The 72089-nt window shown below is 34.7% G+C and overlaps 5 protein-coding genes across 9 annotated transcripts; 4 read left to right on the forward strand and 1 right to left on the reverse strand.

Annotated features, from left to right (window-relative positions):
• The first annotated feature begins 2652 nt into the window (after positions 1-2652).
• LOC112282960 (uncharacterized) lies at positions 2653-6206 on the forward strand. The gene is made up of 3 exons (XM_024521206.3): positions 2653-3128; positions 4600-4703; positions 5650-6206. The coding sequence occupies exons 1-3, from the start codon at positions 3074-3076 to the stop codon at positions 5938-5940; spliced, it is 450 nt and encodes a 149-aa protein (XP_024376974.1). The 5' UTR covers positions 2653-3073; the 3' UTR covers positions 5941-6206.
• Positions 6207-17294: 11088 nt separating this feature from the next.
• On the forward strand, positions 17295-21701 carry LOC112282126 (cationic amino acid transporter 6, chloroplastic). The gene is made up of 5 exons (XM_024519373.3): positions 17295-18184; positions 18679-18934; positions 19207-19781; positions 20328-20559; positions 20683-21701. Exons 1-5 carry the CDS (start codon positions 18041-18043, stop codon positions 21258-21260), a joined length of 1785 nt encoding a protein of 594 aa, XP_024375141.1. The 5' UTR covers positions 17295-18040; the 3' UTR covers positions 21261-21701.
• Positions 21702-27020: 5319 nt separating this feature from the next.
• On the forward strand, positions 27021-29392 carry LOC112282924 (uncharacterized). Of its 3 annotated transcripts, none has more exons than XM_090250738.1 (5): positions 27021-27324; positions 27637-27811; positions 28090-28179; positions 28404-28476; positions 28717-29392. In XM_090250738.1, the coding sequence occupies exons 2-5, from the start codon at positions 27791-27793 to the stop codon at positions 29019-29021; spliced, it is 489 nt and encodes a 162-aa protein (XP_090106864.1). In that variant the 5' UTR covers positions 27021-27324; positions 27637-27790; the 3' UTR covers positions 29022-29392. The 3 variants fall into 3 exon arrangements, with proteins under 3 accessions (XP_090106864.1, XP_024376885.1, XP_024376884.1); XM_024521117.3 differs by having other exon boundaries at positions 27021-27181; positions 27369-27811; XM_024521116.3 differs by having other exon boundaries at positions 27021-27181.
• Positions 29393-54195: 24803 nt separating this feature from the next.
• Positions 54196-55984, forward strand: LOC112282119 (uncharacterized). The gene is made up of 4 exons (XM_024519356.3): positions 54196-54446; positions 54761-54907; positions 55161-55233; positions 55350-55984. Exons 1-4 carry the CDS (start codon positions 54426-54428, stop codon positions 55664-55666), a joined length of 558 nt encoding a protein of 185 aa, XP_024375124.1. The 5' UTR covers positions 54196-54425; the 3' UTR covers positions 55667-55984.
• A 3452-nt stretch (positions 55985-59436) lies between these two features.
• Positions 59437-62620, reverse strand: LOC112282711 (11-beta-hydroxysteroid dehydrogenase A). Of its 3 annotated transcripts, none has more exons than XM_073534431.2 (6): positions 62490-62620; positions 61192-61438; positions 60932-61017; positions 60655-60786; positions 60389-60514; positions 59437-60225 (listed from the first exon to the last, which is right to left on the reverse strand). In XM_073534431.2, exons 2-6 carry the CDS (start codon positions 61373-61375, stop codon positions 59947-59949), a joined length of 807 nt encoding a protein of 268 aa, XP_073390532.1. In that variant the 5' UTR covers positions 61376-61438; positions 62490-62620; the 3' UTR covers positions 59437-59946. The 3 variants fall into 3 exon arrangements, with proteins under 3 accessions (XP_073390532.1, XP_024376469.1, XP_024376467.1); XM_024520701.3 differs by lacking the exon at positions 62490-62620 and adding an exon at positions 61543-62455; XM_024520699.3 differs by lacking the exon at positions 62490-62620 and adding an exon at positions 61543-61743 and having other exon boundaries at positions 61192-61384.
• Between the last annotated feature and the right edge of the window lie 9469 nt (positions 62621-72089).

Here is a 72089-nt window from a genome sequence, read left to right on the forward strand (position 1 = left end):
TTAGTCCACAATTATTTTATTATTTTGTTATTTATTTTTTTTGGAGAGGTTTTCTAAATTATATTTTATATGTTTATTCTATTGTGTTGATTGCAAGAATGATGACGAAAATGATATAATGAGTCCTATATGCTATATGCAAGATAAATCATCTCCTCAATACTTTTAAATTAATTAATCCTAATGCTAATAAATTTTGCATTTAAAAATATAATTTAATTAATATATGATTATGTTTGTCAAATCATATGTTTTGATAGTGGTCTACCATATCACACACACACACACACACATATATATATGTATATATATATATATATATATATGTTAGTGACCAAACATATCTCAAAATAAAGGCGTTTATGTTTTTTATTTTATTCTCAGTATAGGAACCAACCATCTAAGAAAGTCAAATAAAGAACCTAATTTTCTTATTCTTCTTCTTCATGTTATTATTAATAATGTGATGAGTGAAACAGCTCCCTCATCATCATGGAGTTCATTTACTCCCCATTATTCTGCACAGAATGTGCGACTGAGGCTTTTAGCATTTATACATGGAAAGCAGTCTTATCAACAATCAATATCAATCCATCAAACATACAGAAAACCTGACAAATTGTTACAACATTTTTGAACTCTCGTTTATTTATAGAAAGTCAATCAAGTTATTTTATTGAAAAAAAAACTCTTCTGTAATTCATGGATTGAACTTCCTGAATTATCAAAAAGATATGAGACTTAATCACTATATATATATATATATATATATATATATAATGTTAGTTCTACAAAGATCTGTGTGCTTGCTACAAACTTAAAGTAACAACTTGGAGATTGGGAGAGGCTATTGGCTCAAATACTATGAAACATCTTGTCTTCATGATCTTCTTCTTCTTCCATCCAGTGTAGAAGCTCCTAGAAGCACCCACATGATAAGACGGTAAAGATAGAGCATCTTATATATATATATATATATATATATATATTATTCAGATTCCAGAACATACTTTTTTCTGTTTTTTTTTTGAAAGAGTTTAATTTAATTTAATTTTTAAAAAATGGGGGGAGGGGGCAGAATGGAGGGATAAAACCTTTATTAAAAGACAAAAACAAAAACAAAAAATCCTCATCTTTTTGGTTTTTTCTTTGTTTTGTATCACTTGTCTTTCTGACAATTCTCAGGAATCAAATGTTCAGGACTGGAAAAGGGTTCGCAGACTGAGGATTGTTGATCACTTAAAAAAAACATCCATGCACAATCTAACAAAATAAAGTAAGAAAAAGCACAAGAAAAAGAACAAAATTGTTCATGCCCTAACAGCAAACATAGGCAATATGGTGCTTGTTTACAAAGTAATGTTTATCCTCATTCTAACCAACACTCCTCCAATTCTATGCAACTTTTTATTGCCATTTTATTGTCCTCCATCCAACTCCCACTCTCAATGCACACTTTTTAAAGCTTTTTGTTTATCACACTATTATTCCTAATCATAAAATATTGTTTGTGTTTGAAAATGAAATGAATTTCCTTACGCCAATATTTCCCAAAATGATTTCACATTGGATACATATTTTTATTTATTTATTTACTTATTTATTGAAAAAGTATACCAATATATTTGAAGGGGAACTCCCTAGTGCAACATCCATCCACCCACCCACCCATCCATCCACTCATCCACTCATCCACTCATCCACCCAACAATCCATCCATTCATCCGTCCAAAACACAACCCTCCCTGCCTGTTTGATCCATTCCGTTCTAATGTTTTTTCATCCAAAGGGACATCTGCGTGGATGACAACGCAAGGATCCCCACCCGCACCCTGTACAGGCCCCTGTATGAGCCCCGGCACCAAGCCAAGAATCATGAAACAAAACACACACTCAGCTAAGAAGCATCAACACCGAAACGGGCGATTCTACAGCAGAGCTATGCCGCAATGGATCCACCTCGCGGGATTCAAAGCATGCTGACCAATGGAATTTGAGGCGGAAGTCTGGTTCTGAAGCGTTCCTTGCAACGAATTTTTCTGTTGATCTCTGGGAGAGATAAAGGGCAATTTGATTGTGGGGAGAGTCAAACGGGGATTTGACAGAGAGCTTGACTGTCAGCGCCAGGGGTGATAAGAAGTCCTGCAATCTACAATCGGGAGGAGGAGGCATTGTGGACGCGATTGCAGGACAAAGCTCTGGCTAAGCTGCAGCCCAGAAACTGAGATACAGTGACAAGCTCGACGGAGTGAAGGGAAACGAGGGACCTAAAAATAAATAAATAAAAACACTCGAAAAACGCCTAAAAAAATAACAGGGGAGGCAAACGAGAACTGACTTTTTCGCGGTGAAGAGCGTGAAGAGCGTTGCTAAAATTACTCGCGAGGATGGAAGGAAATTTCTGGTGGAGGTAGGGCTATTGCTAGCTCATGAGACAGAACAGAGGGAGAGAGAGAAGAGCGAGAGATCGAGAGAGGAAGTGAGGTCGTGGTGGTGTTTTGCCGGGCGCCGTTTCCCGGTCTGATGGTATGCCTGCTGCAGCACGCAGAGCAATTTTTCAAACGTCCCTTCCATCCTTGGGCCACCATGGATGCCATCGCCCGCTCTAGATAAGAAGCCCCAACCATCATTCTCCACCCAGCAGATTGGATCCTACCCGCCCTCGGCGGACCCTACTCTCTCTCTCCTCTCTCATTCCCTGTCGCTCTCGTTGGCCTTCATCTTAAACTCTGTGTATTTTATTTCAGAAGGGCAGTTTGAGGGGGGGACGTTGGGAGAATTTGTGGCGGGGGCGGGAGGATTGGGTGCCTCCGAGGAATAGAAGAGGAGTGTGGGAATTTGGAGTGTGAAGATGGGTGTGAGAGTTTGTGAAGGGTGGTTGTTGGCGATGATGGTATGATTGTAGATGGTAGTGGAGATTGGTTTTGGCGTCTGCGGTGGCAGCGGGATTGTGGGTTGGTGTTGGAGAGGGCGTGGTGGTTAGTAGAAGAGAGCCAGGAGCTCGCATTGCAATCAGTACAATATCTGGTTCCATCCATGAGTTGCTGCTCCTTTGACGATTTGTTGGGGAGCCATGGATCCCGTCCTCAATGGCGCTGCTTCGTCTCCCTCTGAAGACGACGAATGGGGTAAGGCTTTCATTTAACTGCTATGACTGTTATTGTGAATCTTCTCCTGCGTTGTTTCTTCACCCTTGAAGAATTGCTCATTTATCTTGCAAGTTTTCGTTTTGTTACTTATCTACATTGGGATATCGCTTCCTCTTGTGGCTGTGGTGAAGTTTTATTCATGATCAATATGTGTTTGTAGATGTCATGCACCGCAGTGTGGATAGAATCAATACTTTGCAAGGGAGGCTTGTTTTTAAATTTATATGCGTTGATGTCCTGGGTGTCTGATTGTGGCTTTACCTGCCGATCAAGAAACAATATCTTACTCTGCCGGGGATCAACCAAACTTTCTTTTGACGCATGTCGTAAATATTTGATGATCAGAATTTTCTCTTTACTGCATGGCTTTGCATAGTTGAGTATTGTTACTCCCGTATTGACCACCTTCTGCCCTAAGAATGTGATCTGTACCAAGTTACCGTTTGAGGCATTGTTTCAGTTAGTCGCATTGTACCACTATATCTCTATTGCTGCTTAGCAAGCACTCATGTGAAAATCAGCATCCAAACAAAGGTTGAGTATGTAGACAGGGTTTGTACACGAAATATTTCCCAGAAAAACTTTCAATTACAGATAGCCCGTTGATGTTGCCTTCTGATTGATAGGGCATGCAAGAGTTTTGTCCGTCCTTTCTTGAGATGAATTTTGGAGGCTGTTATAGTCCATTGCAAAGCCAGGTCCTTTGGTTTACGTGTGGTTATGCTTCAGAGTCTTTGCCACTATCGTGGATATTTTTCACGTCCATCGACTTCTCTAAAGTTATCCTGGTCTAGATATCTCACATTATTGACGTGTCTTCTATCTTCCGATGTTGTCTGAAGACAGAATTTGACATAAAGAGTGAATAAAAAGGTCGACTAAATTTTCACCCATTCCTTAACCCTCATTATGTGCTTATGGTGTTGCCTTGGCAGTTTTCATTGTTATTCTGAACATCCTAGATGTAGTGGACATGAAAATTGATGTTAGCACTTGGAGTCGTGTGTGTCGGTTACACTCCACCTGCATGGTGAGGACTTCTGGATGATATTAGTGCTCATGTCTTTATGACTAGTTTACTGCACGTGCGTTATTGACTCGCAGGCGTTGTACAATCGATTGGGTTTAAGAGTGAGAATGTTCGGACCACCTGAATGGACTGAGTCAGATATGTGGGTTAAACCCTTCGCAGTTGTTCCTTGAATACTTTACACTACATTGAATAATGAAAAACAGTGACCCGGCTGCGGAAAACCTGCTTATTGGTCGATTCCTCAGAGGCCATCGCTCGCTGGAGTTTCATTACCATAGAAAAAACAACGAATTTTATTATATCCTCCCGGTTTTTGCAAAGCAGTGAGCAGGCAATGGTAGTTGGATTGCATGTGAGATGATCACAAAACGTGCCTGTTTTGACGATAATGTGTGGATACTGCCTCGGTGCGTGCAGATGCTGACGGATTTGAGATACCAAGCTTAGATGCAGGGCGGCCAGTAGCGGCCAGTCGAAAAGAACGCACACAATCTGATGAAACTTACAGACCTTATCAGAGAGTAAGAACCTGGCATTTCTGCCGAGAACATACGACCTTTCAATGTGGTCTGTTAGAGTGCGTGAAGTATCCAAACCCTTGCTTTCTTGAACTTAACCAGTTTGAGGAGACGAGTTTCGAGCATATAAACTGTTTAAGAAACAGATTACATCAAGTTTGACGAGGTTGTTGATACCGAGTTTGACTCGTTATGACTTTAAACTAAATGTTTTCGCTCTGAATTCACACATCTTACGTTATAAGTCCAGTTTTAGCTTGAGCCCGGCCAATGTGAGACTGTTTTGATGGTTGTAAAGCTGAATTGATCCAGTGGACATTCTAGCCTGGACGTTCAATCCCGAGGCATACGGGTTATGACCCTTGTGTCGGATCCCACAGGTTAAGCACGAGCCAGTAATGGGCTGTCAGAAGCCTTTTGTTTCATGAAAGTATCGAACAGTATGCCTCTGTGATCCAGAACCCAGAATCCAGAATTCGTCCATGCTTCTAGAAAAACGGTGTGCCTGTGTTGTGTTTGTTCTCGATTGTTCAGGTGTAACACGAATCTGTATGACCATACTGATTGCTAAAACTAAGTTTGAAAGGTATCTGATATGAAGATTTGGGTGTGGTGGGACTTGGTCTCAGATTGGAGATGTAGTGCGTCATGTTAATCAGTCAAACTTGCACATTTCTTTTTTTTTTCATAGTTTAAGAGCATTGTCGCTGCTATTCCCTACTAACAAAATATATATCGAGGTTTGGTTTTGGAGGTTCTTGTTTTTTGGAGAGGTTTCTTTGACAACACATGTTTTCACACTACGAGCCAATTATAACAAATCAATTGGTTTGTAGTGTCTTCATTCTTCGTCTTTGGCATTAAAGAGTGTCGCTGAAGTAAAGCTGTTGCTTCAGTGAATCACTTTTGATGTATTTCCAAAATTACTCATATGCTGTTTCTGTGGCAGTCTGCGGCAGGCACTGAACACATCTACTTGGGACCCCACGGTGCCCCTCCACAGTATGGTCGTGGTGGTCAGGACAGTTCAGGACCGAATCGAAAGCAACGCTTGAAACAGAAACTCAAGGATGCCGAAAGAAAATCGTCAACTCCTTCGCGTGAGAACAAAGTGGAAGTTCTTCAAGACTTGATGGGCAGTAAGCCGGGGGCTGGATCCAATGCCCGGGGTACAGAGTCCGAGTGGCTTGACCCTTACTGCCACGAATCTCAATTTGAACGCCTAGTAAATCGCGCGTAATCCTGTTTCAAATCGGAATATTGCCATACAACTATTTAGCTAGGTTGAACGTGTAGTACCATGCGAGGAGTAAACAGTGTGGAGTGTATCTAGTAGGAACATCCAGGGAGGGGAACAGCAAGCACCCACGAAATGTGGTGTGATTTGGAGAGACAATTTTGTTTGGGCCGCAGTTCATACACATCACTTAACCTGCTGCTCGATGTGTTTGGAGTCTCACAGTTTTGGCTGTAATAGCAATGAGCAGAAACTTTTTTTTCCCCCTTTATGTTGAAAATCCTAGAAAGAGTAACTCCATGGTTCCATGATTTCGGTTGAATATCGTGTAGCCCATTTCCCATTACATCAGTTCTGTTGCCACGAACCCCTGCAAACGGATACTACTGCTTACTTACCCTCAGAACTCTGTGCAAACTGCCAGTGCCAATACCTCACCAGTATTCTATGCATTTAATACACTTGTTCAGATTAAACTTTTCACTTCTGTCACCTCCTTACTAGAAAAGAGAGCTAGATCTGACACCTACAAACTTGTGGGAACCGCAGTTGATACCAGCCGAGATGATGCGAGATCTGATTGACAGATAAATTGTATAAGCAATTGGGTTATCTGCATTAACTGCCAAAAACTGTTATCGTGAGTTGAGTTATTGACGCCGTGAGTCAAGGTTTTTCGGTCCAGCTGGAAAGGCGATTTCTAGGGACAGCTGGGTGTTGTCAGAAAGAGCTCCTTACGAAGAAAACAGTTATGGATCATGCGAGAGTGATGGCGGCTTTGCTTTTTGTGTATTAATGCATGTTCCCTACATGGCTATTGTGTGAGTAGTCCACAGGAGGCACAAAAGAATTGGCACAGAAGTGAAGCATTTAATATTGATGGTATTTATCGAACAAAGCATTTAATACTTTCAGCATTTATAGAAGGAATGTATGAGTGCGTGAGTGTGTACACAAATCTGTAATTACAGAAGCTTAATGTTGTCAACATCAGAGATTTGACATCATAATATGTATTGAAATAAATTCCTAGAATGCAATGATATTAATAAACAAGAATTTTCTTTCGATTTTAGTTATTTAAAACAGATCGAGTTTGCTGCGTTAGCGGAAATGGATAGGGTGTTTCCCCAAAAACACAAACATGATTATATTAGTATTATTGTTTAACCCTTCTTCTGGCTTCATTATGAATATCAATGGTTGAATTTTATTTTTAAATCTCTGATTTACCAGAAGAATTTAGAGTTTTTCAAATACAACTTAAACATCACTTTTATTCATTTGAAATGTGCTTCTTAGACTGTATTGTAATATCTATACACCATTTCATTGAATTTGTTTTCAATGTAATATTTATCGAAAAACAAAAAATCTAAATGACTACATATACAATTAATTTTGACTCTAATTTGTTTGATTGTGTATTTGATATCATGCATGATTGTAGCAATTACACCTTGCAAATACTATTTCTGCACTGTTGTGTTTAATTGCTACATTTTTCTACACAAACAACAAATGGATGAACATTCATAGCTTGGGGGTTACATCAAACTTAATTTTCTGTCCGTATAAATTCACTTGAAAATGCACATACATGTATATATATATATCTATATATATATATAATATATATATATCTATATATATATATATTATATATATATATATATATCTATATATATATTATATATATATTATATATTATATATATGAGCTAAATTTGAACATTGAGGTCTTAATATGCTAGTCTTTGGATTGACAAAGTCAAATTGTGGGAGGAAAAAGTCAAAGATTTTTTTTTCTTTCCAATTGGATTTTGTGAACTGATTTCTCTGATCACACTATTTTGTATTGTTTTTTTTTATTCTATTTTTTTTGCTCCCCACATTGTCTGCTATGGTGATGCAGGTAAATCTAATCTTGCTTGTGGGCTTAGTTGGCTTTGCATGCCAACCCATGCTTTCTTAAATGTCTCCTTAACATGACTCATTTTTTTAAAGCAAACAAAGATACTGATGATCAAATGTGTGAATTGTTTTCAATTTTAAGTTTCAAAATTTCTTACAAAACAAAAGTCTAGTCAGACTTTGTTTTTAGTGCCTTGCTCCTCCCATATACTATTAGATAGATACAGATACAGATATATATATATATATATATATATATACGTTGCAAGCAAAAACTTCTAAATTACAATGAAATCAAATTAAATATAACTAATATTCATAAAAACGTCTATCTGTTTTCAAAGATATGAATTAGGTCAAAATCAAATAATTTACTTGATATGTTCATTAGTTGTATTGAATTACTTATGGATGTGTTATGAATTAGAGTGCATGCTGCTTTAGAATGTGAATTTCATTGAAAGGGCATTCAAAGGCTCATCCATGGGACTCGCTTTTCATTACTATACAAAACTTCCTCGAACAAAGAGTTACGAGTAAATATATTAAAGTGCTTTTGAGTTATCTGGTTGACTTTTTTATTCTCTTGATATTTTCATTTTAAAATAATAGGTTTGAACATGATTTAACCACTTTAAAAATCAACACATATATATATATATATATATATGTCTGACAAAATGATTTTTTTTTGTCAGATTCTTGTTTTTCATTTTTAAAAGTTAAAGTTCTACATTATTGTACACAATAAATAAATAAGCAACTCATGCATAACAAAGAAGAATTTAGTTATTTCCTTTAATATTATACAGACAATAAGTTAAAACATTCATATTAATTACCTCCATAGTGAACTTATTTGATTGACACACTGTAAATAGAATTTGACATATATATATATATATATATATAATTTATTCGCAAAGTTTCCCACTTCGTTATCTTATTAGAATAAAGCACTTTCAAAATAAATTCGATATTCTATTATTACCATTGTTAGTATTTTAAGAATGACACAATTCCCTTTAAAAAGTAAGACCCAAATTTTAACAACTCATATTCAAGCATAACAAGTTAAGTCTAACCAGTTATTTTATTTCATTTTGCCACAACACATAATAAGAAACACTACAAACATATATATATATATATATATATATATATTGAATAAAAAAGTGTGTTTGATGGGATCTTAAAACCTTGTTAAGTGGAAGCTTACACAGTGTACAAAATGCTAACAAAAAAAACCAACAAAAACGAATCCAAATAATAACATTGAAAACATTATCTATATAAATATAAATATAAATATATTTGTTTTTACTAATCATTTATTATATATTATATATTTATTATTATTTTGTTTATGAAAACATTTATGTCCCAATAACCAGTTTGGAACCCAACCCACTCATAGTAAAATTACATACACACACATCAGTGGATTGAAGTCCATAAATAACCCTAATTAACTAGCCCCTCTCTTATTAGAAAAACTAATAAACTTACTATAGTAACATCAATAGTCACTACCTTCCTTTCTAAATAAAGACGATTTGGAGAGAGAGAAAGAGAGAGAAACTAATCCTAATTTCCAAGAAGCTACACGAGTTGGGTTGCTTGCGTGGCAGACAAAACCGGGGCTCGAGAGTTTGGAAGGTCGGTGACTAGGTCGGAAGGTAGGTTCTAAAGTAGGTAGGTGGGTTGGTAGCTGGTTTGAATTGACGAACCGCCGCCGTCGCAAGGGGCAAGGGGGACAGATGTCAGCGAAAGGGTGCTCTGGAGGGGGACAAACCTAACAACTTTCCTGTCCCAAGTTCATCCAACTGAATGGATGAATGAAGTTACAAGGGCTGCTTGGGTTCTGTTGCTGGCGCTTCATAAATTTGTTAGTGTAGGCGAAGTTTTAGACTGTTTTCGTGTCTTTTTTCTTTTTCTTTTTCTTTTTTTTTTTCTATGTTGGAATTCTGCTGATTTTATTTTAATTATGTGATTTGATTATTTTTTATTTTAAGGTAGTTTAAGAGGTGGAAAAAACATGTGAAGAAGAAGAATAAGTGTTGGGCATGCATTGAGAATATTTATATATATATATATATATATATATACAAACACTCATTTTGGATCCAAGGTTGCCATGGATGGGGATTGCCATTAAACACACACTTTTGTAACATTAAAAACGAGTTTACAGAGTGCCAACAATTTGTGGGTTTGTCATCAAATGTTACCTTTGCATTAAAAGTATTGGTTTTAATGAAATTATTATTGTACTTATTATCCTCTCTCTCTCTCTTGAAGACGTTCTATTCCAAATCTCTGTTTAGAATAATAGAAAATAATAATAATAAAAAAAATAAAAGAAAGAAAAAAGGGATTAACTTGATTCTTTCCTAGTATTATACCGTGCTTTGAATGTGATGGGAAGATGTACACTATTATAGTTTGATCATGCATATGATTTTTACTTTTTTACACTAAGTGGTACAAAATTGATATTCAACAAAGGTTGTGAATGTACATCTTCTGCTTGAAGAATAAATTATGTGAACTTATTTCATACAATGTGAATGTTATATCTATAATTTCTTTTGGTGATGGAATTTACTTGAATGTTGTGATCATGTTGAGAAGTGTGTTGAATATGTTAAATAAGTTTGAAAAGTAGCTACTTAAGTCAAAATGAAGTGAAAAATATTCTGAGATAGATTAATAAATGAATGCATTATATAATGAATACATTTGTATTATTTTTATTTTTTAAAACTTATTAAAATATTTGGGTTGCAAAAACATTGATGTTGAAAATTTCAAAATGTTAGATTATCAAACCTCTTCTTTTTCTTACAAAAGTATAATATAAGTAAATTGCAACATTTTTTTATATGATTATACATTTAACAAAAAATTATTCAAAAATAAATAAAAGTACCATATATCTTTCTAAATATTTACATATTAATTTATATAAATTATCAAACATTAAATATTAATTCCATTATATGCTATTTCATAAAATTGTCCAACATTTGAAATCTAAGATGATTTCAATATATGTTTGGAATCAAAGCATCCAATACTAGGAAGATTCTTTACACTTAGAAGAGAAGATGTAAGGCTAAAACTTTTGTTTGTTTTAAATTGAGAAGCCTTGTATAATTGGTTTTGTATTTAAGAAAATTAGCAAAAAGGCTCTACAAGGAAAAAAGCAAGGTATTTGTTTTTTTGCAGTCTATAAATAGAAAAATCATAACATTTGTGGTAGGTCCACCTCAAGAGCTGATTTTTCAAAAAGTTGGGAAGTTATGTTAGAATGTTTTATAATTAAACATTAGGTCATAAAAAATATATTTTTTTTATGCTTTTCATGACCATTAGAATCAAGACATAACCTAACATATTTATACTCATAATAATAAAAATATTTTGATTTATTTTATAACTTTGTCACACTTTTTGATATCTCTACATGTCAAAGCTTCTAAAAAAGAGTTTTTTGTCACCAAGATAGAAATCTTTGTAAGATTATTGTACTACGGTTTTGTAAGTAGACTTTAAGATGTAAAAATCTTCTAAAATTTTATATAATGTATTATTCAAAGATGTTATATATATATATATATATTGACACACATGTAACATTATAATTCGAAGAATTTAAACGCATAATATATAAATTGACAGATTCAAAATTATAATTGAATTAATAATATCATTGTATTTAAATAGTAAGGAGGAAAATTGACCTAATTAGATTTATCATCTTAAAAATAAAACAAATGTTTTTAAAACTTTATTTAAAAGTTGGAAATTGACCTAGAAAAAAATGAACTTTCTAAGCATGGATGCTTAACATTTATCTCGGTGTTCTTCAGGTGATTTGCATTTCAGTGGATATTTATAAAACCAAGACCTAAAAACAATTTTCAAGGGTTTTAGAGGATGCTGACAACTTGGTCAATCCCTAGATTAACAGTGAGTTGATTTATGTCACATCTTCTATTAGAGTACAAGTATATACACATTGATTGATTGAGAGGATGCTTCAAACCACCAAGTTATTATGACAAGTTTTATTTATAAAATCATCAGTTATCAGAAGATTAATTTATCAATTTGGAGAAGGTATTACATTACATAGTGTAGAACACATTATAGCTGATTGTTTATATCCCTAGAAATATTTATTGTTCCACAAAGAATACACACACACACACACACACATATATATATATATATATATGGTGTATAAAGAATCATAATATTTTATTCCATACACAAGTTTTTAGACTAATGTTTCCACAGACTCTCCTCAAAAGACGATAATAAAAATTAAAAGAATAACCAAACAAACGAATTCTTTTATGGGATTCCATGTCCTCTTGTCCAATCCAAAACATTAGCACTGCAATAATAGCTACAGAAACACCCAGTTCTTAAAAAAAGAATAGTAAAGAAAGAGCATAGAATCAAATAAAGGGAAGTAATAAAACCTCATCAAGCAATAGGCAAACCTCTACCAAGTTCAAATGATTATCACCCTAAATAATGATTATTTGTTTATTTGAACAGTGTTACCCACCTCTCCAAAATTTGTGTGACGCAATAGAATTTGGAACCCAGCATCAAGTCTAAACATGCCATTAATAAATAAATATATAAAATTCCCTTTCTCCTATTTCAATATTGACTAAAAAAGACCATTAATGCAAAAAAACATTCTATTGGGGAACGCCAGAGGCACGCATCTTAGACAACGGGGCGCATTACGTTCTCGAAATCCAACACCCGCCAAGGAATTCCCGAAATGAGCTTACATGGCGACGGAATGAGTCTAGCTGGCAAGAACACGTGGGAGAGCCTCCTGCCAACATCACCCTCATTAGCATCGGCGGGCAGACGAGCTCAAGACGTCCGAGATTCAGCAGCCCGGAAAAACGAAAAAGTAAAAGCCTTAGTGGCGGTGAACGGCACCGTTTCGCAGGAATAGTATAACGCTTGAATGGGTTTCGCTATTCGGGGGTTGCGGGGGAGCGCGCTTTTGAGGACCTTTTCGTCCCGTGAGGAGGGGAAAAGTCTGACGCGCCGCATCGATCGGGCTCTATTCAGAGCATCCCTAGAAGCCTAGAAGCGGCTCTTCTAATTATATCTGCATTATTCTCTTCCCGTTTCGACCTTCTCGTTCGCTACCATCCAGCCCCATTGCCTGCTTCTGTTGTCGTGACGTCCCCCGCTTTCTCCATTCTGGATATGCTCGCTGCTCTCTCTCTCTCTCTCTCTCTCTCTCTGCCCACTCTTCCTCTTTCCAGAAATTTCAACCCAATTTACTACTATAAATTGCACCCGCTCATTTACTGGTGGGGGCGTTGTTTCGATGTTTTACGAAATGTGAAGGCAATTTTTGCCGACAGCTACTCCGCTCACGGCGAAGCCCACTTCGCTGGTGCTAAACCCCTCGTCCGGAAACACTTTTCAGAGCACATTTTTGTAGTTCCAGAATGGAATTCAAGGACAAGGGTCGATGGACACGTAAGTTCATAGATGAACGATGGTGTTGTGCTGGCACGGATCCTGAATTGAATGCAGTTTAGGGCACTAATCGTGGCTCTCGTTGTGATTCACCCTGCCATGAATCGGTACCTCATCGTGAAGGCAGTTGCACGACGAGTCCTTAATCACTCAATCGCCTCTGAGCCTGACCCTGTGAATCGACCACAAAAACTGAGGCGTGCATCGATGAGAGCCTCCCTCCCCAGCACCCCCACCGCTTCTTCCTTCTCAGCACCCAATCTCCCGATGCAACTTTTTAAGCCACGACATGGACATCCACGTATCAATTCTGAAGGAAATTGTTCATTCGTTGACAGGAACTGTTGTGATGCCCAGTAGTCGAAAGGGAAACAGCTTCAAACCTTCAACGGTAGTCTGATTCAACAGGCAACGTCAGATTCGTTATGTGAAAGCTCTGCGACCACAGGGCAGGCGCTGTTTGTTTTATTCATTTATTGTTAATTATTATTCTTCTGTCTCTTCAGTTCGAGAATCTTATGGCTGAGTCGAAATCCTTCCTCTGTCTTTCTCTCGCTTGTGGGCAGTTCAGGAATGCTACCGTGCAGATCCGCAAACACGGCTTTAAGGAAAAAAGCACATTCCTACGCCTGCAGGTCAAATTTTGAAGAGAAAAGATGCCTCTGATGGTGGTTTGGTTGTGGCATTGTAGCACATTCCTACGCCGGCATCTTTTCTCTTCAAAATTTCATGGGAGGATCCGAATCTCCGCCTTGGAATCGGGTGCGAAACGCCGCTTCCCTTGCGGACCAGGTTTTCGGGCTCGCTCTCTCTCTCGCTCTCGATCTGCTCGAATTAGTCCTGCCATTCATCGCCAAAAGCTCGCTACCTCCATGGAACGCTCGGATCCCCGCAACCTTAATTCTGCGTGCCTTGCAGCACGCACAGTTTGAAGTGCCCAAATTAGGGTTATCTAAAGCTCCTTGTTTATGTTTCATAAAGCATGCTGTTTCCAGTATTCTTCTGCTTGAATCCATGAAAAAATCACATGAGATCCATGCTGCATCAAATAAAACACTAGTATAATTAGACAACAAAATCCAAGACAAAAGGAAACTACCCATATTAGATGATTTGTTGAACGAAGGGATTTAATTTTAATTTTATTTTTACTTTCTTATTCGAATGGATGCCAGCATTGTAATCATTACTAATATTTTAGAAATAGAAAAAATTTATTCATGTTGTTTATTTGGCTCTACACTTAATGTTTGTGATGATATTTTAAATGATTGTTTTGCAATGATTATTTAATTCTTAAAAAACTACAATCAAAAAATATTTTAAACAATCTAATTTGCAACTATAGTTTACTTTTTGAAAATTAAATAATCATTGATTATTTATTGTAAAATAATTGTAAAATCGTACAGCTATTTTTTATTTTAAATGAATTTTTATAATGCACACACATTATATAAATTTTAAAATAAAGTTGAGTTTTCTTTATAAACAGGTAGATAAATAGAGACCCAGACAGATATTTATTCATATATATCAACACACACACACACACACACACATATATATATATATATATATATATATCACTAAGCTACTCCATGGGTTGAGGGATTACATATGGTTCAAGTCTAATTGAATGAGAAATCTCATCACTTCACATAGACTTGGCATACATGAGAAGGCAAAATAGTAATAATAATAATAATAATAGTAATAACAATAATATATTTCCAAAGATGTTCACAATGTTAACTTTGTTTCCAATATGGATTTGTATATGTAAGCCACATTTTCACATTAGAAACATCATTATAGAATATTATACATTCTATTGTATTTCATGGTTATACAATCTTGCATTGATATATATATATATATATATACATATCTATTTCTTTTCAAAAGACATTTGTATAAGGGCTATATAATTCATAATTTTTATTTGAATTCTGTGCTTGGCAATGTAATCTTCTACTAGTATATGTATTTATGTATATTATGAAGATTCTACATTAAAAAAACATAGAAATAAATGTAAAAAATATACAAATGAGTTTTGACTTAATCAAATTATATGTATATTGTGTTTTTTATAAAATAAAAATTTAAATCACATTAAAAAAATTATATATGAAATAATATAGTTTAAATAAAAACAAATCAAAGATCACAAGACTTATTTATTTAAAGTAAAAATTCTCAAGGAATGAACATAACCATTATAATGAATTTGTGTTGTTTCTCATGTTCTTCTTTTTATATCATAATACATTAAAAAGTACACATATACAAAATCAACATTTTAATGATTTTATTAATATGCACAAATACTATTTTTTATTTTTTTATTTTTTTTATTTTAAATATTACCTTCCTTACAATTTTTATAAACATATTTGTAGTTTTTTTTTTAATTTGAATACATTATCAAACAAAGTTAAATAAACTTGTGTTTTTTTGACATGAATTCAATGTTTCAGATTGTTTATCATGCCCTGTAATGCTTCTTTTATGGTCATTAGCTCCAAGCTCCACGTGTGTTGGCTTCAATCAATTATGCTATCTTGATTCCTTCCTTCTTAAAACATAGAAGTACAAAGAAAAAAACATAAGGAAGACTTAACAAAGTAGTTAGTAAATTGGATGTTTTTAATATCATTTAAAAGGGGTGTTTTGTTTGCTTTCATCCTCATGATTAGAAGGATTACTTACACTCTATTACAAGCATGATTTTAAAAAAAATAGAAATCTACGTTATATCTATCAAAACAATGATTTCAAATTCAATTGACATTAGAAGATTATCATGCCTTTTCTGAGCATTTAAAAAAATAATTGAAGAACATTTAGTATATCATTATCTAGAAAAAAAATATACAACCTTCCCTCAAGCACTATCATAACTTCTACATTGTTTAGACCAATAAATTCACGTTTCATACTATCTTTGCTACTTTGGGTGCAAATTCGGCATCAGAAAAAGGCACAATCAGTGATAATAAGTTAGTTAATCATGTAATTGAGTTGGTAAAAGTGTACCAATTTGATGCCAAAGCTCTTAAAGTGTCACTATAAAAAAACTGTGATACCATTGACACACTTTTAATGCAACAGTCCAACAAGGTAGTTCCTTCACCTCAATCACAACTAGAATGTAAAAAAAAAGAGGATGAAATCAAACGATGGAATTCCACAGCTTTGGAAGTATAACAGAACATAAAACGCAGAATTTAAAATGGGTAGTAATTACACCTTAAAAAAACACAGCTCAACGTGGTTGCACCCACTAGCAGCAAAGCAGCCCCATCACCACAAGAGTGGGACACAACAAGCAACAAGACTTCGCGACAACAGGCCCCCCACGACGTCAGAAAAAAACAAAGCCCCATTTATCAGCAAAAAGTAAGTAGACTCCTTTCCCAATTCGGCAACCCGGCCCGGCCCGGCCCATCGCCGCTGCCAGCCACCATCCACCAGACGCCGCCGCCGCGGCCCGGGAACAGCAATTGTGTGAGCGAGTGAGCGGAGTCGGAGGCGGAGTGAGCAATGAATGAGAGATGGGGGGATGTGAGAAAAGCCAGCATTGGATTGCGCAGGTATTATTGTTCTATTCCCTTCCTGGTGCAGCCTGGCCGGATTTATGATCCGCAAGTCGCCGCAGCCTTTTTTCTCGTTACGTCGATCGATCGATCTGTTGTGTGGCAGGCTGCACACCCCGTTGCGTCTGGATTAGCTCGCGCCATACCATTGGGGCGCCGTAGCCACAGCTGCCCAACCTCTCCCTCGTATTGAACTCTAGCTAGCTACTCTTTTTGGCACCGGGGCAGTTATTGCCAGCTTTTTCTCGTCTCTGACGGAGACGGCGTGCCCTCTTGGATCCGCGATTGTTGCTATATTGTCACTGTTGATCAGATCATGCTTCGTCGCTCCTAGCGTAGTTGGTTCATGGCGTGGCTTTAGGCGTGGCGATGTGGACAGAGTGTGGGTGCGTCGTGCTAGACTAGTGTTCGTCGTGGGGTGCGAAGTCGCTGCTTAGCTCGGGTGGAGCGGAGTCCGGTCGGCGTTGTAGTCTTGCACGTGGAGAGAGAGAGCGAGAGAGACAGAGAGGAGAGAGAGTCGGTGTTGTTGTGTCTTGTGCTGAGAAGAATAAGTGGTAGGGTGAGTGGGTACTGGGCTGGGATTGTTGCACGATTTTGTTGACTTGCGGGGGGTTAGTGTCGGGGGTGTTTGAGAGGTCGCAAGACTCGTCGTGGAGGGCCCTGCACGTTGTGTTTGCGCCGTCTTAGTAAAGAGAGTTAGTAGCGAACTCTAGGTTAGGAGTACCAATTTCTGCACTCGATTTTGTAACCGTGTCTGCTCTGCGAGCTATCACTTGAGTGTCAATGTAGGATACCTTCGTTGTTCGAAGAGACTGGTGTGTCTATCGAGTATTGTAGTTTGATTTTCATGCTTCTCATGCGTGCCGGAAACTTGGCTTGGATCACGTTTACTCTTTAACATGTTATCCGACAAGAGGTTCACTATCCGCGACGTCGACTTCGCTGTGTACGGAGCGGCTGTCGGCGCAAATTCCCTTCACCCGCTTGTAGATTGAGTGCGTCCTTGAGCTTGTGGCACTCGATCAAGTGAGAAGTCAGAGTGGGCCTCGCAGACTCGACATGGCGGTTGATGAAGGCGTTTCGTATCAACCCCCGTCTAGCTTTTCAAGTTTTTCGGAGTATGGTCGAGCGATCCTTGACACTCCCCGACGGCTCTACAAGCATGCTTGGGACATATCGACGCCCACAGATGAGATGAGCGAGGTATGACAGTGATCAATTTCAGACCATGTCCGCTCTTGCACATCAAGCCTACAGCACTTCTTCCTGCACTCTGTATGCTCTTGCTGGTTTTTGACGCCAGATGCGTTGATGACCACTTTTATAAAAGACTCAGCGGTGGGTTATATCTCTTGCATGAGTTTTCACCATCATTCGTACGCTGGTACAATCCTCTAGGATTTTTGATGAGCGCGTCCCGAGACGGTTTTTTTATTAAAATTTTATTTTTTAAAAAAAATTTAAATCAATTTTTTTTTAATATCCTACAGAAATCCGTGATTCCAGTCTAGGAGTCTAAGCCCTGTCCTTGGTCTCGAGTATACATGCTTCACACGCGACTTCGGTACTTTGTCACGAAACGAGTTCATTTTATGGTTCTTGAGGTGAATCATTAGTGGCATCCATTCCTTAATCTTGTACAATCAAGCGCTTATACTCAGAAAAATAACCAAAGTTTTGTACTCTGGCACTGTCAGGTGAGAGCCAGGTCTGGTGCTGAAATGAGTCGGAGTTTGCATTGGTGGGATGTCATAGCGCTGGGTGTGGGAGGAATGGTGGGCGCCGGCATCTTCGTTTCCACTGGCACTGCAGCTCGCAGTAGTGGACCTTCGGTGGTGATCGCATACCTAGTCGCTGGAATATCGGCTCTCCTCTCTGCTCTCTGCTACACCGAGTTTGCTGTTGAGATGCCGGTTGCCGGCGGCGCCTTCAGCTACCTGCGCATTACCTTCGGTAGACTACTCCCCGATTTATTCCCGAGATCAGACATATATATATATATATATTAGCTCTTACCGTACCTTGCCTAATTCTCCTAAGGCCGCTTTCCTCATTCCCAGTAATCCAAGACCTTCTGTTTTTATCTGTTTTTGTAATCGACGGCTAGGAAGATGTCTCGTTGGTTTACCTTCAGTCCTCTTCAGAGCTCTAGTTGCGCGTCCAGTCTGTATAGTTGCGCGCCGTTTCGGGCACAATCTGAGAAGCGTCTTCTTGTTTGTTTTCAGGAGAGTTTCCTGCTTTCATAGCAGGAGCGAACTTAATTATGGAGTATGTCTTGTCTAACGCGGCTGTAGCAAGGAGTTTTACGTCGTATGCGGCCAGTGCGTATGGCGTGCTGCACGCTGATGCATGGCGCGTACAGGTGGACGGCTTAGCTGATGGGTACAATCAGATCGATGTAGTGGCTGTCTTGGTGGTGATGTTCCTCACTGCCTTTTTGTGCTGCAGTACCAAGAAAAGTTGCACGCTCAACCTGGTCATGACTGTACTTCACATTGCATTTATACTTTTCATCATCGTCATGGGGTTCGTGAAAGGGGACGTCAAGAATCTTACGACTGCTGGCGATCCGGTGGCCAACCCGTCGGGTTTTGCTCCCATGGGAATCAGAGGGATTTTGGGCGGAGCTGCTATTGTGTACTTTAGTTACATTGGGTTTGATTCCGTCTCGACCACCGCTGAGGAAGTGAAAAATCCAGCTAGGAGCATGCCCATTGGTGTTTCAGGTTCAGTGATCATTGTCACTGTCCTGTACTCGCTCATCGCCATCGCCTTGTGCATGCTGCAGCCTTATGATATGGTACTTCCTCTCCCTCCTGTCTCGTTGGCGGCAACTTCGCTAGGAAATTTTTTACGAGTTTAGAAATCTTGCAATCACACTCCCAGTGCCGCTTTATCTTTGTGGCTTATCAATCTGCTCGATTTGATTGAGAATTACTCTGGTGGTTGAAATTGAAATTAAAGAGTCAGTCAATCCTACTTAATTTACGAAGTTTTTATGCTAAAAAACTTCGTAAATTGCCATTCAACTTAAATTATCATGAGATCAGTACATTTTGGAAATACCTAGCTTATGAGGTTTGCACACTAAATCTAACATAAAATTCCTTGCACAATCAACCAAGGAGATTCGATACGAAATCTAGCTTTTATTATGACTCTAAATTTTGCTGGAACTGCTCAAACCTCCCAATGAGAGCAAGTCCCCGGAACACAGCTGGCTCTATGATAGCCATTCAGTAGTCTGGGGGAAAACACCGATGAGATGTGGGCAGCTTAGGGAATACTTACAACGAGTGGGTTTCTGTGATTAAGTTCGTCACTGAAAATGCTTCTTTACTTGCAGATTGACACAGGAGCTCCGTTCTCTTCCGCGTTTCAACATGTTGTGGGGTGGGAATGGGTTACAAAATTCATTGGTGCGGGAGCCAGTTTGGGCATTATGACGTCACTCCTTGTAGCCCTGCTTGGACAGGCACGCTACATGTGTGTTCTTGGTCGTGCACATATAGTACCGCAATGGTTTGCTGCTGTGAATCCTTCCACTGGAACACCCATCAACGCCACAATCTTTCTTGGTAAGTTCCTGTTCTCCCAACCTACTGCAATTCCGTTCAACCCACGCTGGCTACCGTTTTCTAAATTTCTAGCGTGCCAACCACTATTCGATGGACTCAATTGCGAATTTTCATGTTCATCAGGTGCATGCACTGCGGCAATATCACTCTTCACCGACCTCACGGTGCTTCTAAATCTTGTATCCATCGGCACTCTCTTCGTGTTCTACATGGTGGCCAACGCTCTCATCTTCCGCCGACACTACGTGCGCGGCAAGACCTCGTCGTTACCAACGGCCGCATACCTGGTCGTCCTCAGCGTCCTTGCCATTACATTCGTGACTGTTTGGCAGTGTGGCCAACACTATCGGCACAACTGGGCGTTATATCTTGTGGGTGGCCTGGCCATTGCTCTTACGGCCGTATTTTGGTTTAAGATACCAACAGCTCAGAAAGGGAAAGACTGGAGCGTTCCATGCATGCCATGGGTTGCAGCAGCGTCCATTTTCCTGAACGTTTTCCTCCTGGGCTCAGTGGACAAGGCTTCATACATGCGCTTTGTGATCTGGATCATCATTGCGATTGTCTTCTACATCCTTTACAGTGTTCATTCCACTCACGATGCCGAAGCTCGAGCATCGCTGGACACTCCGCTCATAGCAGGAACTGTTCAAGTGAAAGTTGAATCACTGCCTTGGATCCGAGTAATTCTGTCAGTCTAGAATGCAAAACTGGTTACTAATGCGGGCCATTGAGGATGGGAGGCGGTAGTATTTTTTGGAAGACCATCGGAGCGACTCAGTCTGGCAATCCCCCTCCCCTTTGCTAGCAGCAGGTAATACCTGGGCGACTAAGTGTTCGATAATGGTTTCATGACAGTAGTCTTGCCCAATTCTGTACAATTGATGAACAATTTCCAGTCCTAGTGCTCAAGGCGATAGATAGGTAGTAAATCCCAACAGACTGCAAATCTGTTCCCTTTTTTCTAGTTTCGAGTGATTGACCTGATAACGTAGGAATGAATGGGTTCGGCACAGGCCTTTCCCATCAGCTGGTGTCATATTGACACCCATGCGGCTGAATGTAACTATATACTTTGTACCATGTACCATTTACACAACAAAGGGTCATGACCCTTGCCAAGGGTTCAAGATGTTTGTGAAGTGCACTTCTGTTCCGCTGCTTCGCTTTGTGAGGCATTATTTCACCGCAGTAGTGGTGTCTGATGCTTTTGTTATGAAATGAAAGCTTGCTTGCTGGATCTTCTCAACTTGTAAGTCTCTTAGCTTCCCGGTGCTTGTTCCATGGTTACCAGAATTATACATCCCACCCTTCTGTGTAGAATTGGAGTGCTGAGTTTGTTGTCTGCGGATATTACATGTCGATATTGTAACCAACGTAGACAAATAAACAGATAAATGCGTATATCTTAAGCGTGACAATACTGTAGATCATTATAAAGTTGTAGTTTGTTTTGTCTAGGTCTGAGAATTTTGTCATCTTTAAAATGTCACCGTATGTCTAAAATAATCTATGTATACATCTATGTATTTTCCTTGGGGCTTAAGCTCAACAATAGAAAAAATTAAAAGGAAAGAAGTTGTCTCAAACACAATAATGCAATGCTATTATATTAAAATATTATATTTTATTATAAGTTTTTGTTCCTTTATTTATTTAATCACCTAATAAATATATATATATATATATTTCTCTATGAGAGTTTCACAAATGTAATTATGAACAACTCTATTCTATTTGATGACTTAGATTTAACTTATCTTAGTTTAATTTTAAAAATATTTTTAGATAAACAAAAAAAATAAAATATATTGTTAAAAACTTATTAAACTCAATTTAGAATAAGTTTGATATTTAATAATTTATGTTCAACACAATTTTTTTAACTATTTTATATTATTAAACACATTTTTTTAATTTTTATTTTGAAAAGAAATTAACTTTATAAATAATAAAAATATCTGTTTTTCTAACCACCTCACAATATTGGCAATTAAAATCAAATAAATTGGTCCAATTATAGATGGTATTTATAAACCATAAAATTAATAAATTTTTTACTAAATTTAACTTATTTTAGGATATTTATATTTAAATTTAACTTTCTGATGAAACAAATTTATCAATTATAAATTGCCAATTATTTTAGTGCTGCAAAGATCTTTTACGATTGAAATAAGTCAATTTTGGTTTGTTAAGAAAATAAAATTAGAAAAACAAATATAGGTTCCTTAAAAAAGTCATAACAAACCTTTGGAAGTAATACTAGTTATAATACAATCAATACTTTAAATAGTAAAATTGATTTTTACTAATGAATGTTTCCTTACTAAGGAATGTTAATAAGCAAATTCTAATCTAAAATAATACATTATAAATTATTTTAATCTTTTTAATGAGAATTATTCTTTAAAATTTGATTTAAAATTAAATTCAATATTTTTATGATCAAACCATTAGATTTTAATGAAAACTTAAGTTTGATAAAATAAAATTCAATCGTGATGTTAATTTAAGTGTTTGATGATTTATTCTTTTTAACAAATTAGTTTTATAACATCAAATTTTTGTTTTCATTTTTTACTAACAAATTTTAATTAATTTTAGTTTTTGATTGATATTTTAGTTTGTTACAAATTTAACAGTTTAAATATTTCATTAAGTGCCAATTATTTTTTTCTTTTTACTGATAATAAATTTTGACAGAAAAGAATTTTGTGTTAATTATGTTGACGGAATTTATTTCTTATTTTAAAAACTATTGTCGAATTTTTATGACCGCAGTATTTAAGTTTTAAATATTTCATAGTTACAATTTAAATTATTTAGATTTATAATGCAATCATAACAATGAATGAGGAAAGAATCCATATTGTACTTTAGCAAATTTTTTATTTTTAACATAAGTTTCTAATTTATTGCTATTTGAAATTAAAAACTTAAATATGAATCAACAATAATTTAGCTTTTATCCAATTAAAATAAAAATAAAATCAAAAATATATTAATATAATTTATCTTCATACGCATGTTTAACAAAAAAATCTAATGTAAAAATTATACTTAGTTTATTAATTATTATTTAAGCTTTTATCAAAATCTAATAATAATCTAATATTGGAATCAAAATCTAACAATAGTACTCTATGTATTTTTGTAAAATATAATTTTAAGAAATGTGATGATTTTCTTAAATACAAACATTTAAAAGTATATTCCAATTCATGACTAATTACATAGGTAATTAATAAAAAAATAACATATATATATATATATATATATATATATATATATATAGTATTTTACATTAAGTTTGTATATATTAATTTACTCATTTTATTGTAGTCATGAATAAAAAATCTTTATAATTTCTTACTTATTATTATGAATTTGGAGAAGTTACTAAGAGAATTTTCCATTTTCTAATATTAAAATTTAAAATAATACAAAATGGATAGTTTTTTTTTTTTTTTTTTTTTTTTTTTTTTTTTTATTTTAAACTTTTTTTATATTGAATTCCTAAGATTGTGTTTAGACTAAAGACTTTAAATAACCAGAGATTTTTTTTTTTTTTTTTTTTTTTTTTTGTTTTTTTTTTTCTGTTTTTCTCATATTTAATTTGTTTTTTAGCCCTAAAAGTATATAAATATATATATATATATATATATATATTTATAAGTTTTACATTTAAATTATTTTTTGAAGTTTGAACAATATTTCTGATTTTTTATTAATAATATATGGGCATAAGGACATTTGTCTGTTTCTCCAATCTCATATTTAATTGTTACATTATTATATTTTCAATAATGTATTTTAATACAACGAAAATTATTTAGAATGTTTTTCAGCTATTAATAAAAAAAATCTAAAGCCATCTCCTTTGTAAATAAAATTTTATTGGTAATATTATTAATTTTTAGAAAATTTAACCAAATTATCAAAAATTGTACATACTATTTTTTACTTGTTGGAATGAATAAACTAATGCTGCTCATTACTATTGAAGTAAAGGCAGATTTTTTGATAAAAATATTCTTGTACAAAAACTTACATTTAAATAAAAAATAACTTTGGTTTATTATTTTATCACTTATTCAATTTTAGTTTTCGATTTTGAGTTTTGTTTTTAAGTTTTTAGTTTTTTTACATTTTGATTTCAATATTTAAAAAAATTACCTTTAAAACATATATTTAAAATCTTCTTTTATTTGTATTGATTTTTGTAAATATCACTATTAGTATTTATAAGTATTTAACATTAAGTTTTAAAATTAAAATTTAGAAATGAAACTTTAAATTATATTAAAGTATTTAACTGATTTGATATGTCATTAAATTTTCAGTATTTTTGAGAAATAAAAAAATCATAGAGTTTTATGTAGTAATAAAGTAATTATCTATATTAGTAAAACTTAAAATTATTTCAAAACTCGAATTCGGCATTTTAAATTTCACAATTTGATATAATTTGGTAAATTATTTAATTATTTAATAGAAAATATATTTTTAGAAATTTATTTTCTTAAAAAAATACAAAATAGGTTTATTATTATGATAAAATTTTATTTTTTATTCTTTTATATTTATATTTTAGTTTGATATTTTTAGTTTTTATATTTTAGTTTCAAGGAATAAGTTATTTGTTGATTATTCTTTGTTGATTAGTTTATGTCTTAGATATTTTTTTAAAAAATTCACTTAATTCAAAGATGTTCATTTTGAATTAAGTGACTTTTTTTAAAAAATATATATGAATATATGTCTTATTTTGAATACCTTACAAGCAGATATATTTTTTTATATTTTGAATACCTTACAAGCAGATATATTTTTTTATATTTTAAATATAACAAAATTTAGGATTGATCTTTAACATGTTTACTATAAAGTATTAATGGCTAGAAATTTTTATTAACCATACATATAGTCTTAATAAAATAGACCAATAAAATAATAAATATATTCATAAATTATTCAAATTAAATATTTTACCATATGCTTTATGAATTGTTGATGCCATATCTATAAATAAATAAAAATAAATTCAGGATTTTACAAAAATGTAATTTAATATTAAAATATTCAAATACTTAGAAATAAATCTATTGTCTTTTTAAAATACTGTTATTATTATTAGATAGTTTTATTTGTTAATATATTATTTTGTATATGGACTTGTGGCATTTTATTTGGATATTTAATTTAAATCAAAAACAAAAACACCACTGCACGTTTTCCTTTATATTGAGTTTTCTTTTTCATTTTACCCAGGCCAACAATCACAAATTTTATCCAAACAAAATTCAAAATATTTTCCACTCCAAAAGTCAAAAATATCTCATGCAAACCCCTAAAAAGAACTTCATTCATCACTCTCCCACTTTGAAACACATGTATGAACTCAAGTCAACAAAAATAAAAGGTACAATTTGTAGTACAAAAGTACACCAATGCTATCTTTATACTCTCACTCACTCTCTCTTTTATTGATCTCTTTGTCTTTGTGGTTTGTGTCTCATGTGAGACGTGTCCTTCCTTTGGTTGATATAGACTACTTCCCAATCACCCACCTCACACCCCCACTATTAATTACGTCACTACAAACCAAGTACATGAATATTTCCCTTAGAGCCTACAACAACAACGACAACAAAAACAACAACAAGGAGAAGAAGCAAAGGACATGGTCGTTGTTTTCACATCCCTCCACTGCAGAGCATCAGGGTAGGAAAGCAGAATCAAAGAATGTTTTATGGGGCCAACAGAATTGTTTGTTTTTTCCAGTGATTTGGCTGTGGTGGGATGTGGGTGGGGGGTCCATAACCTCCAAAACGATAAACTCTGCAGCATCAGAAAACAAGCTCGGTGACGCAGCATGGGACCACTTCCCAGGCACCACCCAATTCCAGTCACGAAAGAAGAAAAAACTAACAAACAAACAAACAAAGGGTAGGGTGATTATTCGGAGTGGTGGCCAGGGAAGCATGAGGCTGCGGTGCCAGTGCAGTGCAGTGGTTTCAGGCACTGGCTAGAAGGGGATCTGCTGTTGTTTCCACGGTGAGGCATGAGAATCAGATACTATCCAACTGAAAGAAAACTAGCCTATATTTAGTACCGACTCAGGGCATGCAGTCCGCGAGTCATTCGGTGTGGTACCCCACCAGCGCCGGGATTGTTGCAATGCTATCGTCGGATGGCGATGCAGACCAAGTTCGAACGCTTCTTCGGAGGAAGAAGCTTAGAGCTTGCGCCACCCACCCTCCCGCAGGGCGGAACACGAGAGGATGGATGGTCCCATCTGCCCATGTGGAAGCGTGACACTGGGTGGGGTCGTTGAATTCCTGGCATTGGAATCCCTGGAGCATCGCAGCCGTCGACCAGGGCTTAGGGTGCCGTGCCTCAGAAGCAAGGGATTGCTTGAATCTCAGCCCAGAGGATCTTCCCCCAACCACTCTGGTGTGAATCCATTGTTCACGAGCACATAGTGTTGTCTGTAGCATATTTTCTGCGACTGTCTACCAATCTTGATACTTGTTTTGCTTGGAGACTTTCACGAGCGGCGGGGGATACACGCATCCCATGGTGGTTGTAACTGGATGGTAGCTGCCAACTGCAGAGGGTGAGCAAGTGAGGGTTGGTGGGAATTGGTCTTCGAGTGCTGGAGATTGTTGTGAAGAATGTTTATGATGTAGACAGGGGTTTGCGATTGGCAACTTTAGCGTTTGTGTATTGGTTTGGAAGAGCTCAGCTGGTTTCTTGAAGGTTGTTGCCTGTCTCGACTAAATGTAGAGGGCTTGTTCCTGCAGCGTCGCAACCACCTGCTCCAGCTTGTCATGAGATTGTCGGAGACATTATCCAGAATATTTTCAATTATTTTATTTCTGGTTTTGGTTTTGGTTTTTGTGAGGCTGTCAGCTTTTTATCACGTTTAACATGTTACTCCAGTTCAGAGTTTCTTGATTAGATTTGGCCCTGCACCTGCTGCAGCAGCGATCAGATTCCGTGTAACAGTGTACAGTGAGCCAGTGACATATGATTCTATGAAGCCATCGTACACTTGGGGTTTTCTTGCAGAACCAGGGAAGAGAGAATAGTTGGTTTTCATTTTCTTGTGCACCGCAACACTCAGCTTAGCTTTGAGCATCAAGGAGGTGGGTACGTGGTGCGAGGAACTCCAAGCTCTGCATACTGGGCAGAACTGAAGTAGACGTACGACGTGACTGCAGCGATGTCAAGATTCCTCAGAGAGGTTTGTTGTACCGACCATCCTGTGCTAGGCGTCACTTTTTTTTTTTTTTTTTTTTTTTTTTTTTTTTGTTAAGACTTGATCATAGCTGGGCCGATTACAAGGATTAGCAAAAGCCCGTCAATTGAAGCGGTTGGTGAAATCTTTTGGCGTCTGTCCAGTGATAAATTAGAAGGATGATATTGACTTTGTAGCACAGCCTGTGCTATGGGATCTGAGGTAGAGTTGCAGTTATCCTGAAAGCTTGGCTCACCAAAAATACTGATGTGGCTTATGTTCAGTTGTTCCACGGTAGCTCATACCGTCATCATCCCCGTTTCTACTACGACGATGCGGTGGTCTCCTACGGAGTGGGGCGCAGCATGCTTCCCGTGAGTTTCTATCCTTGCAAGTGATTACTGATCCAGCCCCTCGAATCTTTGCCTAGTCTAATTATTAATTTTTATGTAACGAATATCATAAAATAGTGATTATTACAGGCAGCAAGTTGTATTTCTATAGTTCGCTTATTTCTTTTCTTCAAATCATTAGCGCTTAATCTTCAATTGGTTGAATTGGGGTGCATATTCCAATTTAGTATGCAATGAATGTGCAGGATGTTGTGCTCCATGTTCCGATGGAAACAATGAAAGACGTCGAGAGGGTGAAGCAAGCATTAGCCATTGAAGGTTGTGTTCGCTGATCTTACTTGACAAACTTAAGCGTTAGACCTTGAAGAAATGTGATCATTGTATGCAGCATGCCTGCTGTGAAAAATTACATGAGGACTTCCTGAAGAGGAATCAGGAACTTCAAAACTTAGATAGCCCTTATTCTTTGACCTAGTGTGGAGACCAGTTGCTACAACCTCTATTCTACTTCTTTGGTAGGTTTTCAAGCTAGTCTGAGATCAAACCTTTCATGTGCAGGTGTGCACCGAGTAAGGTGCGACATGGCGACCCAGACAGTGATTGTCTCTGGCAACGTTCCTCCGAAGTCTCTCCTCCGACGTGTTCGGTGGATTAAACGGCACTCCACTATAGTCTCATACGGTGTCCCCTACGGAGGTCCTGCTTATGGATCAGAATACCCTGAATTCAATCCATATGCTCTGGAGCGGTACCCCAGGGACCCACCATTCCAGTCGGCATATGAGACGGTTCCAGCCGAGTTAGAGTATGGGTCGTATGGGTCTCCTTACTCAAGACCTTATTCAGCTTACAGCTACTATTAAACAATTGGCAGAGGTTAGATATGCTGTCTGCCAGTATGGGGTCAAAGTTAAACATTCTTCCCAGACCAACTATTCTGGAGGTGCTAACATTGTACAACTATTGTAATAGGTGCGTCAAAACTTGTTATCGTGTCTCATGGAAGCACAGGGAAGTTTTGGATTATCGAAGCTGGTCATCGTGATCTAGTAGTGGTAGTAATATACATGTTGAACGGGCAAGGATTAAGCAGGTCGTGTCACGTCGTGCGGCCATGACTGTTTTTAGGGTTCGGCAGCTGCCAGATTTTTTTGTGATGACTTGTACACAATGTATCCAAGGAATGTTTATTAATAGATTTACTGCATTTTCTTTGTGGTGTTGAACAAGTGAACTGATTGTCGGAATAAAGGGAAATAATGTAATGCAATGGTCAGGATCAGAATTTGAACGGCATCTGAATGAGTGAACCTTCGTTAGCTCTGATTGAAGAATTTTCTTAACCATTTTTCACCAGATTCCTTTACTGTCCCTCCATTCGTAATCTGAATGAGCATGCAGACTTGAAATCATAGCATTGCTACTAATATCCTAAAAGAATGTTGATGAATTAAAACAATTCGTAGACTACAAATTGATTGAATGAAGTTGACCTTATTCCGTGGTCAGCCTCGTCATGGGCTGCAGACAAATTGGTGAAATTGAACAGTGACCAACATCCCCATAAAAGTCCCTCGTGTTTATGCAATAACTGAAAGTTTCAAAAGATCCAATTTGAAAGTCGTCGTTGAACATATATTTTTGACTACTTTTGAATGAAAACATAACAGGATGCCAGACGTAAGAGTGCTGCGCAAGTCATGAATCTGGAGCTGTCGAAAGGAGAGAGCACATCAACACTGGGAAAATGTTTTGAAATACGAAGAAAATACCATATTCCTGTCCAATTGGAGAATTTCCCACATGATAAAAACAATACAGAGGAATCTCAGCTTGAATATTTTAATACCTTCTAGACTCCATTGTTTCGAGTACTTTCCGCACTCAGACCTTAGAAACAGCTGGAATACATCCAGTATTGCTCCACTTTCTGTAAGGGTAGTGCATTGTTTCGGTGCATTGTGCACTACCCTTACCCATATCAAGTCAATTCTTCCATCATCTAGATCCAACACAAGTGAATTCACTGTGATAAAGCAAATCATTGTCCGGCAAAAAGAAGAAACTTACCAATGATCATATGCGTCCCTGCTAGCGTATAATGGGCGATCTGGAGGACTCAAATTGTACAGACTGAGCTTTTTAAAAGGCAGGCGATGAGGGTCATTTTGGAAGTTGTACCTCAGGAGAGAGAAGGTCCTGGTGGTTCATGAGCTGAAAACACTCGCCCAAGGCGTGTCAACGGGTTGAAGAGCGTCCTCAGATGGGCTTGCACAGGCAGCAGCAAATGGACTGACGGTGAATATTTTAACAAACCTACCGATTCACTATCTTGACCTTTCTGAGAAACGCAACTTACGAGGTGCCTCTCCTTAATAGTACACGTTTGATATCGCAACCACGAATGATAAAATACATATGTTATGGTTGCGTCACTCAGTGGTATTGTTTCCACTTGCGGGTGTCAGAGCATAATGGGTTCAATTGAACAATCCAGATTAAGTTTAGAAGCATTAGAAAAAGCACTAGATTGATCACACTTCTCATTCTCAAGATCCAACCGTTTTGTCGATGCCTCACTCTGGAGTTGCCGACAACTCTCTCTGACAACTCTCTCTGACTTGTGTCCAATCGATCCAGCCTCGGAGACCACCTGTTCCCACAAGACGTGTGACATTGGACAAACTCCGAAGCACAAACTCCTATGCATGCAAATGAATGAGGTGAATGGGATTGGAGAAGTATGTTTGGAAAATGTTGCATCCAAGGCTGAGTTTTTATTGTGTGAAGCTTGTACAAAGTATTGCTTTTGTTTAAAAATGGCATCTCCAACAAGAGAATAAGAAAATCTAAGATTCAATTCATCTGAGTGATTCTTCCCTTGAAGTAAATCATGTAAAGAAATAAAATAAAGAGTGTTAATTTTTTAATACATACATACATACATACACACACACACACACACATATATATATATATATATATAGTTAACAAATTATTAAGTAATAAAAAAATAGTAAATGACAAGTTTTTTATTATTTTTTTATAGATATATTATATTTTTATAATATATCTATAAAAAAATGATACATTATACTATATCTTAAAAAAATAATAATATATTAGTAAATGACTAGTTTTTTAAAAAAAATTTTACAATGTAAAAAACTAGTCATATAATATAAATATATAATTACATAATTAAAAAAAATTAAAATGCATTAATATTTACTATAAGATATATTGTGAAAAACCTAAAAAGTACCAATCTTTAATGAGAGATATAAGTTTTTAATTTTTTCTTAAAATAGTAAATTTAATAATAAAAAATTATATATTTTTTTTGTATAAAATCAAAACATAAAAAATTAAATATTTTTATTGTGATTTTTATTTTTTAATTTTTTTTAACACCATTTAAAAGAAGATTTTTATTTATTTTTATTTTTTAAAATTTATAAATGAGGCATTAGTGAGGGTTGAGATTGAATACTTGATTCTACATATTTTTATATTATATTTTGTATAAAAGAATTTTTTAAAAATTTAAATAAGTTTTAATTAGAAGATTTTTTAAAAATATATTAATCCAATATAATAAGGATATTTCTCTTCAAATTAAAAATCAACAAAGTTAATATAAACTTATATATATATATATATATTGTATTGAATAGAATTTAGTTTTTATGTATTTCAAGCATAAGATAGAAACTTTAATATATAATGATTTCAAATCTATAATGATTATGAGATATAAGAAAAATAAAATAATTTTATGTAGATTACTTTAAAAGATTTATTAAATAATTTTAAAGAATAGCGTCCTAAATTGTAAAATATTTAAGATAATTATTTGATAAAGAACTAAATAATTATGCATCTATAAAATCTAAATTTTATTTAGCAATAAATAAAAAGACAAGGTGAGAATTGGATATAGTCATTAAAAATCTAATTTATACAAAAAGAAAAAGAAAATTTAATCAATTATATTAACTTGTCTATTGATTGTAATTTTCTTTTAGATACAAAATATTACACTAAATAGTGATAAATACTAACAAAAATAAAAGGTTAGATATCTTAAATTGAGATGTATGTATATACATATATATATATATATAAGCATTTAAAGGTATGTATTAATTTATCTTATTAATTTAAAATTGAAGACCGTATTTTAAGAATTTTGATCATAAAGAAAGGTAAAAATGCACAAAGTTAGATTGATAATAATGCATTTACATTACTATAAAGAAAAACAAATGGAGTTAAATAAGCTAAAAGAGAAGTATTATAGAAAGATGTGTTATTATATTTTTGAATTGGATAGATTGTGATCCATAAATTGTTAATAGATATGATAATAGAATTTAAATTTATCATTTATTTCATAATAATTAAAATCATCATTTTAGGCAATAACACCAAATTCTATTCTATATAGACAATAACAAAATAATATTTGTAGATATTGATGATATCTCTAGGATAAAGAATGTGGTATAGAAAAGAATAATTTTTAGAGTGGAGGATCTTAGAAGAGCTCAAATAGAGAGAATGTATGCAAAACAAATAACGATGAGTCCAACTTTGATAATATGGCCACAAATAATCAACTTATGTACATTGCCATAACAACAAGTTTTCAACAACTATTCAATACAATACAAATTTTTAATAATAGAAAAAAATTTCAAGCAACATATGAATATAACCATTAGCACACAAAGCTATACAAATAAAGAAATTGACAACAATTAAGACGAAAAAATAAAATCATTAGATCAACATAGCATAATTTTATAAATCATAGAAAAAAATAATAAGAAATTTTATTTGGTCTAAAAAAAAGAATTATAAATTAAAATATTAGAAAAATATGATAAAAAAATATTATTAGTAAAATACTATTATTTTAATATTAATAAAGTATAGTAATTATAATAATAATAAAAATTTTCAATTAAAATATCTATTAAAAAATAGATTCTAAAAATATACATAATAAAAGAAGATTGAATAGAAAAAGGTCGTTAATTTTAAAAAGAAGGAAAAAAAATTAATTCTACATCTACTTTGCAAAAGATAACCACAACCTATTCTAATATAGATTTAGTATCTAATTTAAGTATTAACACCGAAAAAAATAATTTTTTATTATTTAATTTAAATAATGATAAAAAATATTATAAAAATTAAATTATAAAGGTGGATTATTTTTAGATATATCTATTGAAATTGAATCAATAAATTACTTGGAAGTTAGTAAAATAGAGAATTATATATTATAGAAGAATCTATATGCTATAATTTTAGAATAAAATCACATTTTTTGTATAAAGTCTATCAAGTCTCATTAAAATTTTTATGTCATCTTTAGAAACGTTTCAAGAATTTTTAAGATTTCTCTTAATATTAAATAGTCCTTTTAATTAAAAAATTTTCTAATATAGGTTTTATATGCATAATTTATTTCTAATCAATATTCTATTATAACTTAATAATTTTTTAGGAGTTTTATATATTTATTTTAATAATTTATAATTATTTAAATAATATCAGTTAATAATAAATTAAATAACTTATTCTATATCTAATAATATTCTTATTATTTATCTGATAGGTATACATAGAGTATTTTTGGAATATTAATGAAAACATATTTTAATATTACACATAAAATATAATTTTCTGTGAGAGAATTTATATTAGCAACTAAATACATGCTATATAGTGATAAAAAGAGACATATGTCCCTAATTTTTGTCCTATTTGGACACTTTATATTTCCAAGGACTAAATCTAGTATATAAAATTTTACACTAGATCACAATAAGTTACTAAACTCTTGTACTTACTTAGTATAGAGCTTGTGTTTTGAAGCATTAAAATGCCACATTTAGAATGTAGATTAGTTAGATAGCTCTTTAGTTTAAAAATTTAGTTTTATCATTTAAATCTTTAATATTATAAAATAATATGATAATATATATATATATATATATATATATATATATATCATGGAAACAGAATAATAAATCTTAAATATTTTATTGATTGTCTTTTAGATGAATCTAAATATTTTTTAATAATAAAAAATTTATACTTATTTCTAAATAGAAAAAATAATATTGATGATGTATATATATATATATATATATATATTTTCAATCTTATATTTTTTTCATATAAACAAAAAAATAATGAATTATTTAAATCAAATTATATACATGATAATTTTATCTCAAAAATGATTTGAAAAATTATAATTATTAAATATAATGAATAAATATATTTTTTTATAAAAAGAATAATTCTATTTTTACAATAAATAAAATTATTATATATAATTTATCAATCTTTCTTACTACTATTATATTAATAACATATATTTTTGTACCATTATTTTATTGATACAATAGAAAAATATTTTTTTAGTATTAAGTTTTAAATTAGATTTTAAATCTATACTAGAATAGATTGTGGTTATCTTATGTAAATTAGATATTGAGTTTTTTTTATTTTTTAATTTTTTTTGTTAATTAATTAATTTTTTTACAATTATAATTCATTAAAAATTAAGTTGATTGTATTCAAAGCTTATATTAATGAGAATCTAACTAAAAACTTTATATGTCATTCAAATATCTAGTAGGAGCTTTTATCTTATTTGTGAAGAAAAATAATTGATCACTATGGTGATGTGTGCATTGTTTAGAATTCTACAAGATCACTATTAAGAACTTATATCCTTTATCGTTCATATCAAGACTTTGTAATCAATTGAATGAAGCTAAGATGTATACAAAAATATATCTATAAAAAGCATACAATCTAATAGGCATTAAAATAAGAGATGAATAAAAGTTTATATTTCAAATTAAGTAAGAATATTTTAAATATAATGTCATACTTTTTAAACTCACAAATACACTAGTTACTTTTCAACATCTAATGAATGATGTTTTATGAAAATTTCTTTGTCATTTTGTTGTCTATTATCTAGATGATATTTTAATCTAGTCTAAGAATATAGAAGAGCATAAACTTCATGTTTGTTGTTTGTTACAAAAACTTAGAGATGAAGGATTATATGTGAAGATGAAAAATTGTATATTTCATACTATTTTTCAATGTATTATTTTCTTCATTGACTTCTTAGGATACATTATTTTAAATGATAGTCTTTTGATAGATTCTAAAAATATTAAAATATCATAGATTAAAAGTTTTAAAAATAATAAAAAATATTTAATTTTTTTCGAAATTTGTTAATTATTTATGAATCTTTATCAAGGACATTTTTCAAATTGTAATTTCATTTATAAATTTGACTTGTAAAGACAAATTTAAAAAGAATAAAGAAGCTAAAGCAATATTTGAAGCTTTAAAGAGAGCTTTTATTTTTGCACCAACCATGTATTGTGTTGATTTTTCTAAAAATATTTTTTATGTCAAATTTACTTATAATAACATAGTAAGTTTTTTTTATTGAATAAATATTTTTGATAATTATAGTTATCATCCATGACTTAATAATTTTAACTTCTTAAAAATTGATAATCTTTCTACAAAAGAATTATCAAATTAATTATAAAAATTACATGCAACAATAAAGGCACAATCAAAAGAAGTTCAAGAACCATAAAAAGATCAATACAATTATCTATTATAGAAAACAAACTCAATTCTATGTAAGTAACATGGTATGGTTACATTGTAATAATATTAAGACTATTTGTCCTTGTGATAAGTTGGATTATTGTAGATTTGAACCATTTTTAATTTGTGATTAGATCAATCTAGTTGCTTATTAATTACATATAATAGAGTCTAAAAAGATCAATTTTGTGGTATGCATATGTCTTTTTAAGCCATTCAAGACACTAGATATATCATAAAGAAGACAAATACTACCTCCTCCTATAGAAGTGGATAATAATCAAAGAAATATGACATAGAGGATATTTGTTAGGGACATAGTCCTTAGAACCTTCTAGAAACAAGTTTCTACAACCTTCTAGAGACAAGCTTCTAGAACCTTCTAGAAGCAAGTCTCTGGAACCTTCTAGAAGCTTCTTAGTTGGTAGAAGATGTTAGGGACATAGTCCTTAGAACCTTCTAGAGATAAGTTTCTAGAACCTTCTAGAAGCAAGTCTCTGGAACCTTCTAGAAGCTTCTTAGTTGGTAGAAGTTGCTTGAGAAGCTTCCTAAATAGGAGTATATATTGGGATCGAGGCTGAAGAGTTCTTCAGTCTCGACAACACATCTCTTGGAGCTTTAGCTCACTTCTCTGGTGTTGTTCTTGTATTCATCTGATTAATCTAGTTCTTGCCAGTTCTTTTTGAACTTCTTGGTAGATATCAAGTCTATATTCTGTGTCCGTGATAGTTTGTCGAGACTTCACTCACCTCAGATATCAGAGCTAGTTTCTTCTTTGTTAAAGTGTGGATTACCCCTCTGCTTAGAAGTGTACTAGCACTTTAGAAGTTGCGGATTACCCTCCTTTAAACTCATACTTCATTTGTTACAATATTGGAGTCTTATTCTTCTTGGAGAGAGTGGATTATCCTTTTTCTTGAAGCTCTTAAGGCATTTTAGAGGTTGCGGAGTACCCTCCTCTAAACCAATATTGTCTTCTTGTAGAGTCATTTCTGTCCTTCTCTTAGAATGGTCGGGGGCCAAGACATTAGTATGACGAAAAGTTCAGAGTCCAAGTTAGATGCTATCATGAATGCCCTCGCTACGTTATCGCAAAGAACTGCAGAGATTGAAGGAGTCGTGGCAAGGCTTCATAATGATGGAGCATCTGGGATGGCACAATCTAGGTTGCACCAGCCTCAAACTTCTACAATTGGAGAAGCAACTTTACCTTAGGTTCGACAAGCACCGCTAGTTCTACAACATAAAGAACCCCGAGTTAGCCTTGCGGACAAGTTCGGTGGTACACATTCCAAGTTTCGAGGATTCGTCAACCAAATCAGATTAATAACAGTTTTACAGCCCGAACGCTATCCAACGGAGGAGTCACGTTGTTGTGTGACGTGTTTTTCAATCTGGGAAAACACCAGGTATCTAGCTGTAGAGAGTTTAGGTTTCTTTTGTATATAATGCCTTAGCTCCCAAAAAAAAAAGCTCTTTGTTTTGTATAAAAACTCAAAATATATTAAAATTCTGCAAAATATATTTCTTCCCGCCAAAGACTTTTTTACATCAGACTTTGGAAATTCATATATGTTGATCCAACCGTTCACTTTGTTTCAAATTTCTACCTATACTAGATGCTATACTTGACTTGTACGAAAAAATAATTGAACGGTACATCTATCACCGATCGTTCGGCATCTTAGAAACCCTAGCAGGTGCACAAAACCCTAACTTACAAGCACCCGAAAACTATTTTCCTTATATCTCTTAAAGCCAAGCTCCAAATCACACATAACTTATAAAGAAAGCTTTATAACAAGGTTACACACAATCTTGGAAATTTTGAGCTAAAACGTCATCAAATTGTCTAAGATATAGCTCAAATCACAAACACAAGTAATTCGGGCTACTTACTACCCTTAGATATCAAGCGCTGACTTCAACTGCCAATATCTCCTTCATCAAAGCTTGGAATTCGATAAACAGTATGCACAAACTGTAGCCGAAAAAGTGCTCTCTTCAAATACGGTCGCCGATCCTCGTTTGCTGTCCGTACGCGTGCGGTATGCTCAAAAGAGTGACAGTACGTCGAAAACTTACACCTTAACTTTGAGCGCCTATAACTTCTTCATATAAACCCCAAATGACACAAATTATAAACCAAAACCATATCCAAAAACCTAAACCTTCTGATCCTAGCCTCAAAAACTCGAATGGCCTCGAGAAAGTAACCCTAATCCCTAATATGGCCTCGGGCAGCCTCTTCAAAGCCCATTGGTCATGATTTTTGACCAATAGGAATGGAGATTTTTATTTTTCATCTCCATTCATCTATATTGGTGCCCTAATTCCTCCCTTTGCTACCAAAATCATTCTTCAATCCTTTTTCTTATAAGATTTACATAATGGATGCTCTAAACACCAAATAAAAGAACCAAAATAAGTTTTCAAATGTCACCAATGTCTAACAAAGGTGACTCTAAATATTTAGAAGTTACTATCAACCAAAACCAATCTTAAAAGCCACTATCAAAAAGAAATTAAAGTTATACAAATTCTATAGTAATCTTTTTAAACAACCTCTTTCCAAAGTAATAATCAAATTATATTCTACAACCAACTAAAATCTACTAACATGGCACTCACCATGTTACTTAATAAATTATATATGAAGTACATAATTACATTATTTTCATATAGTAGCCGAACCACAACACGACAACGTGTTGGGCTTGTTGGAACCTTACTTACAGGGCAAGCTCTATCATAGTTTGCTCCTTTGTTTGAGAAACGATCGTCCATACTAAATAACTTTGAAACCTTTTTGGAGACATTTGCGGAAGCATTTGGTGAACACGACAAGGTTCGATGGGCTACAACAAAGATCCGGTCACTACGACAAGAGGTGCGTTCTACATCAGTCTATGCATCGAATTTCAGGCAATTAGCATGCGACATCAATTGGGACAAAGAAGCGTTGATGAGTCAATTCTATTGGGGTTTAACGGACGATGTGAAGGATTTGCTGTTAACTCTTCCTGATCCGCAAACGCTCAACGAGGCTATTAGCCAAGTTCTGAAGTGCGATAACCACCTATTTCAACGTTGCCAAGACCAACGTTCAAGACAACATATGGTTCGCCACATCCCAACTATGTCCACAAGCAGCGTGAATTCACATTCGGAGGTAGAAGACATGCAAATTGATGCGGTACGTGTCAAATCTCTTACTCTAGAAGAAAAAAAGCGGCGTATGGAGGAAGGTCTATGCTTGTATTGCGGTGAAGATGGCCACAAAGTTGGAAACTGCCCCAAGAAGCAAAATCGATGTATTATCAAGACTAGGGGCACGTTTGTTCAGGAAAACGAGGATGCCCAGCCACAATAGGAACCGTGCGGCTGGACAGTGAAATATCGCAACAACAACCAGGTTCCTTTCTTTTCGCTCAACCTGCCCTTTGTTTTACAATCCCTTTACTTATTCGCCCTCAGAAACTGAGAACCTTAGCATTATTAGATTCAGGAGCATCTGCTTGTTTCTTAGACGAAGAATTTGCAAAGTGTCATAAGATCCTTTTAATACAAAAATCCCAACCTGTTCACGTTGAGGTCATAGATGGACGACCTTTATTGTCTGATAGTGTCACCCATGAGTCAGAACCTATAGAAGTGACGTTTAAGGACCATAGTAGTCATATTATTTTTAATATTATTAGAACTCCATCAAATCCTGTTATTCTTGGTCTTTCCTGGTTAGAAAAGCATAACCCATCCATAGATTGGAAGTTGCAAAAGATGACCTTTACCACAATACCACCCAAGAGCAAGCCTAGTAGAAAACCCCAAATAGAGAAATCCTTATTTATTGGAGCAACAGCGTTTATAAGATTGTCTAAGGGAGGCACACCGTTTGTCATTTATGCGGCTCCAACTACCGGAGAGAAGATCTCAACAGCAAGTATACCGGAGCAATATAAGGATTTTAAAGACGTGTTTCAAAAGAAAAATGCCGACATGCTACCGGAACACAGACCATATGATTGCGCCATAGACTTACAGGAAGGAGCACAACCACCTTTTGGCCCAATCTACAATCTATCGCAGATGGAGTTGGCGGAGTTGCGGAAGTACATCGACGAGAATCTAGCCAAGAACTTCATCCGTCATTCAAAATCGTTAGGTGGAGCACCCATCTTATTTGTGAAAAAGAAAGATGGCTCGTTGCAGATGTACGTGGACTATCGAGGCCTCAACAAGGTAAAAAAGGAGAATCGTTACCTGTTACCCTTGATTTCTGGTCTCTTAGAATAACTTGGACGTGCAAGGATCTTTACAAAAATTGATCTAAGAGGAGCTTACAACCTGTCAAGGACAAAGACTCGATGAGGAAAAATATACACCTAAAGGCTATCTCGATATAATAAGTCAAAATATAAACAAGTAGGTATATTAAAAGGAAACTGGAATGGCTATTGCCACAAGACAAGAAACTAAAGACTCTTGAACCTGGACTAGAAGCAAGAAAGGAGTTGACAAGAGTGAAGAAGCCTTCACTCTTGTCTCTATATATACTATCAAACTAGGGGCTACGTGGCGACGTTCTATAAGACCTCCAATATGTGTTGACTTTGTAGGACACATGCCTTGACTTACAAGGCAAGTTTTTCTACGTGTGGGCCACATAGTTAGCTTGATCTTTCAAGCTAACAACATGTGTGGCACATGGCCAACTTGTTGACCACGTTTCTAATCCAAAAAGTCAATTAAAGACACCTATGAAGTCAAAGCAGTGTCTAGGAAGTTTCTAGGAAGCTTCTATATTAAATATTATACAATTAACTTATTTTTATCTACTTTTACTTACTTCTACCTATTTCTATATGTAATTATTAGCTTACATGATTATGGCCGTGACATTACCCCCCCTTCTAGAGACGTGTTCCACGAGGAGCGGTCATCATATGTTGAGGAAATCTATGATGCGACGAATTATATTCGCCACATACTCTGATCTCTGTTCTCTTCGAAGATGATTGATAGGGCCTCTCAACCATCGGTAGTGTCCCATACCAGGGCGGGAAGACCACCCAGTTATTTGATCATTATTGAGGCCTTCATAACTTCCTTCGAATAGAATATTTGGAACACCATCAGGAGTTGTTCCTACCTCTAGCAAAATCACCAAACATCGGGAGTCCCTTCCCAAATCGTGATACCAAACGCGTTGTATCTCACCATCTGTTCGAGGAAGAACATGTCGTTCTCGAAGATCTTCATCTCGATTGCGTCGTCTTGAAGGTTGTGACAATCGTAATGTCTCGTCCGACAGGTCAGCAAACGAAGGTTCTTGAGTTGAATCCGCTGGTTGTTGGCTCTCCATCTAATTAGCATCACAAATGTAAAGAAGTTACAAACAAGGATAGGAAATTGAATGTTATCTTGCCTCAATCTTGTCTCTTTTATAAGAGAGATTTTCATCTTGGTTTTGATGGATGTCGTTGATGAAAAACTTTGACTTTAGCTGATGCATTTGCTAGATTCCTGGATGGCTCCCATGTGCGTGCACTAATATCATATCCGCGCCAATGAACAAGATATTCCAGCTTATTTCGGCGCCGCCTTGAGTCTAATATCTCTTCCACCTCAAATTCTTCATTATTATCTACTTCTATAGGAGGCGATGGCATTTGTCTTCTTCCTTGTATATCCACTGTCTTATATGGTTCAAGAAGAGATACGTGGAATACAGGATGGATCTTCATTGACTCCGGTAGATGTAACCGATATGCAACTGGGTTGATCTGTTCAGAAAAAGAAAAGGGGCCAAGCCTACGATAGTCCAACTTGTCACAAGGTCGAGTAGTCTTGATATTGCGACGAAGTAGCCATACCTTATCACCCACGTTGATTTGTGGTTGCTCCTTACGATATAGATCTGCGTTTATTTTTTGTCGTTCTTGAGCTTCCTTCAATTGTGTCTTCATTATTGCATGTAACTCTGACAACCGATTTGCCATATCTTCTGCTGCAGGATTATCAACTTTTGAAAAATCAAAAGTATCAAGTCGTAGATGATAGCCATAATTGGCAAAGAAAGGTGTTTGTTGCGTGGAAGAATGTACCGTATTATTATAAGCAAACTCTGCCAATGGCAGAAGGGTTGTCCAATCATCTTGTTGGTAGTTGATAGTACACCTTAAATATTGCTCCAAGACTTGGTTTACGCGCTCTGTTTGTCCATCAGTTTGAGGATGGAAAGCCGAAGATAGCTTTATGTCCACTTTTAAAATCTTGAAAAGGGTCCTCCAAAATCTTGACACAAATTGAGTTCTCCTATCCGATATGATATCTTTAGGTAATCCATGATAGCGATAGATATTATCAATGAAAAGCTTAGCTGTTTCTTCACTTGTGATAGATTTTGTACATGGCACAAAATGTGCCATCTTGGTGAAACGATCTACTATCACAAATATAGAATCATAAGATCTTGAGCTTGGAAGATCTGTGATGAAATCCATAGAAACAGAAGACCATGGTTGTTCTGGTATAGGTAATGGCTGAAGAAGTCCGTAAGGTCGATGACGAGGGATTTTTGATCTTGAACAAATATCACATGATTGTACAAAGTCTTTGACTGACTTCCACATTTGTGGCCACCAAAAATCTCTTGATATGAGTTCCAAAGTCTTATTATATCCAAAGTGCCCTGTTGCTGGAAAGTCATGACGTGCTTGAAGAACACGTAAACGTGCTTCTCCTTCTGGAACATATAGGCGTCCTTCAAAATATAATAGATTATTCTTGAACTCAAACTTAGAAGGATCATGAGACTTGGAAGAATTATTCTTGATATCATAAACAAGAGGGTCTGAGGACATACTAGACTGGATTTGCTTGAGAAAAGTTGAATCAACAGTCAATGTTGATTTCATTGCTCGGAGATGAAATTGCTCCGGTTTCAAGAGGACCGTTCTTTGTTGCTCAAAAGCTGCATCTACTTCTTTTGGTGCAAAATAAGAACGTCTAGATAGGGCATTGGATAAACCTTGTTGTTTTCCTGGCCGATAAGTGATAATGAACTCGAATCTTGACAAAGACATACTCCAACGAGCTTGACGACGATTCAACACGCGTGCTGACATGAAATACTCGAGGTTCTTGTGATATGTATACACAATGACTGGACTAGAAGCGCCTTCTAGATAATGACGCCATTCTTGAAAGGAATCCATGATCGCAAGAAGTTCTTTATCGTGGATCTCATAATTGATCTCGGCTGCTGAGAATTTTTTTGAATGAAAAGCTATCGGATGAAGTTTGTCATCTGTTCCCATTTGTGATAAAACTGCACCCAAGGCAAAATCTGATGCATCTGTTTCCATAAAAAATGCCTTGGAAAAGTCAACACGATATAAGACTGGTGCAAATACAAACGATGTCTTCAAGGCTTCAAATGCTGCTTCCGCTTCTTGATTCCATTGAAATTTATCTTTACTAGTCAAGCGTGTAAGTGGAGCTGCAACTCGTGAGAAATCTTTGATGAAGATCCGATAGTAATTGGCAAATCCCAAGAAACATTGGACATCTCTTACCGTCCTTGGAATCTTCCAATCCACGATTGTTTGGACTTTCTTAGAATCCATCATGAGACCATCATTTGAAATGATGTATCCTAAAAAGTCAACTTGAGTAGTGTGAAATACACTTTTCCATCTTGGCGTACAATCCTGCATCTCTAAGTTTTTGTAATACTTGATGAACATGTATTTCATGTTCTTCGACGTTCTTGGAATAGATCAGGATATCGTCTAGATAGCAGGCGATAAAATTGTCTAAGAATTCACGAAATATATCATTCATGAGATGTTGAAAAGCAGCTGGTGCATTTGTGAGTCCAAAAGGCATGACATTATATTCGAAATGTCCATACCTGGTTCGAAACGCAGTCTTCCATTCATCTCCTTCTTTGATCCGTACTAGATTATATGCTCCTCTTAGATCTATTTTTGTATAGATCTTAGCTTGATTCAACTGGTCAAGGAGTCCTGATATCAAAGGTAATGGATACCTGTTCTTGATTGTGATCTTGTTGAGTCCTCGATAATCAACACACATTCGTAAAGATCCATCTTTTTTCTTTACGAATAGAATTGGAGCTCCTGCTGGAGATTTTGAATGGCGTATGAAATTCTTCGCTAAATTCTTGTCAATATATGTCTTGAGTTCAGCCATCTCATCTTGCGATAAACTGTAAATTGGTCCAAATGGTGGCTGAGTTCCTTCCTTGAGGTCGATTGAACAATCATATGGGCGATGCTTAGGAAGAATATCTGCATTCTTTTTCTCAAAAATGTCTTGATACTCCTGATATTGACTTGGAATGCCACTTGAAGTCTTTACGTTTTCAAAAATAGGTGCAGCATAAATAGCAAAAGTTGATCCTTCTTTTGCTGCGTGTATAAATGCTTTTGCACCTATCAGTACGGGTTTTACTGTACTAGACTTATAATTTTTTACTTGGTTCGTAGAACTATTAATAACGCTTTTGGAAAAGTCAAGTTTACGCGAATTCCAATCTATTCGAGGATTATATTTTTCTAGCCAGGATAAACCTAAAATAACTGGATTAGACGGGGATTTAATTATGTTAAAAGCTATGTAGCTATCATGACCGTCTACTGTTACTTTTATAGGATGAGTTTCATGAGTGACATCTCCAGAAGACAAGGGACGACCATCTATGACTTCTACATGTACTGGTTTAGGTTTCTGTACAAAGGGTATTTTACGACTTTTAACAAATTGTTCATCTAAAAAACATGCTGAGGCTCCCGAATCTAATAAAGCAGAGGCTTTGTAATTCTTAGGTCCTAAATATAAGTCTATTATAAAACAAGGAGAGGGTTCTGAGGAGAGGATAGGACCTTCATTAGGAATTGTACAAGGTTCCAGCTGCACGGTCCCTATTGTAGCTGGACGAATCTGTTTTCCGACATGTTGTCTTCTTTGACCGTCGTATCCCTCATTTTATAGTTGCGTCGTTTCTTTGGACAATGTTGAGCAGTGTGCTTAGGTTCTCCGCAATATAAACATAATCCTTCTTGGCGACGACGAATCTTTTCTTGCTTAGTTAGGGATTTAAAACGTACCGCGTCAATTTGCATGTCTTCTACTTCCGAATGTACGTTTGGCAAAGGTGTTGATGTTGCCATTGAGTAATAACGTTGAGGTTCCCGTGAATGATTCTCAGATCGAAATTCAAAAAGTCGATTATCACATTTTACCGCAAAATCGATTGCTTGACTCAAAGTTTGAGGATCAGGTAAGTTGAGCATCAATTTCTTTACTTCGTATTGCAATCCATAAAGAAATTGACTGATGAGTGCAGCATCATCCCACTTGATGTGAATTGCAAGTTGTCAAAATTGTGAAGCATATACTGTTATTGAACGATTTCCTTGTCGCAGAATTCGGATCTTATTTGTTGCAACACGAGTTGCATCGTGTTCACCATACATAGATCGAAACTCTGCCAAAAAAGCTTCCAAATTGTCCAATATTGGATTTCGTTGTTCAAGAAAAGACGAAAACTACGATAATGCAGAACCAGAAAGTAGAGTGCCAATAAACCTGACTTGTGATCCTGGAGTTGGATAGCTTTGCGGTTGAAGTTCAATTGCCAATTGTACTTGATTGATGAACCCTCGAAACTTTGATCTCGTACCATCAAATTTCTCAGGTAAGGCAATTCTTGGTTCTCTAGTGCTTATAGGGGTTGTACAATTGGAGAAGGAACGTGATTTGTTGTAGATGTTGAAGCAGCTCCGATCATCTCTATATCTCCACTTTGTGCTATTCTTGTTCTTTCATGTGTTGGTGAATTGAGTTGATGCATCGCAAGCATTAACTCCCTCATTTGCTCTTGCATTTGTGCCATTGCACTCTTCATTTCAACAAGTTCTGCCATAATGACACTAAGAAGAAAAATTTGTTTGATATTGCTCAAGACAAAAGAAAAGAAAGACTTGATAACAAAGAAGATACTAAGAACAATATCAGTTTAGAAGTGGGTAATCCGCAAACTTCTAATACGCTTATGTCTTGTCAAGAGAAAGGGGTAATCCACTCTTACTGAAGAAAAAACAAAGCTCTGATATTGTAAGTGTACTCTTGTCAATCTGTCAAGGACAAAGACTCGATGAGGAAAAATATACACCAAAAGGCTATCTCGATATAATAAGTCAAAATATAAACAAGTAGTTATATTAAAAGGAAACTGGAATGGCTATTGCCACAAGACAAGAAACTAAAGACTCTTGAACCTGGACTAGAAGCAAGAAAGGAGTTGACAAGAGTGAAGAAGCCTTCACTCTTGTCTCTATATATACTATCTAACTAGGGGCTACGTGGCGACGTTCTATAGGACCTCCAATATGTGTTGACTTTGTAGGACACATGCCTTGACTTACAAGGCAAGTTTTTCTACGTGTGGGCCACATAGTTAGCTTGATCTTTCAAGCTAACAACATGTGTGGCACATGGCCAACTTGTTGACCACGTTTCTAATCCAAAAAGTCAATTAAAGACACCTATGAAGTCAAAGCAGTGTCTAGGAAGTTTCTAGGAAGCTTCTATATTAAATATTATAGAATTTACTTACTTTTATCTACTTTTACTTACTTCTACCTATTTCTATATGTAATTATTAGCTTACATGATTATGGCCGTGACACAACTTCGTACGAATCAAAGAAGGAGATGAGTGGAAGACAGTGTTCCGTACAAGGTATGGCCATTTTGAATATAATGTCATGCCCTTTGGTCTTACCAATGCTCCAGCGGTCTTTCAACATATGATGAATGACATTTTTTGAGAGTACCTTGACGATTTTTTTGTCATCTATTTGGATGATATTTTGATATTCTCCAAAAATGAGGAAGAGCATGAAAAATAAGTTTGTTTGGTATTGGAGAAACTATGCGAGCGAGGACTATATGCCAAGTTGGAGAAGTGTTTATTTCACCAAATAGAAATGGAATTTCTGGGGTTCGTTGTGACTATGGAAGGCTTGAAGATGGACCCCAAGAAGGTGGAAGCAATCGTGTCCTGGGAGGTTCCGAAGACGGTTAGAGACGTACAATACTTTCTTGGTTTTGCCAACTTCTATCGGATCTTTATCAAGAATTACTCTCAAGTTGCTGCTCCTCTCACTCGGTTGACATGCAAGGATAAGCTGGAATGGGGACCTCTAGCAGAGAAGGCATTTCAAAACCTGAAGACCGCATTTACTACGGCTCCAATCTTGGTACATCCAGACTTTAAAAAGGCCTTCTATTTAGAAACTGATGCTTCAGATTTTGCTTTGGGAGCTGTACTTTCACAAATGGAAGAAGACAAGAAGCTCCATCTGGTTGCATTCTATTCTCGAAAGTTCTCTGCTGCTGAAATCAATTATGAGATCCACGATAAGGAACTTCTTGCTATAGTGGATTCTTTCCTAGAATGGCATCACTTTTTTGAAGGAGCTACACATCCAGTGACCGTATACACAGATCATAAGAATTTGGAGTATTTCATGTCGGCTCGAGTTCTAAATCGACGTCAAGCTCGATGGAGTATGTTGCTATCTAGGTTTGATTTTATTATCACTTATCGACCTGGAAAGCAACAAGGACTATCTAATGCCTTATCGAGGAGATTGTATCTTGTACCAAAGGCTGGAGAAACAGCGTTTGATCAACAATGTACGACATTGTTGAAGCCAGAGCAATTTCAACTTTGCGCTAGTATTATGCCAATTGATGCTGACTTCTTAAATCAGGTACCTGCCGTAACCATTGAAGATTTAGTAGCCTTTGATATTAAGCAGTGTGCCAATGACAACAAGTTCTAGGTGGAGGGAGATCTTTTATACTTTGAAGAGCGGTTATATATCCCAAAGGGACCAAGTTCTTCAATCTCGCCACGATTTTCCAGTTGCGGCACATTTTGGATTCAACAAGACTTTCGAGCTTATTTCTTGAGATTTTTGGTGCACCCAAATGTGGAAGGATGTGAAAGATTTTTTCCTGTCCTCTGACATCTGTTCAAGATCTAAGAATCCTTGGCATTGCCTTTATGGACTCCTACAGCCATTGCCGATTCCACGTCGACCATGGTCTTCAGTTTCCATAGACTTCATCACAGACCTGCCATCATCAAACTCATTTGACAGCATCTTTATCATGGTAGATCGGCTTACAAAAATGGCGCACTTTGTCCCTTGCAAGAAGACATCGTCCAGTGAAGTCACAACAAGGCTCTTTCTCGATAATGTGTATCGATATCATGGACTACCAAATGATATCGTATCAGATCAAGGAACCCACTTTGTTTCGAAGTTTTGGAGATCTCTCTTTGAGATACTGAAGGTAGATATCAAGCTTTCTTCGGCTTTTCATCCTCAAACTGACGGACAAACAGAACGGATGAACCAAGTCTTGGAACAATACTTACGATGCAGCATCAACTATCAGCAAGACGATTGGACCACACATCTATCGCTAGCTGAGTTTGCATATAACAAGACCCTCCATGCATCGATTCAATACACACCATTCTTTTCCAACTATGGGTATCATCCAAAGCTTGATTTATTGAGTCCATCAACAAATAACAATCCAGCAGCTGAAGGATTTGCGAAACAACTATCAGAGCTTCAAAATACGTTGAAGCTTCAATTACAATCCGCTCAAGAATCCTACAAGGTGTGTGCAGATAGATTTCGGAATCAAGCACCTACTTTCAAAATTGGAGATAAAGCATGGCTTCTTCGACGGAATATCAAGACTAAGCGACCATGTGATAAGTTGGACTATCGAAGATTGGGACTATTTATCATCCAGAAGCAAATCAATCCAGTGGCGTACCGTCTGGAATTACCGGCTTCTATGAAGCTACATCCACTCTTTCATGTTTCTTTCTTAGAGCCTTATCGAGAGTCATCTTTTCCTGGAAGAGTGTAATATCCGCCACCTAGTATTGAGATCGAGAACCACGAGGAATACGAGGTTGAAAAGGTGCTGGATTCTCGGCGAAGGTGGGGCAAGTTGGAGTATCTTGTTCATTGGTGCGGCTACGACATTAATGAGCGAATGTGGAAGCCAGCTGAAAATCTCACCAATGCGTCGCAAAAGGTACAGGAGTTTCATCAACAACATCATCATAAACCTAAGCCAGTTCAACAATAGCTTCTTTCTGAAGCTTGCTCACCCAAGAATATTAGAAAGGGAGAGAGCACCACCAAAATTCGTAGTTGATGTAGTTATTTTCTCCAAGATAAAATAGAATTTCTTCAGTAGCCATAGTTTGGTCTTCTGATATGGATAGCCAAGAGATAGATACTATGCCTGTGAGATTATCTCAACCAACTAGTTCACGAAGGCGACCCCGAGATGAAGAACCACCTCTACCACGACGACGACGGAGGATACCAAGTAACCGATCACTAGTGATTGTATTTGAGTCCGAGCCTGCTTACGATGGTCAACCAGAAGGCATATTTGCAGGACAATTTCACAATGAAGACACGGAAGTTCATCCTTGGTCAGAAGTTGAAGGAGTGGGCCACTACCGTTGGCTTCAAGGGCTGATGAACCACTTACCTCCTGAACAACAGTTGGAGTTCATAGCAGACGTGATGCGACAGATCTTTATTTTCTTGCGTTGGTACTGATTGACAACAACATTGCTTCTCACAGACCTCGAAGCTAAAGGAAGGGAGTGATGTTAGGGACATAGTCTTTAGAACCTTCTAGAGACAAGTTTCTAGAACCTTCTAGAGACAAGCTTCTAGAAACTTTTAGAAGCAAGTCTGTGGAACCTTCTAGAAGCTTCTTAGTTAGTAGAAGATGTTAGGGACATAGTCCTTAGAACCTTCTAGAGATAAGTTTCTAGAACCTTCTAGAAGCAAGTCTCTGGAACCTTCTAGAAGCTTCTTAGTTGGTAGAAGTTGCTTGAGAAGCTTCCTAAATAGGAGTATATATTGGGATCGAGGCTGAAGAGTTCTTCAGTCTCGACAACACATCTCTTGGAGCTCTAGCTCACCTCTCTGGTGTTGTTCTTGTATTCATCTGATTAATCTAGTTCTTGCTAGTTCTTCTTGAACTTCTTGGTAGATATTAAGTCTATATTCTGTGTCCGTGACAATATCTTAGATTCAAGGTAATAGTAAAATATGTTGGAATATCTTATATGTTGGCACAATTATGATATTAGTGAATTGATGTGAGAGCCATCTAAGAAGCTTGCAAATGTAATAAAGAAGATTGATGCTTTTTATTAACAACTTCCATCAAAACTAAGATAAAAGGTCAAGCAATTTTTTAATATAAAAGAAACAAAGTTTATTGAAGATTGCATTCTATCTTCTATCTTTGTTTGTAGTTTTTTCATATTTGTAGGACTAAAGAGATAGATAATTTACAACCACCAAATTCAATTTAAAAACTATCATTTGTTTGATTACTAAATGACACATTGAAATTTTTACAATCTTTAAGATAATGTAATAAAGTTTAAGACCTTCAAAAATAACATATGCTTCCTCAAATAGATGGTGAGATTCAATGTGTTTGATATCACGATATTTAAAGAGACTCAAAATATTTGGTGATATTATTCGAGGTAAAAACAACCCTTAATAGTGTTTCAAATGTTTTATTTAAAAAAAATTATGAAGGCCTTAACAATGATCAAATAATAAGGTGGTCTTTATACCTTGATATGAGATACTATCAATGGTTAAAAAAACTTATTAATTATCTTAAAAAAAATAATTATATAAAAAATATAATTTATTGTATTTGAGACTTTATCAACATATGGTTATTGCTCTTTGTAGAACTTGTCCTAAAAAGGAGAGTAATGTCACGAATATACTTGATTATTTAAGTAAATGAAAGTAGATTTGATAATATCTTATAGAGTGACTTCTTAAAAGCTATATAGATGCAAATTTGACTTCAGATGTATTTGTAGTTGATTAGTAGGTTAGAAACTTGGCCAACAAATTGGACACATGTTGCACTTGTTGGCAACTTGTAGTACAAATTGACCATATGGTGTACATAGAAGAAACTTCAATTGCAAGTTAGATACTTATCAAAGGTTTTATATTATATTGCTATGTAGATCTTAGTTAGATAGTATATATGAATGCAAGAGTGAAGCATTTTTTTCTCTAGTGAATGCCTTTCTTGCGCTTAGTCTTTTTTCAAGAGCTTCTAGTTTTCTTATCTTTGGTAGTAACCATTCTTGTTTAATATTATACCATCTTTAAGTGATTATAAACTCTTTTCTAGTAACATGAGAATGTATTAACCTTTTGGTTCTTTGTGATTAATATCTTTGACAAGAGGTTCAAAGAATAGGTTCAAATCTAAAAGGATATAAGCTAATTTAATCACTCATCTTAAAATAGGAATCTTAATTATATTTTTTGGAATATAGATTTTTGTAGTAAAATAAAGAAATTCTATTGATATCTACTCATATTTTAATAAAAAAATAAAAATATTATATAATTTTTTTTAATAATTAATAAATATAATATTTTATAATATATGAGAACAATAAAAAATCTATTAATAAATAAAAAATATGATTTTTTCCAATATATAACTATATATATTTTTTATGAAGTTAATATAATCCTATTATAATTATAAGATGTAATATTTTAATTTAAAAAATTTCTAAAAAAAATCAATTAAGGACTTATATTCCTAATATAATCTTTTGGTTTTGAAGAGTTAGTATTTTTTATTAGTTTATTTTGTTAAAATAATTAGAAAAGTGATTTTCCAAAACAAATTATCTTAGCTTATAAAGTAAAATATTATTCTATGGTATAATTTATACTTTTTTGTTTAATTTTTATATTCACTTTTTTATTACTTAGATTTAAATAATAATAAAAATATCCAAAATAGGTGATTTTTTTCTTAAAATTAGGCAAATTCTTTAGAATCCAAATACTTTAAAATATAGAAGATTACTACACGTAAAGTTTCTTATTAAATAAAAGAATATTTGATTAAAACCAAGAGTTTGTAAAGATGCAATACTTTTATATCTTATTTGGCATTATAGAATAGCAATTAATGCTTGGAGAATATAAGTAGTTAATATTGTATCTCTGTTATTTAGAATTAGCACATAAGAATAACTTGAAATAATTTTGCATATATTTTAGAAATACCCTCAAACAAGAAGATTTTAAGACAAAACTATATCAATCATTGAAAAGTTAATTACAAATCCAAGACATTAACGGCCTTGAAAAAATTTCTTGTAGAAACAGTTTATATGTATAAAATATATTCTAACTAAGTACAAAATATTTAAAACAATTTTGTAATTAATGAGGAAAATATAGGTGCAAAGAAAAACAAACAAATTGAATAAAACCCTAAAGCAAAGTGATTGTTTATGAATCAATGCTAATAATTAGTTCTCATCAACAAATAAAAACTTGATTTTTAATACTTCAACTTTTGTCCTATGATAAATGTGTTGGGAAATTGAACGCCCCTTTGTTAAGTGTACTCTAATCAATGTGAAGGACATGCCCAATTTGTGTTTAAAAAATTAAGAATAAAACCAAGCATTCCTGCAGTTGGAGCATTATCTATATTCTGTATTATATGGGGCGAGCAAAAGTAGAAACACCATCCCACAAAGTCATAAAGCTATACATACATATAATTAAACAAAAGAGAGGCAAATTTCAATTTACTTTAAGGCTGTTATGATTCATTAAATCCAAAGCATCAAATCTGTGTTCAACAACGTACTTTTTGCCGAATTTTAAAACTGTGGTTCTCAGTCAGGAAACAAAACAATAAAGTATTCTGCTATACACACACACACATATATGTATGTATGTATATATCTATATACATACATACATACATACATACATACATATATATTTATTTACATATATAAATATGCCTGTGTAAAGATTCATTCATGCTTTCTTTCATTCATGATGGTAATAAAAATCAGCCTCAAAGGCATGGCTGACTTTATGTGCACAACATTAAAGTGAAGAAATTTTTCAGGCTCACCGGCACCGGCATTTCGCCACCTGGTGGATGAGGATGGATCTGGCGGCACCGCGCCAATTGGCACCAGATCCTGCGATACTGCGGACACCATCCCACTCCTGGCGGTGCAATCGATGCAGGAATGACGCCGCATCATCGCTTGTAATCCAGGAAATCTGGCTCCACAAACTTGACTTTATGCAACACTACGTTGAATCCCCGCGTGGAAAAACTGTAATCATCGACATTGAGAGGAGTTGGCATTGATCTTAACTTATGGCTGAGCGGATCCTGGTTTAATTAAGCGTCTAAAAAAGGTTTCTAGGCATTGATCATGCTTGGCTGCAGTTGTCGATGGATTCAAACTTTGTGTTCCTTTTACAAAGGTACCCACCTGTGTTTGTTTCCACGCGGAAGTCGTGTGTGAAGAGGTTCCATGATTTTGAGCCGAAAGTGAGACATGGATTTGTTCTGAAGCTCAAGGATTCTCATGTGCTCGTTGCTGATCTTTGGTTGATTTTATGGGTCTGTGTCTCAAGACACGGGGGATGACAGGATACCGGAAAGAACAACTCAACTTACTGCCGGAGAAAGGATCTTTGGAACTCTCCCCGATTGCTGCATCAGTATGCGTGCTGATTATGCTTCACATGCTGGCTCCAACGGCAGTGCGTCAACCTCTAATGAGCATATTTCGTCTTCGGACAATAGTACGGGTCAGTGTTCGTGGATGATGAAGGCATCGGCACATCTCAAAAGAGAAAAAGTCTGTACACACACAGTATGCATGGTGAGGTACGCCACCGTGGAAAAGACAAAATCCAGCAAGAGCAAGCAATGGCGTGGTCAAGGCCTTGAACTCAGCAAATCTATCCTGAACTGTGGAAAATCAAAATCCGACTGTGCATAGGTTATCCGAAATCAAGGCACAAATCCCTTTGTAAGAAGAGAAGGCATACTATATCGATTTGTTGGTTCGGTAGGCCAATAGAGCCACCAACTTGTACGCTCATCCCATGAGCCAGAAAATTTTGTGGTTCATATGGCAAACGATCAGGAATTGGCGAACTCAATCTATTTCAAGGATTATTTTAAGAGTATTTTTTAAAAAACAGATTGGACTTTTTGGTTGATTGAAGGAGAGTCATAATGTTATACGAAAATAAGACATGATCCTGGAACATTACCGTGCCTTTACTGTTCACTCCGGTAACCTTCCAGATGCTTGCCTGTACAATCGACTGTTGAAAACATCTCAGGCTGCTCCTGCGGGCGACCATACCCCATACGGCTGGACTTTCTGGTGGTCTGTTCTTGGAGCCCATTTGACAGACGTATTGCAGTTAGTGACTCTTAGATAACCCTAGCCTGTGGTTGTTAGAAGGTTTTTCAGATTTTTTTTCGTGACGCATGGAAAAGAAGGACCAAACTTGGATCAAAGTGTAAGTTTCTGGTAGGGTCTGTGGACGTGAGTCTGTGATTCCTTGTTGGTATCGTAGTGGTGGTGGTGGAGCTGGAGGATGTCGAGATACATGCCTGAGGTGAGAATTTTCATAATTTGTTTCCAGAATTCTGCATGTCGGCGTCATGTTTGATTTGGGTGCTCTCGAAGGATTGCTTCAAGTAATTTGCCCACGTGTTATTCAAGAAGCAAGCGTATTTTATATATTCTGTGGCCATGGAGAGCATTCAACTCGTGCTAGTGAGAGGTCACTTAAAATTGTCTTCCATTTATTCGTACATGAACAAGATTTGCGGTACAGTTCAGTTGGCACCTGTATATCTGAGGGCAAACTCTGGAAAAGAGAAACTGAACTATTTCGGACGTTTTCTTGTGCTATGTGCGATTTTGCAGCTGTATGGGTCCTTGCCTCCGGAACCCGTGTGGGTCATCAACAACCGAAGGCGGCATCTTGGGTACTCGGTTGATCCTTACTACGCCCCAGGACCGTACGCGGAAGCTCAAAATTTCGGTCCTTACTCTCGAGGACCGCTTGTTTCAGTGCGTCTTCACCTCAACCCACTTTGCTCATGTGGATTAACACCTGTCACCTGTTGCTGTAGATCTGTTGTGTTTGGAAGGCTCTGCAAAGATTCAAATCTTCGTCGTCGAATCTGAAATCGTTACCATCGAATTTCCAACTTAACATTTTTGGTAGTTGTCGGCTCTGCATATTATTGACATGGCAGGCGTGTGCGAGGGTATGTTATCCTGCGTTTTTTTAAAGTGAAAACCTTGCTCCGTTGATGTGCAGGACGTGCAACTGAAGACTCCCATTTACCACATGGAGGATGTTGCCAGAATCAAGGATGCCCTCGCCATCGAAGGTAAGGTTTGCACATTCGGCATTCTCAACTAGCATTATCTTCTGATTTCTGTGTCTTATTCCTTGAAACCCTTCGTCAGACGATTGAAGAACGAACCCTTCAAACTTTTCTTGCAGGCGTCTATAATGTGATATGCGACATCCCCGATCAACTGGTGGTAGTGTCCACAAGACTGAGCCCACACACGATCGCTAGCCTAGTGCGGCAAGTAATGGGAGAGGCCACCCTCATCAACATCGTCGTCGACCCTTACACTTCATCGGCGGCGCTTCGGCCTCCCATTGACAGAACCCGATACTCATCCTACGACGACATGTACACATACCCCATGTCGTCAACCGGCTTTGCCCCATCCTACGACCCATACAACGGTCGATCATACGACAACGAGTTCCGACCATCTCGTTATTACCCCAGCTACAGCTACTACTGAACTCGATGAAAACAGCACTTCAAAAGAGCTTCTGCAACTTTGTTTGGACTCGTGAACGTCCAGGTTGATGGTAAGAAACGCAATCTCCGTAGATAAATTCCACCTTCAGGTCAGGTCAGCCGAGCACGGTCTGGCTTGCGGTAACCGAATTTGTTCCGACTAGAAATGCACATCAGAGTAGGCAAAACCAGCCCATGTGGGCTCTACACACAGAAACACACCAACAGGTTTTTTAAGATTTTGGTCTGATAGTAATTGAAGCGCAGATCTCCACGTTGTGTGTAAGACTTTTTATTTAATACGCAAGAACGTTGTGAAGAGGTCGAGCATATACAAATTGGGTGTTGCAGTGTCAGTATTGTTCGAAGAATTCTTCGTGGTAATCAGTCCGTGTGTGCATTGCCCTTTGCAATGCGTGGTTTCGACGATGCGGAAACGGCGAACACCGCATCCAGTTCTGCTGGTGTGAACTGAGATCGTGTTTTGGAAGCCACGTGGTGATCAGATGGGTGACGTGGAATGCAGTGACGTGGAATGGGTTAGGCTGAACTTGGATTTCTAATTTGGGTTTAGGAATCTACTAAGACAGTGTGAAAATGGTTGCTTTTTTGTTTTGTTGTTGGTGGAATTCTTTCTTAGCGAAAAATTTGTAATTTGAAATTGCAAATTGTAATACATACAAGTAAGAACTTAAATATATAGATATATATTTCTGGAAGCTGCAATTTTGTTTTAAAAATTCGTCGTAAGAAGAATGATCCAAACCTAAGTGCTTGTTGGAACAAAGTTAAAATAAAAACAATCAGACATTTTAAGGTGTCGTTATTTTTCAATTATTTATTTATTTATTACCATTAGGCACTAAAAGAATTCTAAGGTTGAAGATGCAATTATTAATCTAATGAAACTTTCACTAAGAATCCTTATTCCATACAACTAAGCAATTGAATATAAACAACATTTCAAAAGTCTTTTAAAAAGAGAGACTACATTCTAGTTGGCCATTTACAAGTTTGAACTGTTTGGATATCATTGACACGCATGCCAATGCCTCATAGAATTATTTTTGAAGAACTAAAAGAAACTTGTTCCCAATTGATCGTGCTCAAGGTGAAAGATTACTCTGTATAATTCTTTAACATAAAATAAAATAAAATAAAATAACCTCAATATTATTCATCTCTCTGGTAAAGTATTATTTTGAAAATCTTTGCCATTAATTTTTAGTTTTCTTTTCTTTTCTTTTCTTTTCTAGTCTCTTCCCCCCAAATATAGTAGAAAGTTCAGTTTTTTATTTGTGTTAAAGTGGGTTGTTTTATATATGCAAATAATTAATCTATGCAGGCGGCTTTATGAAAGAGGCACTTCTAAGTTGATCTTTCCTTTGGAAAGTGCCAGTCAGAAAAAAGTTATCACTCAACTTAACAAATCAGGTGCAAATAAATCTTTTTAATTTTTTATATGAATATATCTGGATCTAATTTTTATTTATATGTTTATTTTCTTTAAAAAAAAATACATAGATAAATAATAAAGCAAAAAAAAAAAAAAACAACCAACCAACAATCTTCACATCTTCCAGAGCTTCCATTCTACACAAAACGAATTCTGACATTGTAGTAAATTTGGTGCCTAAGCCTTAGAATGCCATATAAAACAATTAGATTTAGACCATGTTTAATCATTAAAAAAGGATTATGCTATAGAGTTGTTTTCCAACTTTTATTATTAATTTTACTTTAAAAACTAACCAACATATGCTTCTTTTAAGACATTTTTGAATAAAAATAACTAAATTAATAGTTTAAAATAATCTTTTTTAATATTTAATATTTTTTTTGGTTTCAATATTTCTTGCTTGCATTGATTGCTTTATTTTTTCTTTATTAATTTTATATTTTATATAGATTGGAACAAAAATAATCTTATTAGGCTAATTAACAAACTCAAATTATATCCAAGTACCCTTTATCAATAACAAATACATTGTTTCTACAATATTTATTGTTTTAAGATCTCATTTAAAAAATACATAATAAAATATAAATATAATTCTTCGTTATTTTATAATTTTATCCACTTAGACCAATCTAGCCTCAAACAATGCATTAGTATTTATCAATACTTTTTCTTTTGTACCTTCTGTTGCATATATTGATATTTTTCTTCTTAGTTGCACTCTTTAGTACCTCCAAACTATTATTTTAATATGTTGCTCTAATATCTCATTTCAATATTGCTTAGATTGCTTCATTGGTTTGCAAGCTTATTGCTTCTTCTTCCATTATTTTTTGACACAAAATAGACCAATTGTTTAACATTATACAAGACTTCTCTTTTATTTAGTTCTATATATATATATATATATATATACATATTGTTTAGATGTTCAATCCTTCTCTATCAACACAAAGCCCGAAATCTTTTTGAGCCACCTATGGCCTTGTCTTCTTTATCCTTCTTGTGAAATTGCCTTGTAATTTAAAAAAATCTATATGTTTCTTTTATTAGTCTTATTCTACTATTTTCATCATTTATTGCTACTGTTTTTTTTTTATTTTCATACTCTTCATCTATTCTAAGGTACAATACCTATTTGTATGAATATTGTATATATACATATATATAAACTAATCTACATGATATAATTTAGATTAAAATTAAAAAGTCTTAGTCTTACTAATGTCAACCTATAATAAGTATTAATATTTTTAATCACTTTATTTGTATATATTTTATGTATCATTATTTATTAAAAAATAAATAGTTTTAGTGTATTAATTTTATTTTTTTTTAAAAAAATCTACATATATTTATAATGTTTGTTTGTATATTAAATTTATTTTTCAATATATACCTCAAAAATTTAACGGATATATATAATTATAAAGTAATGTTATTAATTTTAAAATAAAATATCTATTTTTATGTGTATATATATATATATATATATATATATATTTATTGATTAAAATTTCACCAATATTTAAAATATAAATACATATGTTTAACTTAGAGTTTTTGAAGTATTGTACCAAAATAACCTTCTTTTTAATTATAAGATGATTTATTTTTTAATAATTATCAAATCTATCTTTCTCTAGTAACTCCAAAAATCTTGCAATCCTTAAAGATTAATTAGGAAAAGAAGTATTCAAAGAACATCAGATTTTAGAAATAATTAAGAAATACGTAAAACATTAAAAGTTAAAATATGTAAAAGATGTACATCATACAATAATTGAATTATAACATTTGAAACCAAGTAAAATTTATTAAGAATTGTTCAAATACTTGCTCTATAATTGCTACAATTTGAGATATCTTATCTTTGTAAATTACAATATAATTGTAAAATTATGTTCCAATATTTTGTGTTCTTTTTTAGGATATAGTTTTTTTTCTCAGAGGTTAATAGAATATCAATTGAATATTAGACTTCTTTTAAAGTATTTTATTTAAATTATTTTGGTTTTTATGATGATGACTTCAATCTTCTTTGTAACAATATTACTTAATTGACTATCATGAGGACCTCTCTTACTTTGCAATTTTTCCTATCCAAATGTTAACTTTTAAATTGTTAATGTAGTCAATTGACATTGCAAAGTGTAATTTTTGAAGTAATTTCTTATTCTTCACAAAACTTACTTTCACCAAATCTATTATAAAAGATATACTTATATCACTTAATATGTAAATAGATCAATACTATATTAAAATTGGGGTGTATATCAATAATCACAAATGAAGATATACACAATGGTTAATTTCTCACCAAAACCAAAACATCGAATTTACTCCATAGATTTAATGAAAGTCAATCTGATAAAGCCAACAAGTTTAATTTCAGTTTTTATTCTGATTAAAACTGGGGAGTGTTAGAATACTAGATTCTAAATTATTATTATGCTGGTCCTTATTTAACCACCTAGTCTCAGGATTTGTCTCGCCGAAGACTTAGGCATGATCCAGATGCAATTCATGGTTTGCAACTTTGCTGGCTCAGCATGAAATGGTTCCAGATCGACAACTGGTGGCCATTGTCTCGGGATCCGAACGTCGTGAAAGTTCACTCTAAAAACCCTAACAACACTGTTGGTAGTGTTCAACCCTAAAATAGAAAATAGTTGGTTTGTTCTTTTGATGACACCGGGTTTCCACTGTCGAAGACAAGATCATGGTTTGTTTTGAAGAGGCACACGCCAGACTTGACTCAGTTTACCAATGCAGATTTTTAGACTACAACAGGAAGTGATAAAAAGAAGTATTGGCTTAAGCTAAGCCGCAAGGGCTTTGAGCGACTGGAAGACCTGGCGGCTTGTTTCTTCCCCAAGCAGTAACTCGGAAGCCATCTTCACACTCTTGGATGGAGGTTTGCCGAGGAGAAACATGCGGGGAGGAATCTCGAGCAACTCGGGTGCAAAGACGCGGAACAACACGTTGAATGAGTACCAGGTTGGAATGAGCGCATAGCGACGGTTGGACAAGGCAGCCTCCACAATCTTCTTCGCACAATCTTCTGTTTCCATCATCGGCCACCATCTTGGGATATGCCCCTGCACATATACAGTGTGATAGATCAGTGATGCAAGCACTTTTTCAGCACCCCAGGATGGCAACTTTGGCTCGTGGAAGACAGCATAATTTTTCTTGTGGGGTATTAATGTGGTGCCATGTTGGCTTTTTCTTTCAAGTGAAATACGATGTTTAGAGACGCACCCTGGGGCCTAGGGTTGTTAGCTCCGATTTCACGAAACCAGGCAACGCAACAGTGATGCCAATGCTTCGTCCTATTGGCTCCACTCGGAGAGTATCATAGAAATGGAGGAGAGCTGCCTTGGATGCCTAGCACATGCAAGCATGACAATGCTCAATTGTCAAGGTGGTGAAATTCACCGTACTTCCTCAACAGGAACTCAAACTTCCAATGCACGTTGTGTATGCATCTTGCCAGCGGCGCCAACAACAACGATGATGCTACTTACGTTGTAGAATGTCTGCTTTGGATACGGCGCCAGGGCACCGACAGAGCAGGTAACCACAACTTGACCGCGAGTGCGTCGCAAATGTTCCAATGCAAATTTTGTTGTCAAGACATTGCCCCAGAAATCCACTTCCTGCAGCATTGTCGTAGAATACTTCACAAACGAGATGGAGAGCTCCAGAAGAAAGCAACAAGTTTCATGGATGAATTTTTTAACCATGTAATAAATGACTACATTTAATACGATATTAGTCGAGACATGGGATTGTAGACCTCACCACATCCTTGCGGAATTTCTCAGTGCTGGAGTATTCCTCAAATGGTGAAATACTTGCACTTCCTGCATTGTTCACCAGCACGTCCACTGCTTGCGCATACAGATTTCAAAACTTTAGTTTCAGATGGGAATTCAAGATGCTTTCACAGGGTGGACTAAGAGTCAAGAAACCGAAACAAGAGGATTTCAACCGCCAAATGATCTCTGTCGCTTAATAATTGGTTTTCCTCGCAGAATTTTAGAGCAGAGACATGAGCTTACCTCTGCCGAAGGTTTCGAGTGTGAAATTGACCAAGTTTTCACATGAATCGGGGACGGAAACATCCGTAGGACAAACAACTGCATCAGAAGCACCATGCTCTGAGCACTTCTTTGCCACCTCCTCTAATTTCTCCTTGCGTCTAGCGGCCAGAACTAACTTAGCGCCTCTCTTTGCATACTCCATGGCAATGCACTGCCGCACAAATTGATCTCACATTACTCCTTGCTTTCATAAAGCTTAATCCACCTAAAATTCGCAGAAGGTATTGGAGTTTCAGCAAGGAGTTGCAGAAAGGACTAACTTGCTGGTGAAGTTTTGAGTGTCAGAGTAAATGACGATGATCATCTTACCTGTCCAATACCGGAAGACGCTCCTGTGACAATTACGACTTTGCCTTTGACAACCCGGTATTTGGTCCACGGACCACTTCGAAGGATGTTGTAAATGGAAGACACGATCACCGCAAAGGGAAGGGCAAGCAAGCAAGCTACGAACACCGTCCAGGCTATGAATTTCTGTAACCATGTGCGTGGTTCCAGCCAATACCACATGGTTGCGAAGCTTGATCGTCACAACTCCAACGAATTATCCGGCTCCTGCTTTATTCTGAGACTAATTACACCCTTTCAATCACCTCCCTAAAAGCATTCAATTATGACGTTCTTGTCATGAAAATTCCTACTCAACCGTGGGAGGCATTCTACAATTCTTGAGCCATCCTTGATGACAAAACTCTACATACCTGCATGCAATGAAGACTAATGAACTCTCTGGGCTTACACAATCTGCTCCAGCACTTGGATACAACGATCAATCCTTCGCTTGCTCTGTGGCTTGTTACGTGGAGAGCGAAGAGGATGGAGCCATGCATGCAGAACCGACGCTTGTGTGCCAAGTGGAAGGTACACTTGCATGGGGCAGACAAGGCCACTGCTGGTCATGCAAAAGAGGTCGGAAGAATGCTACATCTAGCTATCCCATCACTTGGCGAAGCTATGTGCTACAACCCTTCTCCACTGGAAAGAACTTTTTTTCTTTCTAAACTTCACTTCGCATTACTGTGTAAATGACAGATTACACAATTTGGAATTTGGAACATTGTGCAGCCCACTCGCAGTGATTGTGGGACCCTTTTCCTTCGGCTTAACATTGGGTGTCCCTGATAGGGAGCTTGAAGAATATCCTTTGATAATCCTCATGCCGGTCATTCTGAGCAGAAAAATGGGATCATTCCTACACTGAGGATCATCGAACAGCTGACCTTGAATGTAGTTTACTCTATCAATTAGAACAGCACCTGTTTTTTTTGCAATTGAATAGGCTATCCTCGAACAGCTTTGCATATAGGTACGTCCATGCCCGCAACCAGTGGATCTTGTATTGAAGAAAATTGTTAGTATACTGCCGACCTACCAAGCAATTTAGCCTTCGCAATAACTCATCTGCCACTGCACAAGACAGTAGCTCGACAAAATTGTTACAAATGGGTGTGCCAGACACCCAGCTACCAAACAACTTGGCTCCGTTATCGGAATTTAGGGATCTCACAAAGGTATAGAGTTGTATGTGCAACACCTAAATCTGTTGCAAGAAATAGTCCTCTAAACATTGAAGATAATGGACTACGAGAATAAACAAATATAGGGACAGCACGATAGTTCAATTAAATTTAACTCACATTAAGTCCACTCCTTTCAAATGACGATCCCATGAAACTGACAACCACCAAACTTTCTTTCTAGTATTAATGGAATCCTAAGGTCCTCTCCGAAGCTCAAGGTGAAAATTAGGTCATCTATCGGGCAAGACACATAACAAATCCTTTCTACCTGACTTTAGCTGTAACCGTTTCAATTACATTGAAACACGAGTTTCCTGAATGTAACAGCATTACATGGATCACAATTTGTGACACATGAATTGGTTCCCAAGTATCTTTCTCTCGAGTGCAGGTGAAGCACGCCCTATGTGCCACAATCAGTACAAATTCCAAGATCAAATAAATTTTAGACGGGTGAGAAGGTTCGCCTGCAATGTCGCTACACTAACTGGTCAAGAGAATCCCTTGAAAACTTTACTGCGAGATCAATCGGATAAGGACACCCTCAAATTCTCCACACTAGCCATCAAGAACGAGCCAACGCCCTTGGGATCGTTCGACACGACTTCTTCACTGAGGTAGTAGGCATAGCTTCCATTGCGGTAAGGGTTTCCGCCCAAACCTCCCACGGAAACAGTGCCCGTGTAACTCACTCCTCCGTCTGAAGCGACTTGAACAAAATGTGAGACGATTCCATCGTACCCTGACAAAACGCTTTCATGGAATTGACCTTTGGTCAAGTATCCCAGCCGAACGCCTTTTGCGAGGGAGTACACAAACATGGCAGAGGCCGACGACTCAAGGTAATTTCCAGCATCACCCCCCTTGTCCATCACCTCCCACCATAACCCGGATTGCGGATCCTGGACGCTTTTCACAGCAACGGCAATACGAATAAGAATTGCTAACAGTTCAGGTCGTTTCGGATGGTGATCAGGGAAATAGTCCAGGGTGTCGACAAGAGCCATTGTGAACCATCCCACTCCACGACCCCAGATGCTCGGGGAGCAGCCCGTCACGGGGTCCGACCACGTTTCAACCCTAGACTCGTCGTATCCATGATACAGCAAACCCGTCTTTGAATCTCGCATCCGTTTCTCCGTGATGATGAACTGCGCGGCAATGTCATCAAAATCATCATCCTCCTTAAATTCCATTGCATACTGAGCATAAAATGGCTCCGCCATGTACAGCCCGTCCAGCCATATTTGGTAGGGATACACATTCTTGTGCCAGAAGCCACCCTCGTGTGTGCGCGGCTGCTTCCGTAGCTGCTCGCGGAGAAGATCCGCTGCAGTCTTGTATTTATTCGCTCCAGTGGCTTTGAAAAGAGTGAGAAGAAGCCTCCCCGTGAGAATGCTGTCCAGCTGAAACTCGTCCAAGACATAGCTGGTGATAGTCCCATCATCGTACACAAAGCGGTCGACCTTATATTTGATGTAATCAAGATAGTTTTCTTTCTGGGTCGCTTCATGCACAAGCTCAATCCCGCGCAGAATTGTCCCAAGCTCATACTGAAATCTGTCCTTACCAGGGCCCGTAACTTTCCAGAGATTCATGGACATGGTAGCCATCTGCTCTGTATACACTAGAGCCTGCTGCCCCGTGACATGCGCCACAGCCACCGGCATCCGCAGCATCACTACAACGAAACCTACAGCAGCCAAAACCCTCAACGTAGATCCCCTGCTCCACTTCCCCGAAACCAGAGCTCCCCCCATCGCTTCACTCTCGACGATCCTCATGCCGCGCAATCCCTTTCCTCTGATCTTGCTTTCAGAAAACTAGACCTAAACACGGCGCTGATTGTCCTGAGACTATCGATAGCTCCCCTAAGCACTACCCTCATGAAGATTCTCGAGGCTGAAAAGTACCCAGTTGATCTAGTACGTTTACAAGCAACTTGAGAAACTAGTAGTGGCGACAAGACATGCTCATGCAACGTAGCGAATTGCTTGGACTTTGAAGGCCATGTGCATTGGGCGATCTAGGGTGGCCTGGAAAGCTGAGATTGTGCAGGGCGTGTCAGGGAGCGACAGGCAGAAGATATGAGCACATGTGCCGGCGATGTGGAGCCAAAATACACATGCTTCCTTTGGGCTCTGTGCTCTACTGAACACGAGGCGCCGCGGGTCGGTGGCAGAAATCGTGTTACTCAACCGACACCGAAGCTTCTATCTATTGTCAGTGGTAATGGTCTGATGCTTCGTCGGAGGAGCTCTCATGACATGGACCTAATCTAAGATAATAATAATTTAGAGTCAATATGGAATGTAAGCATGTAACTTACTGAGGAAAATAGGAAATTTATAACATAATCTGTGGGGGATGTTAAATGGAAATGCACGTAGTTGTACAATGTTTTTTTTAGTCTTGATCCAACTAAATAATTAGTAAGTTTGTGGAGTAAGTTTTCTAATGGAATTAATAGTTTTTCCACCAAGAAAATCAATTGCTTATTTGATTATTGTTTTGTGGTTAGTTCTCTTAGATTTTTTTGAGAGATTTGCCACAGGATAGGTTCTCTATGTTATGCCCATAAATGTTAAGGTAAGTGGCAGATTCTTATAAAATACTGTGTGTGTGGGTATTGCCTAGGCTTATCAATACAAAAAAACTTTCATTAATGTTCATTACTAGCATGTGCTCATAATAAATATAAAATATGTAAGTATCATAAAAGAGTCTAAAATGCAATAGACAAAAGTGTAGTTTTCACCAAAGATAAGCATCGTGTTTAAGTGGGAAATGTATATTATACATATATATATATATATATATATATATAAATATTAAACAATCAATAAATTTTAAGAGATGTTAGATTTTATTTAAGATTATTTTGAAATAAATTATTTAGCTCCGAATTTTTTTTTGAAGTGTACAAAATTATAATTAATATAATTCTAATCAAAACCAAAGCTACTTTAAAACATGCTCAGCCTTCTTTTAAATTTAATTTATGTTGCAATATACAAGCTTTTTTATACTTTAGTAGAATATTTTATTATATTAAAATATATTTTTTTGCTTCTAATTTTTTATTACAATACAAAATTATTTTTTTATATTTTATATATTTATAATATATATATAATTAATTTTATTTTTTATTAAAATAATATATATCTACTTATATCTATGAAGTATTATAAATTTTTTTAGATGATATGATTAATCATTGTATTCAAGAGATATATATATATATATATATATATATATATATATATGCTAGTGTAACATATATGTTTTAGATTCACCTATCTATCTTTAAAGATTTTTTTTTTCTTTGTTTCATTTTAAATCAACAAGAATTATTACATTGAGTTTCTATTATAAACATGTGTATTTATATAGATTGAAGGAATTTGATAGAAGTAAGTAAAAGTAAGTAAATTTAATGACATCTAATAGAGACACTTTTTAGAAGCTTCAAAAATGTAGATTTGACTTTATAAGTATTTATAGTTGATTGATAGGTTAAAAAATTAATCAACAAGTTGGCTATGTGTTGCACATGTTGATGTTTTGTAGTACAAATTGGTTATGATTTGTAATACAAGTTGGCATATATGTAGAAAACTTGTCTTGCAAGTTAAATATGTGTTGGAGGTCATATAGAACATTGCGATGTAGCTCTTAATTTGATACTATATATAAAAATAAGAATGAAGCCTACTTCACTCTTATTAATGTTTTTCTTGTTTTTTATCTTATTTCAAGAGTCTTTAGTGTTCTTATCTTTGGCAATAGCATTCTAGCTCTAATATTATATTATCTTTGAATAAATATCTATTCTTTTTTAATGATACAAGAGTGTATTGAAGATTTTATTGTTTGTAATTCATATCCTTGTCAATTTGACAAAAGTGCCAATTCTCTATTATAGTTTTGTTTTAGAAAGGAGTAAATTACATCACTTGTTTTGATGTGTTTTAAATGTTGCAAACTACCTATCTTTAAAGTAACATTTTTTTATTTTCTAACATTGATTACTTCTCTTTTAAGAATTTGATATTATTTGATTTTTATTTGATATTAGAGATTATAGATTACCTTCTTTTAATTTGACTTATATATTTGTTTAAATTAGTTATTATATAAATAGAAAGAAAGTTTATAGATACTATATTTGATATAAGTAAAAATAGATTTATAACTATTATAGATCTTCTTGGACTTTTTAATACTTTTAAAGTAAAAATTTCATGTATTACTTATGTTAATTATAGAGATATTAATCTTATGTCTATTAAAGAAGTTAAAAATGAAGTTCAATGTCTTTGCTAAGAAATTATGCAATTAAAAGAAGCAAGTAGAACAACATTACAATTTAATCTACAAGATCTTACTATTATATGCATGAAAGAGGCCAAAATAAGTTTATTAGAGAGATTTGATAGAATAAGTTTAAAATTTTGAGGATTTTCACAAAAAATAAAGCTTTATTTAAAGTTACATCTTTCTTGATACACTGATGGTTTTATTCAAGTTGGATTTATAAGTATACTTCTATCTATAAGTTTTCTTTCTTAATATGTATTTTTGATAGAAAAATATTCATAATTCTTTTTTGATTTAAATTCATTCTTGAAAGTATTTACAACCATATTTTAAAAAAATAATTCAAATAAGATAGCAAAGACCAAACTTCTATCTTTATAATAAGAATTGCATTCACCTATTATATATGCTACTAAATTTCAAAACCTTGCTTGTGATGTAGATTGAAATGATAAAGCTTTTATCAATCAATTTTAATATAGATTAATAAATAATATCAATACATTAATCATTTTCTTGTATGATTCAAAAAAAGATATATAGAATATAGGATAGAAACTCATAGACTTTGATAGATGTAGGCAATAAGCAACTGGATTGATTTATTCACAAATAAAAAATGGTCCAAGCTTACAATAATCCAACTTGTCACTAAGACAACTAGTCTTATTATTGCAATAAAGTAACTATACCTTATTGCTAATGTAAAATTGATGTTGTTTCTTGCAATATACATTCGCATTAGTCTTTTATCATTCTTAAGCTTCTTTTAATTGTACCTTTCTTATTATATGTAGTTTAGATAAAAACTATCTATTATCACATCTGTAAAATCATAAAAACTTGATATTAAAAGATCCATGATAAAATTTATAAAAACAAAAGATCACAATTATTTCTGAATATGTAATGGCTGAAAAAGTCTATAAGGTCAATGATGATGAGTTTTTAATCTTAAATAAATATCACATGATTATACAAAGTCTTTGATATTATTCATTAGATATTAAAAAGAAATTGATGCATTTGTGAGTCCAAAAGACATGTCATTATATTCCAAATACCTATACCTAATTTAAAATGTAATTTTTTTAATTTATCTCTTTTTTTAATGCATACTATGTTACATGCTCATTGTAGATTTTTTTTTTTTATATAGATCTTTGTTTGATTGAATTAATTAAGATGTCCTAAAATCAAAGGTAGAAGATACCTATTTTTAATGATGATCTTGTTGAGTCTTTGATAGTCCACATACATCCATAGAGATCCATATTTTTTTTTACAAATAAGATAGGAACTCTTGCTAGAAATTAAAAATGGCATATAAAGTTTTTAGCTAAGTTGTTGTTAATATACTCCTTGAGTGCAATCAACTCATTTTGTGATAAGCTATAGATTGGTCCAAATAATAGTTGAACTCTTTTTTGAAGATTGATGGAATATTTATAAGAACTGTGCTTTAGAAGAATATCTATATTTTTCTAAAAATACCTTAATAATCTTAATACTAGCTTAAAATGCTTCTTAAAATATTTTTCTATTAAAAATAGATGTGGCATATATAGCAAAAATTGACCATTTTTTTGCAGTATGCATGAAAGCTCTTGTACCTACCAATAAAACTTTGGATATATTCAACTTATGGATTTCTACTTAACTAATAGAATTCTAAATTAAACTATGAAAAAATCAAGATTATGAAAAGTCCAATCTATTTAAAGATTATATTTTTCTAGCCATGATAATTCTAATATAACTAGATTAAAAATAGATCTAATCATATTAAATATTACTAAGCTATTATGATCTTTAGTTGTTATATCTAAAGAAATTGTTTCATAGATAATATCTCCAAAGAGCAATTAATGACTATCTATGACATCTACATGCACAAATATTATTTTATAACTAAAAGTATTTTTTGTTTTTTAATAAAGGTTTTATCTATAAAACAAGCTGAGGCTCTTGAATCTAATAAGGTAAAGATTTTTTTTGATTTTTTGGTCATAAATAAATTTCTATTTTAGAATAAGATAAAAGATCTAAGGAAAGAATAGGACCTTTACTATATGTTATATAAGATTCCAATGATACAATCCCTATTATAATTGGAGATATTTGTTTTTTGACACATTGTCTTTTTTTTGCAATTATACTCTTTATTTTGTGATTGTGTTATTTCTTTAGATATTATTGAGTAGTATGCTTAGATTCTCTATAATATAAGCACAATCTTTTTTGATGATGTTAAGTCTTTTTTTGCTTAGTAAAAGGTTTGAAATGCATTGTATTAATTTGTATAAGTTTTTTTGTCATGTAGTAATATGACTATATAATAAAGAATAAAAATATGGATATTATTATAGAAGAGCCTAATAAAAAGAAGTAATAAAAAAATAAGAATAAATAATAGAAAAATAGTAAAATATTTAATTTTAATACTCTTTTTTATAGAAGAAACTTCTATTTACTTTGTAGAGGCATAAATTAGCCAAATCAAAGTAAATAAGATAAGAAATTGATATAAATATGTTTAAGAAAAAATTAACAATAGATTAAAGCAAAAATTACCTCAAATTATCAAAAATTGATACTTAGACAGGACCGATTGTTAATTTGGATTGAAATCAAACTTTAAGGCATAAAACTATATCCATATAGCGACTCCAAAGGGTTTTTGGAGATCAAAGAATGGAATTTGAGAGCAAACTTGAAGAGAAATTTTTGAACATTCATTTTAGGTCATTTTAATCAATATTGAGATTTTGAAGGATTTTCAAAATTAATGATATTCTTAGTGGGTTTAGGTTTTGAGAAATAAAAATATGTTTATAAATTTGAGGATTTCTTGAATTCTATGATATGTCTACAATGTCATGATATAACACAACAAATAAATAAAGGAAAGAAAAAAATATTATATTATAAAATATTATAGCAAATTATCTTAAAAATATATATGATAGTTGAAAGATAGTAAAATTAAAAAATATTAATGCTGCCTTTTTACAAAATAAGCTTCTACTTATTTTATAGGACCACAAATAAGGCAAAAAAAAGTAGATTAGAAAATTAAATGATATAAGCATATATAAGAAGGAATTAAGAATATATTTTAGCAAAATTTACATCAAGAAGCCAAGAATTAATATCTAGAGAGGACCAATTGTCAACTTAGGTTGAAATTAGACCTTGAGGCACAAAACCACACACCTACAATGATTTTAGGGATCTTTAATAGATTGGAGAGTAGGGTTTGACAGCAAACTCGAGGAGAGATTTTTGAACATTGGTTTTATGCCAATTGAATCAATATTGAGTTTTTGAGGGATTTTTAAAACTAAAATTTTAATATTTTAGGTAAAATTTGAGAGCAATTCAATGGTTTAAGAAGGAGATATTGATGCAAGAAGTTTAGCATTCAGATTGAAATAGGAGGCTATGTAACACTTGATTGGATTATCTTGCATTTCTCTCAATTAATAAGGGTAATTGATTTCATCTTTTGGGTGCTTCTTTCTTATTAAGACATTAAAAAATATACAAATTTTGAGTTGATATCAATGGTTTGATCATTAATTGTTGAGATTCCATTTTGCTATAAGATTTTTTAAGAGTTTATTTAATATTTAGGATTTTATTAGAATATGGTTTTAGATTTGATCTTGGATATGGTTAGGATTACGATTTGATTAGAATTTGATTTAGAACTTATTTAGAATTTATTTAGGATTTAAGAATACATTAGGATTTTATTAGGATTTGATCTAGGGCTTGATTAAGGTTCAATTAAGATTTTAATTAGGATTTGACCTAAATTTTGTTCTAAAATTTGGTTAAGATTCAATTAAGATTTCAATTAGGATTATATTAAGGTTTTTATTTTTAATATTTTAAAAGATTTTTTGTATTTTTTTTGTGACTTTTTAAAAATTTATTTCAAGAAATTAAAGTTTGATTGGATTATTAGGGATTACTTGAAGTTTATTTAAGGCTCTATTAGACTTGGTAGAATTTTTGTTGCATTGTTACTTATCTTTCACAATTAGATGCCAGATACATTCTTCAGTAAGAATATATGTAATCCGACAATGGTGTTGTATAGTAACATATCTATATGGTGAAAAATAAAAACATGGATGTTGTTATAGAAGAGCCTACTAAGAAGATGTAGTAGAAAAACAAGGATAAATTATAGGAAGGTAATAAAAGGTTTAGTCTCAATGCTATCTTTTAGAGAAGGAGCTTTTATTTTCTTTGTTTGGGCATAAATGCCTCAAATCAAAATAAATGAGATAGATAATCAATATAGAAATATTTAAGAAAAAATTATCAATAGGTTTAAGCAAAAATTACCTCAAATTATCAAATATTGATATCCAAAGAAGATTGGTTGTTAACCTACATTAAAATCAGACCCTGAGAGACAAAATCACTTATCTATGGCAATTCTAGGATTTTTTAGGAGATTAGAGAGTGGAATTTGAGAGCAAACTTGCAAAGAGATATTTGTGCATTGATTTTTTGTCAAAAAATTTAATATTCAATTTTGAGAGATTTTTAAAATTAGTAATTTTCTTAATTAGATTAGATTTTAAAAACTAAAATTATGTTTATAAAATTGAAGGTCTCTCAAGTTATATGGTGTGTATATGGATGAATTTGGATAGCATGTTGGTGTTTTATTTATTAATGTGTACAAATTTTTAGGTCAATAACATGGTTAGATCAAAGTGTGTAAAGATTTTTATAGATTTAGGTCTTAGAAATTAGAATTTGAAGGTTAGTGATTATTTTTAAGATTTCTAGAAATTTTTTAATTGAATTGAAGTAATTTTATTTTTATTTTTTTTATTGGATACTAAAATCAATTTTCAACAATGTAGATGAAATTTGGGAGCAATTCAATGATTGAAGAAAGAGATATCGGTACTAGAAGTTCAACATTCAGATTGGAGTAGAAAGCTACCTAATACTTGATTGGATTATCTTGCATTTCTCTCAATTGGT

Source organism: Physcomitrium patens, chromosome 5 (genome assembly GCF_059467195.1).
Source record: "Physcomitrium patens ecotype Gransden chromosome 5, ASM5946719v1, whole genome shotgun sequence".
NCBI classification, from domain to species: Eukaryota; Viridiplantae; Streptophyta; class Bryopsida; order Funariales; family Funariaceae; genus Physcomitrium; species Physcomitrium patens.

What these genes read in the sequence shown, in the direction of transcription:
- LOC112282119 (XM_024519356.3), top strand. Translation starts at nt 54,426, where the DNA reads ATGTCGAGATACATGCCTGAG. An exon ending in TGTCGAGATACATGCCTGAG is followed by an intron (nt 54,447 to 54,760) that starts GTGAGAATTTTC and finishes GCGATTTTGCAG; the next exon opens with CTGTATGGGTCCTTGCCTCC. An exon ending in CTCGAGGACCGCTTGTTTCA is followed by an intron (nt 54,908 to 55,160) that starts GTGCGTCTTCAC and finishes GTTGATGTGCAG; the next exon opens with GACGTGCAACTGAAGACTCC.
- LOC112282924 (XM_090250738.1), top strand. Translation starts at nt 27,791, where the DNA reads ATGTCAAGATTCCTCAGAGAG. An exon ending in TGGGGCGCAGCATGCTTCCC is followed by an intron (nt 28,180 to 28,403) that starts GTGAGTTTCTAT and finishes ATGAATGTGCAG; the next exon opens with GATGTTGTGCTCCATGTTCC. An exon ending in GCAAGCATTAGCCATTGAAG is followed by an intron (nt 28,477 to 28,716) that starts GTTGTGTTCGCT and finishes TTTCATGTGCAG; the next exon opens with GTGTGCACCGAGTAAGGTGC.
- LOC112282711 (XM_024520699.3), bottom strand. Translation starts at nt 61,743, where the DNA reads ATGTGGTATTGGCTGGAACCACGCACATGGTTACAGAAATTCATAGCC. An exon ending in CGTCTTCCGGTATTGGACAG is followed by an intron (nt 61,385 to 61,542) that starts GTAAGATGATCA and finishes TTTGTGCGGCAG; the next exon opens with TGCATTGCCATGGAGTATGC. An exon ending in TAACAACCCTAGGCCCCAGG is followed by an intron (nt 60,226 to 60,388) that starts GTGCGTCTCTAA and finishes GTATATGTGCAG; the next exon opens with GGGCATATCCCAAGATGGTG.
- LOC112282126 (XM_024519373.3), top strand. Translation starts at nt 18,041, where the DNA reads ATGGCGGTTGATGAAGGCGTTTCGTATCAACCCCCGTCTAGCTTTTCA. An exon ending in CCACAGATGAGATGAGCGAG is followed by an intron (nt 18,185 to 18,678) that starts GTATGACAGTGA and finishes TGGCACTGTCAG; the next exon opens with GTGAGAGCCAGGTCTGGTGC. An exon ending in CAACGCCACAATCTTTCTTG is followed by an intron (nt 20,560 to 20,682) that starts GTAAGTTCCTGT and finishes CATGTTCATCAG; the next exon opens with GTGCATGCACTGCGGCAATA.
- LOC112282960 (XM_024521206.3), top strand. Translation starts at nt 3,074, where the DNA reads ATGGATCCCGTCCTCAATGGCGCTGCTTCGTCTCCCTCTGAAGACGAC. An exon ending in CTCTGAAGACGACGAATGGG is followed by an intron (nt 3,129 to 4,599) that starts GTAAGGCTTTCA and finishes CGGTGCGTGCAG; the next exon opens with ATGCTGACGGATTTGAGATA. An exon ending in CTTACAGACCTTATCAGAGA is followed by an intron (nt 4,704 to 5,649) that starts GTAAGAACCTGG and finishes TTTCTGTGGCAG; the next exon opens with TCTGCGGCAGGCACTGAACA.